General features: G+C 54.0%; 1 protein-coding gene and 3 long non-coding RNA genes across 7 annotated transcripts in view; 2 read left to right on the top strand and 2 right to left on the bottom strand.

Moving 5' to 3' along the window:
* Window positions 1-7,615, bottom strand: part of LOC123380362 — an 8,515-nt gene extending 900 nt beyond the window's left edge. Inside the window, exons 1-4 of the long non-coding RNA XR_006586005.1 lie at window positions 5,648-7,615; window positions 4,373-4,465; window positions 3,700-3,800; window positions 1-3,134 (exon numbers count right to left, since the gene is read on the bottom strand). The exon at window positions 1-3,134 is cut by the window's left edge and continues 900 nt beyond it. This is a non-coding gene — a long non-coding RNA (uncharacterized LOC123380362). The remainder of the gene's footprint in view (window positions 3,135-3,699; window positions 3,801-4,372; window positions 4,466-5,647) is intronic.
* A 9,484-nt stretch (window positions 7,616-17,099) lies between these two features.
* LOC109491810 lies at window positions 17,100-24,850 on the top strand. The gene is made up of 3 exons (XR_006586001.1): window positions 17,100-21,590; window positions 23,475-23,697; window positions 23,806-24,850. It is a non-coding gene; the product is annotated as an uncharacterized LOC109491810 (long non-coding RNA).
* A 1,804-nt stretch (window positions 24,851-26,654) lies between these two features.
* TMPRSS4 (transmembrane serine protease 4) lies at window positions 26,655-60,201 on the top strand. 4 transcript variants are annotated; one of them, XM_019811355.3, is made up of 13 exons: window positions 26,672-26,997; window positions 42,143-42,176; window positions 45,732-45,845; window positions 48,358-48,510; window positions 49,609-49,738; window positions 51,727-51,828; window positions 52,744-52,784; window positions 54,939-55,098; window positions 55,848-56,014; window positions 56,794-56,892; window positions 57,079-57,221; window positions 58,402-58,551; window positions 58,979-60,201. In XM_019811355.3, the coding sequence occupies exons 1-13, from the start codon at window positions 26,974-26,976 to the stop codon at window positions 58,988-58,990; spliced, it is 1,329 nt and encodes a 442-aa protein (XP_019666914.2). In that variant the 5' UTR covers window positions 26,672-26,973; the 3' UTR covers window positions 58,991-60,201. The 4 variants fall into 4 exon arrangements, with proteins under 4 accessions (XP_019666915.2, XP_019666914.2, XP_044894302.1 ...); XM_019811356.3 differs by lacking the exons at window positions 58,402-58,551; window positions 58,979-60,201 and adding an exon at window positions 57,955-58,319 and having other exon boundaries at window positions 26,655-26,997; XM_045038367.1 differs by lacking the exons at window positions 26,672-26,997; window positions 42,143-42,176; window positions 45,732-45,845 and adding an exon at window positions 47,412-47,531.
* LOC109491811 lies at window positions 50,250-50,840 on the bottom strand. Its single transcript, XR_002145337.3, has 2 exons — window positions 50,731-50,840; window positions 50,250-50,432 (listed from the first exon to the last, which is right to left on the bottom strand). It is a non-coding gene; the product is annotated as an uncharacterized LOC109491811 (long non-coding RNA).
* Window positions 60,202-63,244: the final 3,043 nt, after the last annotated feature.

The raw sequence follows: 63,244 nt of genomic DNA on the forward strand, positions 1-63,244 counted from the left end.
GGAGCCCACGGCTTTTGAGGGGCCCTTCTGCACCCCCTGGCGTGGGGGCTTCTGCCAGAGCCTCTACCCGCAGCCCCTAGGCAGCTTTCTAGCCCTGCCCAAGCCATAAACCAAATGGAAACAGTATAGCTTTTGGCAGGAGAAAAACAAATCTGCATATAAGAGGACACAGGCAGGTCAAACCTGTGTTGGTCAAGGGTCAGCTGTATTTCTTTTTTACTTCAATTACTCCAAATTAAAGCCAAATTAAAAAGTCAACGCCATTTTTAAAAGACCAATCCAAGTCGCAAAAGGATACAGTATGATCCTATTTATACACACACTGGTGCGCATGCACACACAGAAAGGACCCTCTAATTGTGTGGGAGTGGGGTAGGGGTAGGAGTGAAGAGAGATTTTCAACGTTGCCTTTGTATTAAGTGAACCACATAAAATTGCCATTTTTGTAAGTCAAGAACAGATATCAGCAATTTCATGCCATTTTTATTTTTTACAAAAGAAATGCTTATGGAGTATAAACTATGGACTTTGTGGGATGATGATGCATCAGTGCAGCTTCATCAGTGGTAACAAATGTAGCATTCTGGGATGTTAATATTACAGAAAGCTCTGCAAGTGTTCCCACCGGTGTTTATGAGAAATCTCTGTATCTTCCTCTCAATTTTGCTGGGAACCTAAAACTGTTCTTAAAATTTAATTAAAAAAAAAAACAAAACAACACAATGATACGTTTACTGCCCCTCAAACTTTAACCTTTCTCCCATTCTTTTGATCCAGTGGCCCGAATGAGCAGACAGCAGATTTCAGACAGCTCTTCCTAATTCTTGGCCACCAGAGTACTCGCTTTAGTGATGTGACATTATGGCGTGAGAGCACCAGGCCATCTGCAGAGTGAAACACTGTTACTGTGAACAAGATCAAGTTTCAATCCTTGCCTGTATCAAAGTGGACATAAAAATATTAACTTCCCATGGCTATTGTGGAGATTGAAAGGAGGTATGTGGGAGAATGCGGGGTAGTAGGATACATACACGTACTGATACGTAATAGATATTCAGTAGGTCACTTTCCTTCGGAAGGTCAAATCTAGAACAGCATTAGAGTGAGCAGCTTTGCACTCATCTATCTTTGCATTTGACCCCCAGGACAGAAATCAGCTAGGCACCAAGCCACATGAGCCCACACAGCAATCACCATCTGACGACATTGTTCAAAAGCCTGCCTTTGATTTCAATATAAGAATGAGGGTAGGCAGAAATGGTCTCCAGACGGATCACCATCTCGCAGGACCTACAACAAGGCTGAGCGGTGGGGCCCTTGCTCTTTAAGTGACGCCACATGATTTGATGGCACTCTTAGATTAGATGGATACAGTCTCTTTCCAAAGCGCACAGGAAGATAACCATCACCCTTTATGGTAATGGTAGGGTTTATGGAGGAGGAAACCTCAACAGCTTCTTAGTCCTGGTAACCAACTGCCCAGGCAGAAATGCAATCTTGATATCCACTGGTTCCCTGCCTACTCAGCCCTGGGCCTCAAGACACCCCTGTGTAACACAGACCCCAGCTTAAGGCTTGAGTCAAGCTCTCTCCAAAATTTAGGCAAGTCAGGGCAAGTGGAGAGCAGGTGCCCCCAAATGCTTCAGAGTCCCCTAAGGATCCTTCCGAGAATGGAGCTACCTGGAACCCATTCCAGACCTGTCTACTCGAACTCTGCGGAGTGGGAGCCCAGGAATCAGTAATTTTCAATAAGCCCCCAAGGGATCTCTCTTATAGGCAGACTGCCACCATTTGGGTGTGAAGGACAGCGCGATGGGTCCACCAAAGTCTATTATATGAGGGCATAGGGGGTTCCCAAAGAAAATCTTTCTGGTTACTTCACACCGAAGAGGAAGAAGGTGAGAAAGTCATAGTGAATATACTTAAGGTTGGACACAAAGATGTTTAGGTTTGTCAGTGTATTGTTTTCAGTGAGCCTTTAAGAGAAACAGCTATTTAGGTGTCTTGATAGATTCTAGTCCCAAGAATACTTGGTTTTAATACTTCTCTGAGCAAGATAAAGTCAATGAGAAAGTTAGAAGCCAGCCCCACTTCTAATAAGCGAACGTTAGGAGCACGCGGACTACTGAGAGCTAGCCCCCACTTCCTCACGTGGCGATCTTGAGAGAAGGGATCCAATGGGTATCTGATGACAGAGAAAACATAGACGGAGCCCTGGCCCTGAGCTAGGGTGGTAAGGTTGACATTCTAGGGCCTTCGTGACAAATGACACCCAAAAGCTCTTGTGGTCCGAACAGAGCCTTGACGGAGTCTCAGTAGAGCCAAAACATCATCTAGGGGGAGGCATACATCATACATCTGCAGCCAGTCTCAGCCAGTTTGAGGTATAAACTGTGGTCACTCACCTTAGGCGACTCAAGGCCAAGGTGCCATTACATCAGCTTAAGTAAATGACTGCCGTGAGCTGGGGATCACTGTAGCCCTCCACCCCCACCCCGGGGCACCAGTTTTAGTGCCTAAGGTTTGCTGGGCAGGGTCTGTGTCTTGGGACGTGTGGAATGGCGACAGCATCCCTGAGTGTTTCAAGACTTGTCAACGGTGTTTTAGGAGGTGGCTTTCGGGTTCAGACGGAACCTGGCCAAGGATTCCCCCACCGCCCCTCCACATCGGTCTTCCCCAGAGCGTGGGTGCACCCACGGGCGATCAGGAGGAGATTATGCCGGTGCCTGGTGCCATGTTTTTAATAGTCGTGCATGTATCTTAATGTGTTTAAGAAGAGAAATTAAGCACAGCAGGTCTGGATTTTGTGCATTTCGTGACTTAGGACAAGTTTCAAGAAACAAGAGATTCAATTCTTGCAAGTGAGCCAGGTTTAAGAAAAAAAATAAACAACAGTACAAGTGGCTTGGAGGTAAGGCACCGGTGACAAAGTGGGTGGAAAACCACAGCTCTGGATTAAGCTTATGAGTAATGGCCGAACACCAGGCCAGCCCAGAAGACAGAGAGATGCCCTCTGGGAAGGAAAATGTCCTCAAGGAACAACATGCCACAGGCCCTGGGTAAGGTTAGGGAGGGGAAACCACCCCTCACATTTCCTTCCGCCCACAACTCAGGCCTGCCTCCAAGCTGAAGAGCTGCAAAAAAGAACAAGTAAAAACCACAGCAGTTTTGTCAATAATCATAACGTGCTACTTTTGTAACAAGTATTATTTTAGCTTCAAAAAAAAAAAAACAGTGCCGTTTCACTCAACTCTCCATGGGACATTGCAAGCAGCAGCCTTTGGGGCAACAGGAGACAAGTGTCTCCCTGATGCTGTTAGCAGGCTCTGGACATGAGAGCCCTACCTCAAGGGCAGGAGTGTGGCCACTGCCCCGGCATGAGCTGCAACGGGGACGATGCCACGGTGAGCCAGAGAAGGGGACAGCTCTGGCCTGGGGGGGGGGGGGGGGGGGGGTGCGGGGCGAGAGGGCAGTCCACAAAGAGTGAAGGTAAACCGCCCTCGCCCTCTGGGAGCGTTTCAAAGGAAGCTGTAATCCTGTATTCTTGCAGGTTTGTCCCATCTTTCTCCCGTGTGTGCACGTGCGCGTGTGTGTGTGTGTGTGTGTGTGTGTGTGATTAATGGCCATTTACACTAGAGCATAATACAAATATAATTTATAAATACATAAATACCCAAGTGTATACTCAAAATGGCTTACGGGTGGGAGGTGGGATCAAAAAACCGGGCAGGATCTGACTCCACCTGCCCGGAGTGCCGTCAACACTTCCTCTGCGTAAACTGTATCTCCCCGACCAGATGCTGAGGGAGGGAGGGAGGGACGGTTTGAGGAGTTGTTGGGGGCACCCGTCCCACTGAGTTCACACTACCTTCTGCTGCATCAGGGTCTCTAGGGACTGGAGGACCCAGGCTTCTCAGGAGCAAAGGGTTTAGGGAGGCTCTGTAAAGTCCATTCAGAGTCCCAGACGGAGCACAGAGCTTACCTTCCGAGGGACGCGCCCTGGAGCCCCAGCACACACTAGTGTGCAATCCTGGGTGAGCCACTGGGAACTTCAAGCTCATCTTCCGTCAAATGAAGAGCTAATAACTGATATATGTATGCCTCGTGGCACTGTTGAGAGACTCATACGAGGGAAGACAAAAGGGCTTTGGGAAATCACACAGCATTTTCTTTCTCCCAGGTATTATCCTAGGCATGGGGTGGCCCCAGAGGTCCCAAAGCTCCAAAGCCTGCAAAGAGCAGGTGCTGCAGGGCCAGCCAGGGGTACCTGCGCTGAGGCCCCTGCCCAAAGCCAGGCCCCTGCTCGAGGGGACCAGAAGTCATGCACAGCCCAGGCGAGCTAGAGCGCTGGCTCTCAGCCACTCATACCGACCATCAGCCACCTCTGCTGTCTCCAGGCTCCCGCAGCTTCTGGGAAAGTTCAAGGGCAAGGAGGCTTTCGCTCTTTGACTCTTCTTGTTGATGTCTGCCAGATGTTTAGGGGGAGAAGGGAGGAGGGGAGACAGCTGACACACACACAGAGGCAGGTACTCATTCTGAGCACCCCAGGGGTCCTCTAGCCTCAGAGGTGATCCTTATCACCCAAGCCTCTTGCTTCCTGGCCACAGCACAGGCTGAGTCGTGCATGTTGCAGACAATACACTAAACTCGGGCTGTTTTGTACGGTTGCAGGTTCGGAGGCTTTGGGGTTTTCTGCATCTGGCCTTGAAGCATCTAGAAACACTTGAATCCTTGGGTGATCCCCCCCCCTTTTCTCTCTCTTGTAGCCCTACTCACCCTGATGTGTACTAAACCCCACACCAGAGGCTCCCAAACCTTTGTGCAGCCTTTGGAGAAAATGTCTCCACTGACCTCCCCTGACCCATTCCCACCCTATTTCCTTAAGTCCCTGCCAAAGACCTTGTCCAGGAGCAGAAATACGCTTGGACTCCACATACTCCACCATTTCTGATCCTTGCCATCAGGGGACGCAGGAGAGAGACGGAGAGAGAAGGCTCTACTCTACATTTTTGTGAAGACGGTCAGAGGCTCATCTCTGCCTGTGTCTGGGGCCAAGAATCAGGGCAGGTCAAAGCCACTGCTTTTCACTGAAGCTGATGGCACCAGAAGCAAAGAAACTGTCCTTCCCAGTTTTGTAAAGATGATGTCAGGCCTTTTCCTCTTCTCTGCTGACACCCTGAAATATTCCGTGAGCTTCTCGTGCACAGACACATGGCTGGCTGCTCGTCCATGTTGCCCTCTCCCCGCCCAGTTCCGTACCCGGAACAGGCAGATGCCGAAGCGAGCCGCGAGGACAAGGTGCGGCTGATTCAGCTCTATCCTCACGGGGCTCGCACAGTGTCTAACACAGCAGATGCTTAGTACTGCTTGCTTGATGGAAGCCGCTGGAATTAGCAGCCACCCCTCTCCTCGCCCTGCCCTGGCTGAGACGCCCAAATTAAATACAGGCTTCAAGCCACCTAGGAAATCTTGCAAATAAATCAGTGCTGAGTCTCAGAGATCTGTTGCACGGGTGACAGCCTGAGATGGAGAGGTCACCCAGGTGTGAGCGCTCCCATCAGCCCAGGAAGGGGGTAAAGGTGAGAACGTGCTCTCACCACCGTGTCGACACAGACAGGGTCAGAAAGGCGGTCAAGCTCCACCCTACCTGTGCGTATGCCTTTACCATCAAAACACAGCAAGACAGGAGAGTATCAAAGCCAGCCACATCATTTGTGGTTTCACTTCCATGTTGAATCATTGCCCTGTGCAGGTGCCCAAGAAAAGCGATCTCGGGGTTAAGTATCTGTCGAGCTGACAGCGAGCCAGAGGCAACAGGGTGAAGCAGCGAGGGCGCCGAGCATGAGGTCCACCCGCCAGGGTACAGCACGCCAGGTATCCTTGGGCCAATCATGAGCCTTCTGCGGCGGGAACGGTTTACCTGCCCTTCACCCGGGTGCGGCGAGGTGTGAATAGTGCTTGGGCCACAGAAAATGCTCCACACCTGTGAATTATTTAAGGTGTTAACCTGGACAGAGTTACAGACGCCCCGCGCAAAAATTGTGGGCCACTATTTGCATAGACTGGGTGTGAAAAGCCATCCCCAGCCCCCTCCCCCAGCAGAACAGCGCGGCCTCCCTGCCTCCAGGAGAGCCCCAGACTCTGGTTTCGTGAATCTGGTCCCGAACCACTGCCGGAGGCTCCGGGGCACCCGTGAAGGGAGGGAGAAAGCAGAAACTCTTTGCTGCCCGAGGGAAGCCAGCTGCTGAGGGCAGGCAGGAAATCTAAAAGGAAGCAGGGAAGATGTCACAGATGTGTCTCCCACGCACAGGGGGATTTTCCATGCAGCTAATAAGCTTAAGCCTCAGATCTCTCGCTTAGGTGCACCCTTCCAAGCCCCTCTGCCCAGTTTGGTGTTCGTGTTCCAAGAAGCCTCCAAAACCTTAGAAGCTTCCGGCCCCACACAACCTGGATCTGCCCAGACTCCTCCCTCCCCATCTCGCCCCCAACCCAGTTAGCCAACACCCTCTGCCAGCCAGCCTCCTCCCAGCGGACATTCACGTGCCTAGCCAGCTTGGGTTCCTGCCTCCAGGCCCCGGCTCACGACATTCCCCTGCCGGGACTGCCTTTTCCCTAACTTTTTGGCCTGATGAACTCCTACTCACTCTTCAAGACCCACAGCAAATACTACCCACAGCGGGAAGCCTTTTCCCAAGTCGCAAGCAGAATCAACACTCGCCCCCACTGCACTCGGCATGTCCCTCTGTCACAGCACAGACACGCCACACGGAGACTGCAGTTTTGACGGTCAGACTCCCTGCCCAGACTGTCTGCTCCCCCACAACATCCACGTGGGCTTGTCTGACTCTACCTCCCCAGAGCCTGCTGGCTCAGAGCCGGCCCCACCTCCACCCCAGGTTCTCGGCAAATGCTTCTTACATCAATGAACCCACGGATGGCCCTCGTGCTAGGGACAATGACAGAGTGATTCTGAAAAGTGAGAGTTGAGTCCCGGTGTCCCATCTGCAGCCAATGCTCTCACATCTAGCCACCCCTCCTGGACCCCTTATTGGCCAGCCCTGAGAAACCGTTCCTGGAGCCTGTGCGCCCTCTTGTGGCCGAAACGGCCACCAGCACCTCCTCTACCAGCATCTACACAGATGCCTGATCCCCACCCAGCGTGCTGGGTTTACCTGCGTCTTATTCACATGGAGGCGGAAGTCTGTAATTCCTTGGCCTGGAAGGGACTACAACAGGACTCATCTCACCTGTGGTCTCAAACACCCCGTCCGCCTTGGACCCGGTTCCCCCGACAGGGACGGTGGGCTCCATCCATTCAGGAGGGCTCAGAGAAGAAAAGGGAAGGGCGTCCCTGCTTCCTGTGTCTCTGGTCCAACATGCCCGCCTGTGGCTTCCGGGGCCGGCCCGGCAGCCTGCGAGTGAGCACCTCCAGGCCTAGCGCCTCCAAGACACCTGGGAGTCGTGCCAGGGAGGGTGGGCAAAGTCACACCCCACCTGCTGGTTTCTAAAGGAGCCGGCCAGTGGCTCTATCCCAACCGCCTCCCTCCATCTGTACCACACGGTGCCACCCCCCACCCCAGCCCTGCCACCTGAAACCAGCAACAGCAAACCCCTGTGCTTTCTCCAGACTGTGATGCCATTGAGGCGTGCCTTCTGCCGGTGTCCCCCACCCTCCGTCCCTTCTTGACCCCCTCAAGAAGTCAGAGTCTGAGACCACCCACCCACCCGCACACTCTACCCAGTTCACTTATATCCTCCTTTTCGCACCATTTTACGGCTGCCACTTAACAATCACCTCTCCCAGGAAGTCCTCCTTGATTACTCAATAATCATATGGCACTGTTTTGATGCACAGGAATAAGAGAGCCCTAGACCTTGGTGGGGGAGACAGAGGGGCAGGGGTGATATTACAGTGGTTATTACAGGGCAGCTGGTGTTTTAAGAGGTGAGCAGGGGGGCTCTAAGGGCACTGAGGGCTGCACAGACCCGATTCGAGGGTGGTGTCACAGAAGTGTTCCCGGATGAGGTGACATGTGCAGAGTTGGAAAGGACGACTAAGTCATCAGCTGCCATGCAGAGGAGGTGATGAAAGAAGGCGCTCTAAGCTCAAGGAAACGAGAGGCAGGAGAGACGGACACTGAAGGTTCAGTGTGGTCAGAGGCTTTGAGGGTCAAGTCGTGGCCAAGGGCAGGTCACCAGGGGCCTTGCTGCTGAGAGAGATGCTGGGAGCCCGGTCCAGGGCAGGCATGGTAGGGAGGCAGCCCAGTCTGGCAATCAGCTCCATGCAAGTAAGGAAGGGGGGACAACCCTGGGATGCTGATGTGGGCAACAGGGGACGGCAGTCCGCTCACAGCAGAAGGCAATTTCGTTCTGCCCTGTTGGATTCCAGGTACCTTTGGACCTTCAAGAGAGGTCTCCCGGGCAACGGAAATACGGATTTACCGCTTAGGACAATTCTCTGGCCTAGACAACTTAATTCGGGAGAGAGCAGCACCCAGGTGACAGATGCAACCTTGGAAGTGGACGAAGTCCCCAGGGAGAGGATACAAGCAAGAAAGGCAGGGCCGCAGTGGGAGCCCGAAGGAATGCCAACCACCAGGTGGAGGAGACAGAAAAGATCATCCAACCAGGAGGCGACGGGGATCACGGTAGCAGAAAGTCTCCAGGGCGGCAGGCAAACTCTGCAGAGAAGTGCGGCGAGGCCATCATGCACTTGGCAGTGGTCACAACACCAAGGACGTCAGGCCTCAGCGGGAGCAGTCCGGCGGAAGGAAGGAAGGGAGTGGGGCCAGACCACGTGGGTGGCAGCGAACGTGGGCAGAAGGGGTGCCCGAGAGCGGGGCACCACAGAAAGGCCACATGTTTCCACGAGAAGAGGGGGCTGACCTCTCTCCCCCTGGCTGAGCAGTGAGGGGAAGGGAAGCCACCTGGCAGCGGTTAGAGCTGGACAGAGAGTCCAGGGAGTTGACAGGAGGAGGCCTGGATGATGCCACACGCCGTAGAAAGGGGTGCTGGAGACCTGGATGGCTAATTAATGCTTGGAGAGGGGGGTTCAGAAGGCTTTGAAAGGATGAAGAACTTTCTGCTGCAACCGAAGGAAAGTTACAGAGGGTTTTGGACACAGATCCGTCTGTGGTTGTGCGAGGAGTGAAGAGAGGCAAGGAACCGAAGGTCTCTCTACTGCCCCTGTGCGGCCCCAACATGGGTTGAGAGGACTGAGGGAGCGGGCAGCATGCTGGGGAACCTGAGAGCCCTGAAAGTTCGACAGAGCCACCATGGGGAGAGTGCCGGTCATGGATATGGAGAGGGATCGTCGGGGGCGGGGACAGGCCAGCCGGGAGGTCGGAGACAATGCTGTTGCTGTGGTCACGTCCCCAAGGCTGAAGTTTTCAAGCATCCCAGGTGCAGGCGTGAGTAGGTGGAGGGCTGGCATTTGGCTGGCCAGGTGTTGGCAGGAGAGAGGTGTGCTGAGGGCACTGGCCTTGGGGGCTGGGTGGGGGAGGACAGAGGGCAAAGCCAAGAAGGGGCTGCCGGGTTGAGAGAGACTGGACGGTCCGGGAGCTGGATCTTTAGGACACTGAGGAGCAGGCGTGACGAGGATGAGGGAGTGGGAGGGCGGGAGGACAAGAGAGCAAGGCGGGAGGACGGACAGCTGGCGCCTGAGTTTCACCAGGCCAAGAAGACACCGGGCCGCGGGCAACATGGCGGGCAGCGGGGCTGAGGCCTAGGTGAAGGTTTCTCAAGAACTGGGGGGGGGGGGGGGGGGGGTGCTAAGGTGCCAATCAAGGAAGCATCCGTTCACGTCACCCAGGGAAGGGGGCTGGACTTAGAGACGTCAGCCTCTTCCTTGAAAGAGTGACGGGGGGTCAGCACTGGGAGACACGACAGCAGGGGTCACAGACGGTTCTGCCCGAAGGCTCGAAGTCCCAGACGCGAAAGGGTTTTATTTCACGTGGCCTTGGGAGGTAGAAATGTTTAGGCAGTGACAACAGTGAGCTGGAAGAATACTGCCCCCTCGTCTTCCCTCCTACCCCCTCGAACACGACTAGCGGAAGACTAACCACTGGCTGTGGACAAAAAGCAGCCAAGGGTCCCCTCAGGTTTGAGTTTGGGAAAGGCAAGGGGTCTTTCAGAGAAACGTTGAGAACACAGAGTCTTTCTCCCAGAATGGAGAGGAGGAGGAAGGGGAGGAGGAACTCAGAGCAGTATGGAGAGAAGAGAGCTGCGGTCAGCCTGCATCTAGCACTTAAATTTGGATGACGGGGACAGAAGGCCAGGGGACAACTGGCCAGAACTCTAACTTCAGAACAGACTGAGGCCCCTGAGGACAGAGGCCTGGGAATACCTGCCGGACGGCACACCCTTCCCATGGGTTTCTAAACTGAACGCGCCGGGGAGAGGTTACGGCCCCCACCTCCCCCAAGAAATCCCAGTCACAGGTCTCAGGGCCAGCCAGGCTCCAGCCTCCCGTGCCTAGAACTCCAAAAGAGCAGCAGACCACGTTCCTGGGGCCACCCAAGCCTCTCCAGAAAGAGCTGCTGCTGTCCAACTGGATTGTCCATCCAAGGGAACGGCCTCCCCATCACTCCCCAACCACCTCCGGGTTGCATGGAACCTTGATTTGCTCCGCCCCGCTCCTCCCCATCCAACCTCACACACACACACACGCGCACACACGCTCCAGTCAATCAACTTGGCACCAACTTCCCCCCCCCCCTTGCCCTCCCAGCAGTCTGAGGGCATGCCGTCACTAGGATGATTAAGAGCAGAAAAGGAGATGAGCACTCACCCTGGCGAAGCACAGGGCTCAGGCCTCCCGCCCGACTTCCCACTGCTCAAGGCACAGAGACCTGAAGCACCTATGTCTTAAAGGCAAGGCCTACACACGCAGCCATCCATCAAAACCAACGGTCCCTTGCAAGGGGCCAACCTGTCGGAAGGGAGGTAGATGTGAATCAGGCCCCAAGTCACTCCGATCTCCCTTTTTCCAGTAATCCCCCATAACCTCTGCTCTGTGGCGCAATTTTTGTGGAATTGAACACGAACGGCTTCAAAATAAATAACGACATTTCCATCTTCAGCTGATCCAAGCTGATCGTTTGACAACTGGCCACAAGAGTGGAGAGATCACAGGCAGGAGATTAAACGCTATTGACCCTATGGCCTAGCTGGAGGCTGGCTCTCCCCAGTTAGAACTGTTGTAATGGTTTTTAAAAATATCTCAGGCACCCGTGCCCTGGGGGGCCAGCCACTCTGTTATGGGGGCTGTGACACTGGAGGCCAAGAGAGGAGGGCCCCAGAAGCAGAGGGGCCACCGTCCTGGGCTCCCTTCTGCCAGGTCCCTCTCAGGGCTTCCCCGTAGCCCCCAGGGTGGTGGTCCACCGCCCCCTTTCCTAGGTCTTCCCCTCCTTCCATTCAGGTCTCTCTCTTCCCAGCCCAATCTCGGGTTTAGCGTTCACCCCAGGGCCAGCGCTGGAAAGGAACCCATGGAGGAGGTGACGCAGGCCTGGGCACCTGTGGGCAGGGTCTGGCAGCCATGACATGGGCACAAGGAGAAACGACAGACCTCAGGAAGGGGTGCCCAATGTGTGGGTGAGAGGCAAGGGTCAGGGACCAAAGTGGCGTGAGTGCAGAATCCTGGAAGAAGAGCTTGAAATAGGGACCAAACCAGAAACCCACTTGCAAGAACGCGAGAAAACACACATTGAGGAAACTCGGGTATAGGCAGGTCTATTAAAGAGAGTCAGGGAGGGATGCCTAGGTGGCTCAGTCAGTTAAGCATCTGACTCTTGATCTCAGCTCAGGGCGTGATCTCTTGGTTCGTGGGTTCGAGCCCCGTGTCGGACTCTGTGCTGACAGTGCGGAGCCTGCTTGGGATTCTGCCTCCCCCTCCATCTGCCCCTCCCCTGCTCTCTAAAGAAATAGATAAATAAAACTTGGGGAGGGAAAAGGGACAGAGTTGAGGAGCCAAGAGTGGGGATTCTCTCTCTCTCTCTCTCTCTCTCCCTCTTCCTGCCCCTCCCCTGCTCTCTCTCAAAATAAATAAATAAAACTTTTAAAAACAGAGAGAGAAAGAGAGAGTTGGGGAGCCAAGAGCTGGGGTAGGGGTAGGGCTGGGTCCACCTCAGACTCCAGGACAGGAGTACAGTGCGTGTTCTGCCTCCGGGCGAGAAGGCTCTGGAATCTGACCACGAGCCCAGACTTAGGGACTTGGGGAAGAAACGGGGTGTGGACGCCCTTCTGCAGAAGAGGTACTAATGACTTCAGAGTATCCCCCCCAACTTCCCTGTCCGTAGAGCAGAGAACTGTGCTTCTGAGGTTTCGCTGGTAACTCTAGGGAAGCGGGAGAGGTCAAAATAGGGCACCTTACAATTTGAACAGTCATGTCGCCAGAGGCCCAGGCATCGTTGGGGTGAGGCTGCTCTCACGGGGCCAGGTCCTTATCTCAGAGGTAGGGCCCTCCCAGCGCCAAGCCCTCAGACTGGTTTGGGTCCTGGCTCTGGTACTTACTGGGGCGTCACCTCCCTCATCTGGGTCAATGAGTGGCCTTAGAAGGCCCACCTCACGGAGAACTTTAAGGCTTAAATCAGAAAACCTGTGGAAGAATTTTGCCAGCTGCCGAGCACTGCACAAACGTTTGCCCCCAGGGATGAAAATATAAAAGGGGCATCTGGGTGGCTCCGTCGGTGAAGCGTCCGACTTCAGCTCAGGTCATGATCTCTTGGTTCGTGAGTTCGAGCCCTGCATCGGGCTCTGTGCTGACAGCTGGGAGCCTGCTTCAGATTCTGTGTCACCCTCTCTCTCTCTGCTGCTCCCCAGCTCATGGTCTGTCTCTCTCAAAAATAAACAAACATAGAAAGGGAGGGAGGAAGGGAAGGAGGGAGGGAGGGAGGGAGGGAGGGAGGGAGGGAGGGAGGGAGGAAGGAAGGAAGGAAGGAAGGAAGGAAATATAAAAATAGGAGTTCCATTCCCAGGACAAGCAAAATGATGGGCCTTTGGGTGCACCAGGGCACCATCGGGATGCCCCAGTCCCCGGGCCTTCTAGATGTAGTTCTAGCTCTATTGCTTTGCTGCTCTGCCTGGAAAAGCAGTCTGGATGGCCCCACTCACTTCGGGCCCAGATGAAACCTTGGAGTGTCGTTGGGAGCCTCTGGATTTGGGGGCCCAGGGGGAGATGCTCAGCCCCTGCTGGGTAAGATGATCAGTGCCCGCCCCCCTCCCGCCCCACTCCCTGTCTGGCAGGGAAAGCGGAAGGGGAACACCGGCCCCATGAAGCAAGCGAAAACCCTGCAGGCCCAGAAGGTGGAGAAAAATGCGATTAGCATTTTATCTCTGCACCCCGAGCCTGGGAGCCGCGTCTGCATGCCCGCCTCTGTGGGACGAGGGGCAAACGCAGCCAGGACCTTGTGTGTCCACTCCGGTGCCTCTCCCGGGGGAGGCTGCCTAGAGTCTGCGCCCAGAGCCCAGACATCTCCTCTCCTGACCGCCCTGCAGAGCAGGGAGGCGGAGGGAGGCTGAGGCTCTCCTCCAGCAACAGGAGTCCCAGCCCCTTTCCGTGCTCCGAGTGCGAACACCCTCTCCCACTTCCCCCACAGCCCTCTTGCAATTGACTCCTGGTGCTGATGACAGCCCTGGGAAATGTTAAAATAAGATGTGGTGGCTCTGGAAGGCATGAGTCAGGGTTGGGCAGCAGCCAAAGCTGCCACCAGTCTCCCTTCCCCAGCTGCCGGCGGACTCTGGACAGGGAGCCGGCAGCCCCAGGAAGCCTTGTGGTGGAGACCCAGAGGTGGCTGCCTCACTTCCCTCCCAAGCTTAGGGTCCTCTGTGCCCCTGGGTCCCAGGTGGGGCAAAAGCAGCTGCCATTGGCTGGCTGGAGCCCCGCCCCCGGGCCTACAGAGGGTCCCCCTCTTTTCTTCACCTCTAGCAAATCCCCTTCTCCCCTCTCTTCCTCTGGTTCCCTGCCAGCTCCCGGTCCCCTGGAACGCTGGTTCCAATCTGGCTTCCAAATCTCCTTTCAGCCAGACACCGGCCCTCACATCACCTCCCCTCCTGCTCGGCTGCCCTCATTCTTTGGATCCCTAGGCTGACACTCCCGCCGGCCCTTCATCTTCCCTTACTGATCCCAGAACGAGGGACGGAGCGAGCACCTCCACGCTACAAATCCAGCCCCGTGTCCTGCAGATGCAGCGGTCCTGGCTGCAGGTTTGGGGGAGTCCAGCGGGGAGGCCCCCGGGGCCAGCAGAGCCTCCCAGAGACGCTGCCCCCCCCCCACTGGCCGGTGCCAGCACGTAGCCCGAGCCCCGCTTGTCCAGACCCGGGGCTCCTCACACCGCCTTCTCAGGGGCAGACGCACACCGCCCACGTCCCGTGGGGGTGACTCGGGCTGTACTTGGGCCCGGGCTCCGAGCCCAGCATCGCCCCACACCCCCCCCGAGAAGAGAAGGGAGGCTCTTGGCCTCCAGAGCCCTGCCGCAAACCCCGGACCCGAGCCCGGCTTCCCATCTACGAAGCGGAGGAAGGAACGCCCGCCTGGCGAGACCGTTGGCAACACTGGGTGCCATATTCACGCGACGCGTTCAGCAGAGTCTGGTAAGTTCTCGCTCGACAAGTAGCATTTCTTGCTGTGGTTATGCCAACGTATTGATTTTTTTAAAATAGTTACTCCAGGGACCAGCGGGATGAGTCCCCACCTCAGGTGACCTCCTTCCTGGCATCAGGGTCCCATGGAAGCCAAATCAGTAACTGGGCACCAAATGAACACACAATCAGATCAAGGGAAGGGGGTGGGGGGGGGGGCGTGTGAGGGAAATTTTCTCTCTGAAAAGGCCCCGCAGCCTCCACTAGGGCTCCGCCACAGTTCCTCTCCATCAGGAACCTAGCATCCCCCACTCCCAGGCCCTGTCCTCTGACCTGGGTCTGTTCAGAGCTTACTTCCTGTGCACCCGGGATCCCCCTTGTGACGACGCCTTCTCTGTCTAGACGTGTGTCACCGACTAAAGCCAGAGTAGGCCCCTGCTCCCCAGGCCTCTGAGATGGCGTCTCTCTTCCCATTATGAGTCGGCTTCAGAAAACCAGCCCTCAGTATTCAGAGGCTTCACCGCTTTTGCAGCCCACGGCCCGGCTGTCGGGGTGCAGGCGTGCGCCGCTTGCCACGCACAGGGTGTGACGGTTACAAAGGGCTTCACCCCACGCACTGCCTCGGCCCCGGTTTATTATGACCCAGTCTTCCCGCTCTGCACTGTAAGTGCAGACCACCCGGCACGCGGGCTCGCGGTTCTGTTCCATCGCAGGGAAAAGCAAGTCGAGAGAAGCAGCCAGGAAGGACTGCTGCATGAAGGCAGACACCCCTTTGGTTCACAGGGGCCGGGACCACGGGTCAGCCTGGCTCCTCTCCAGACCCTGCCTGAGGGCCCCCTGCCCAGCAGAAGCAAAGGTGACACCGCCTCTGACCCCTTCCCGCGGCCCGGCTGGGGGGTCGGGAATGGAGACCCGGCAGCTGGCTGGGGCTCTGGCCCCTTTGATTCTGCAACTGAGAACTGGGGAAGATGGTGGGGGGAGAAGGAAGGCGGGGCCGAGCGCTTTATCCAAGCAGGCCTCTCTCCATCCCTCCCTCCGCACCGCCCCCCCCACCCCTCGCCCTCTGTCTCGTCCACGTCTCTGCGATTCTGCCTTCTCACCGCCTTCTGTTTTCCTGTCCATGGCCCTCACTTCCCGTCTCAATCCTGATCTTTCCGTTTCTTTCAGCGGGGAAGGAATTTCCTAGATACCTTTCTTCTCTCCTTCCTGTTTTCTGTTTCTCTTCCTCTCTCCTCTTCATTTTTCTTCCTTCATTCCTAACTCTGCTTCATTCTCTTGCTTCCCACCCCCCCCCCATCTGTTCTTCTCTTCTTTTCCCTGCCAAAGGAAAATACTAAAACGGAAAAAGACAACCACGAGCCTCCCGTCCATGTCACACACCCTGCCCCCCGAACACACAGAGCCCGGGATCCCACCAGAGGGGCAAGCTGGTAGTTCCACATGCCGTCCTCAGAGGCGTCACCGACAAAACCACTAGCCTTCTCCGTGTCAAGCCCCGGGTGGACCCTCGGACAAGCACATCCTGACGGGGGACAGCCCAGAAATGGCAACTCAGAAATGACCGGACTCAGAAATGACGGCCCCCCGCGGAGCCTCAGGGACCCAACACCTATCCCAGCCTTGGCACCTGCTCGGCACCCACGCCCCCTCCTGCCCCACCAGGCTCCTCCCTGCCCTTCACTTTGCTTATCTTCGCACCAGAAGATGAGAGCAAAGGCACACCCAATCTCATCAGGCTTTCCCAATTACTTTTGCCTGAAGCCCCATGAGTAGGAGGAGCCTGCCCACAGCCTAAGACGGCTCAGAAGAGGAAGAAAACAAGGGGAACCTACACTTTGGGTGGTTCCCAGAAATACGACATGGAAGAGGTCTGACCCCCGGGAAGGCTAGAGACTGGACAGGAGACACCAGTACTGCCTTATGAACTCATCACGTTGGAACTCCCTGCATTTCCTTCAAGCACTCACTCACCTGGGCCCTGCCTGGGCGAGGGGTGCCCGCAGCCCAAGACCCCCAGAAGCCCCACCAAGCAGGACAGCTCCACCCACCGCTCTCACGGGCATCTCTGACTCAACCTGCTCGAATCCAGACTCTTTATCTCCCTCCCCACACTCACCCCTCACCGCCATCCGCCACCTCGGTCAACGGTACCACTATCCGCCCACAGTCACTCAGAGAGCCGGGGCTCACCCTGGATCCTCCCCCTGCCGTGTTTTCCAAACTTATTAGTCACCGAGTCCAGTTCACGCGTAAAATTTCCCTCTCCTCTCCTGTCCCCTTCACCTGGGTTCAGGACCTCATCCTCGCTCACCTGGACTTCTGCAAAAGCCCTTCTTATTCTCTCTTCCCCAGTCTCTCATTCCACCACTGCAGGGAAGGGCTTCCGAAATGAACCAAACAAGTCCTTGTCCTGCTTCAACAGCTTCCACTGGCTCCTTACTGCCTAGAGCCATGATGTCCAAACTACTTTGACTGCTGTGTCTAATCAAACAGATGCTGGTATCCATCCCTAAGGTGTGTATTTTTATCTATGTGTCTGTGCACTTACATGTGCCATCATCCCCCGCCACTATCTACAAGACCACAAACCTTTAGGGAAAGAATATTACTGACATCAGGAGATTTGAATCTACGTTGCCAATCACCTTGGTAATTTTGACTATTTCTGGTCTGGCTTCCACTGGTTACAATTGGATTGTTACCACTTTTAACTCAGGATGGAAAGAGGACAAGGGGCCCTTTGAGAGCAGGCTGGGGTGGGGGAGGGAGCAACAGCCTTGCCAAGTTCTTGCTGTCCTGCTTGCGCTTGGGTGACCCACCCTCTCTCCAGCCCCCAGTGCCTTTCCAGGAAACTTGTTGAGCCCTTGTCCATTGTGTGAGGGTCAGCTAGTTAAAGTCAGATAAGAGCACCCATAAATCCACTGCAGGAACAGATGTAAATATGTTACAACGTGCTAACAGTGAGGGAGGAGGCAAGGAGCCCCTGTCGATTTCATGGAACCCCCTCACCCCATTTCCCTAGGACCCTCCCTGACACAGGCAACATGCACGGCATAGGGGCTAAGGGCAGGCACCAGGGTCAACCCATACAGTAAATATTCGAGAAGCTCAAATTCTTTTTTTTAAAAAAAAACGCTTATAAATAGAGGCTTCGATTTTTTTCCTCCTCTCCCAGTGGATCATCTTGCATAATCCCAGGGCTCAAAAACCCTAGTTTGAGAACTTCTAGTGTATACAAAAGGTCTGCGTCCAAATTCCTCATTTTGTGTAAAGGTCCCGCCAAAGAAGATGTCTTGTAAATTTCTCATAATCGGGGCTATGGAGGATTTATGTTCCCAGCACGAGGCTGGCGTGGAGCAGATGCTCAGTAAATATTTGTGGAATTAATAGCTGGTTCCCCAAACACATACAGCCTCCTCTCTGGGCTGTGAATGTTCTTTTCCCCCTTAGAGCCCGGACTCTTTCACTTAGCAAGTCCTTGTTCAGCCTCATAAGCTCAACTCAAATGTTACCTCCTCTGGGGAGGCTGCCCCGACCTCGGGCTCTGTTTGTTCTTTCAGTACAGCATCTTCCTGCGGATCAGAGGGTGAGGTCTGGGCCAGGTCACCCCCACCCACCCAGTCACTCGCCACCCACCTCTCCACCCTGGTCAAGAGATGTGGAGGCAGGGAAGGAACTTCATCTGAGTGTCCCCAGTGCCCAGCACACTGTAGGTTCTCAGTCAATGTCTGATGAATCAGAGATTCACAGAGCCAGGAATGAGGTCAAGGGATGGTCCAGGCCAGAGACTTCCAGGCTCAAGAACTTTGGTTCAGGGCACCAGGCAGGGAGAGGATGAGGGCCAAGGGAGATGGCGTGGGGGAACATCCAGGACCATGTCTGCATGGTGAACCTCATGAAGTCTGCTCACTGATGGCATTCCATGCGAGACACGAAGCCTACTTGGAGAAGTAGGGACCCCGGGCGAGGGAGTGAGCACTGGAGGCACCGTGGCGGCACCTGCAACCCCATGGAGGCCAGGGAGTCTCAAGGAGCCAAGCAACCTCTCCCCCAAGCATCGCTCTGCGGCCAAAAGCACTCAGTCAAGGGAGAGGCACCAGCACCATCATTAGATGATGGAGTGGGGGACCTGCCAAAGCCCGGACAAAGGCAATCTAAAAGCATTCCTGCTTCCAACTGGGTCAACCCAACGAACTCACTTGTTAATGGACCCCCATCAACACCGGCAGCCACAAAGAAGCCTCAGCCACCCCCAACCCCTCCCCCAGGGGGCCCTTCTGGTCCTGCGCCAGCATCCTGCACCAGCTTGGGTCCCAGGCCGGCCCGCCCGGTATGGGCTGTGGCCTGTTAGGCCAGTCACCTCCGTTCTGCAGCCATCATGGGAACCGGAAGACGGAGCCTGCAAGGCTCTTAGGACGACAGCAGCCACGGTACCCACTGCAGGTAGCACAAGGCAAAACACGAAGTGCAAAGCCAGAGAGAACAGGTCTCCTCCTTTTCTCCATCCTCCCTGGCCCTGTGGACCAAGCAGTGATTGAGGCTTTCTCCATCTTTCACCTCAACTACTACGACCAATTCTTCCCCACCTCCCTCCTCTGCCCTGTGCCGCTGCCAGAATCATCTTCCCCTGTGGCAGGAGTTGGGTTTTCAGCCACTTTTACCCAAGCAGCATTTAAGCGCCTTTCGCGTGCACGTGCCAAACTGGGGCTGCAGGTATAAAGATACGCGCGGCCCCTCCTAGGAAGTGCTGCGCAGGATCCCTAAGTACTTAAGGCTGTTGTACAAGGTCACTAAGCTGGGACTCGAACTGGTCACCACCCCATCTCCATCGCCCCTCGCTTGCCCCCCCTTCCCTCCCAGTGCACCTTCAGCACAAGGACTAGCAGCAGAAGTCCCAGCATAAAAAAGGCTGTCCAGGGGCGATGACAGAAACAGGCAGAGGATAGGACTCAAACATCTCCAACCATCCGGCTCAATGGCTTTGGTGGAGGAAGTGCCTTTTGAGGGGGCAGGGGGGTCACTTCCCTGCTCAGTATTTCCCTTTAGGTGGCAATGTGAGCAAGCTCAGAGCCTCCCCCCGCCCAGGAGGGCCTCCCCCCTGCCCAGGAGGGCCTCCTCCCCCAGCATGCCTACCTCAGGAGAAACCAGCCCAGGACCCCAGACAAACAGCCAGCTGGTACTGGTCCAGCCTGGACTTGAAGGCCAAGAGCAAGAGCCAGCACAGCCCCAAGCCTCAGCCCGAGACCACCAGTCCCAGGCTGCGAGAAAAAAAGCCCACCCCCAATGTGCAATGGCCACATTGCCTACCCCCTCCCCCAGACATCATCTCACCCGGATGCAGGATGCTTGGTGTAGCTGACGTGGTACAAGTTACACTGGGGCAAAAAAAAAAAGCCAGAGCCAAATAGGAGTAGACAAGTGAATTTGCTACAATAAATGTAATCTAGGTCAAGGATCAAAACTCCTGTCCACAGAGGACACGAGCTGCCAGGACTTAGCTGTTCTGTGTGTATAATCCTCAAGGACACAGGGCAACTCTAGAGGAAAGAGGAAGAACACAGAGAAGAAAAAGACCTGGGAGCTGCCGCTGTGTTCCTTTCCTGGTGCGACAGTGACAAAGGCCCACAAATGAGGTGGGTTAATCGATAGAGACCTAGGGTTACATAGTTCTCGAGGCTGGAGGTCTGAAATTAAGATGCTGGCAGGGCCAGGCTCCCTCTGAAGCCTCTAGGGGAGGATCCTTCCTTGACTCCTCCAGCTTCCGGTGGCCCCAGGTGTTCCTCCACTTGTGGCTGCACCTCCCCATCTCTGCCCACCCCCCCATATCAGTCTTCCCCCAATCCCTCCGTCTTCACATCTTCTTTCCTCTGTGCATATCCATCCCTGTCTCTTCTAACGAATCGTGTTGGATTCAAGGCCCATCCTTCTCCAACAGGACCTAATCTTAACTAACAACATCTACCTACGCGGACCCTGCTTCCCAATAAGGTCGCATTCTGAGCATGCGGGTGAACATGAATTCCTAGAGGACACTATCCAACCCAGCAAAAAGCTATCCTGCCCGGTTGTCAACAAAAGGCAGAAGAAGAAAGTACCATGTGAAGGGGTTTGGGACGGGTCAGTTCCAGGTGGACGTCTTAGTGGCCCCGGCCAAGTCACTCCGCTTCTCTGAGCCTCAGTTCTCTGATCAACTGCACAAGGTCATTTTGAAGGTCACGTAAGAAAAAGCTTGGTTACCGCAAAGCTCTGTACCGGGAAACACGGGTGATGTTTCCCTCAACGATGCCAGGTAAGACACCACCGATACTCTGCCTGCCTCCTTTCTAGGTCCACGGTTCCTACATTCCAGAATACCCTCTGCAACTGTGGGACCAATCTCGCATGAGCCACGAGCCAGCTCCCTGGGTGAACTGGGAGCACCTGTCCTGATCACACGAACAAGCATTTGCCAACGTACCTCTGCAGAAAGTCAAAGCTGGATCATGTTGTGATTCAGGGCTTCTAGACGGCACCCTTAAGCAGCTGGGCCACAGGGAATCGGGGGTGTTGTCCTGTGAAGCCTCCGCCTGGTTCACAGAGGCAGTGAGGTGCAGAACGAGCCCAGAGAAGGAGCCCAGCACAGCATGAACAAAGCCCAGCGAAGCTCTCAGAACCGAGAGGGGGCGCAGCTGCGGGACAGTCCAGCCCTTCCCCGAGCGGGGCGGAGGGATCTACATCCGGGTCCTGGAAATTCACAAGGCCTTTACTCAAGCTAGTCACTTACCTCGCCTGCCTGCGCTCAGGGGGGGGCGGAGCCTCCCGACCCACGTTGCTCCCCCAAGTTCCCCACCCGCGTTGCTCCCCGGTGTTCCCAGCCACCTTGCAGCGCAGACCGTGAAGAGACTCAAAAGGGGTAAGGGTCCCTCCCTCACCCACATAACTGGCAGAAGATGCGGCTGGAACGTGAGTTACCAACACGCACTGTTCATGAAGCTTTAAAGAATGAACGACGTGCACAGAATACAGGGCCCACGGTAATCAAAAAACACATTCTAAGGGTGACGATTCATCAACCCACAACTGAAATCATCCTCATTTTCCTTCACCGGCAGTATTTCCATGGCACCTACTGTGTGCCGCGTCCTGCCGTAAGCACTTTCTCGACCTTAAGTCACTTAACCCTCACAGCCGCCCCAGAAGGTAGGGCTTATTTATTGCCACCCACTTCAGAGATTTGGAAAGTGAGACAGAGAGGGGTTAAATAACGTGCTGAAGGTGACATAGCTGGAAAGTGACAGAGCCATTAAAGTTAAGGTTTAACGCCCACAAGGGGCTCCTGGGTGGCTCAGTCGGTTAAGCTTCCAGCTTCGGCTCAGGTCATGATCTCCCGGTTTGGGGGGTTCAAGCCCCAGGTCGGGCTCTATGCTGACAGCTAGGATCTTGGAGTCCTCCTTGGATTCTGTGTCTCCCTTTCTCTCTGCTCCTCCCCTGCTCACTCGCTGTCTCTCTCTCTCTCTCCTTCAAAAATAAACATTCAACAAAGAGAAAAGATTTTAAAAAGATGTAAGACCATGCATGGTGATTATTCCGTGTACAAGCTGGGAATACAAATGTCGTAAAGTTTTCATCTATACAATTTAATTTCTAACCATGCTCTTAAAAAAAAAATCATGCAAGTCCTATATGTTCATGGTCTCAGATGCATAGCAGTTAGGATGAAAGGCAATGTCGCCCACCCCATCAGCCTCCCTATTTCTTTCAACCACAAGCAGTTCCAGGGTAAAGTTCAGAGCATCTTCTAGAGACACCTGAAAAGAAAGGCTGGACTCGGCAATAATGGGAAATTCAGCCTTTGCCTAATTTGTGGGGAGAAGGCCGAATGGCAAGGTATTTTTCTGAGACCAATTTCAAATACATGGGCAATGTGGAAACTGTCCCCAGGGACGGCCCAGAGTTCTGGGGCAACGGGGGCATGAGTGGCTTTTCAAGGGCCCTGGAGAACTGCCGAGGCCCTTGCAGACCCTCTCCACGGCCCACGCCGGACCCAACCATGCATGAAAAAGTGGAAAAGGCCCAGGTGTCCTAGGTGACACAAGCCTGGGGCACAGCCCTCTCTGGGCCTCAGTTTCCCCCTTTGTAAAGATTTTTTTAATGGTTGAGAGCGAAACAGAGCACAAGCGCAGGAAGGGCAGAGAGCGAGGAAGACACAGAACCTGAAGCAGGTCCAGGCTCTGAGCTGTCAGCACAGGGCCTGATGCGGGGCTTGAACCTGTGAACTGTGAGATCATGACCTGGGCCGAAGTTGGACACTTCCGACTGAGCCACCCAGGCACCCCTCCCTCTTTATAAAACGGAGGTAACGGAAGCACCCACATCCTAGGGTGGCTCCGAGGTCTGAATAAGGTAATGCAATTTCTTTACACGGACATAAAAGCCTGGCACGCAGGAACATGTTACATGTTAGCGATGTTTTACTTCCACGGCTTTATTGAACCAAACGTGACCTGTTGTTCTGTCAGATACTCCTGTCTGCCCCCACTCCCTACCCTCACCCTGAGGGGGATTGATCCCAGCAAGGACCACAAGACAAGGTCAGCTCCCACCCAAACAGATCAGCCACAGTTAGGGATTCTCGATGTCCCCGGTTCCTCTTTGGTGCAGACATGTGAGGCTCCATTCCACAGCGTTGGGGCCTAAACCATGTCTGGGAGAAGGGTTGGTTAGCCGTGAAAATCCTCTCCCAAAAGTTAGCGAATCCACAGAGAGCCACACTTGCACACCTCACGGTGAGCCAAGGCGTCCCTTCTGTCCCCACAGACACACACTGCCTCCCCCATCCGCCTCATTTCAGAGCCACTTGGCTTGGATGCTATGGGCCGTTGCTGGCACATACCCACCGTCTGTGTCCTTGTCCACAGAACTTCCCGGGAGAGGTCCCAACAGAAGGGTCTGTCACTGAAACCGAGCTCAAATTACTCGGGCTCAGAGGAAAGAACCATAGGCTCTGCTGGCTGGAAGGAACCCCAGAGGTTCATCGATGGCAAGCTCCAGTCTCTAAATTCAGCTCACTCCAGAAATAACAGCCTCTACCCACTCCCAAGCGTGGGAAGAGATCGGGAACAGCATTTCTGAAACTTCAAGGTACATACGAATCTCCCAGGGATCTTGTCAAACAGATCCTGAGTCCGTAGGTCTGTCGGGGCAAGGGGGAGGTGGGGTGGGGGTTCTGCCTCTCTAACAATCTCCCAGGTGATGCACGGATGCTGGTGGCTCCACAGACACACCTGGAGCAGGAAGGATCTGGAAGGCCTGCTGCCCTCAGAAGCTCCTGCTTGCATAGCAGGCGTGCAGGGCGTGGGCAGACTGAGCTTCCCAAGGTACAAGCTATGTATTTTTTCCAACTACGGATCGAACCACAGTGCTGTGTACCACCACAGAAAATAATTGTTGGATGGATGAGTGGATGGTTGCCGATACGAAGGTCGAATGTGCCATCAGAACAACTGGCAAATTAATACACTGTCCTAAAAATTGCATATCCAAGTAAAAATGTCCTGGGGGAAAATGAAGGAAGAGGGAAGGAAGGCAGGAGAGAAAGAGGGAAAGAGGGAGGGAGGGAGGGAGGGAGGAAGAAGAGGTCGAGTGGGGAGCTAAGGCTGCCCCTGGACGAATGGGGGGGGGGCCCAGTGGTAGCCCCCTGCCGGGGCCCTGGGAGGTGTGGGCTCCCTGCTCACTCCAGCCTCTGTGCCTCCCCCTGTAGATTCTGCAAGCCTCTTCCCCAGGTATCACAACATCCCTGTCTCTCCTCGGGCTCCCAGACGCACCTGGAAGCTGGGCCCAGAGCTGAGCCAGCAGGGTTGAATAATCCTCCCTCCAACACGTCACACCCAGCAGCACTCTTGTTCAGCGCTCTTTCCTGTTCATCACCTGAGTGCCCGGCAAGGCGATTCAAAACCTGGGGCCAGATGTTTAGACTGGCATATAGAGGATTCCAGCCCAGGGAAAGCCTGTGCAGGATGGCCCATCGGCCCCTCATTATCTGACTGTGGAAGTTCTTTTGAAAAGGGAGGCACCTGCCTAGGTCTTTGCAGCCTGTCCCTTGAAGCCACCTGTTCTAAGGTCATAGCCACTTCACTCCAGACTTCCAATTCTAAAGCCTGCTGCCCTAACATGCACCCCAATGTTTAAAGCAGCACTAATGACAACAGCCAAAGTATGGAAAGAACCCAAATGTCCATCGACTGATGAATGAATAAAAAGATGTGGTACACGTATACAATGGAATATTACTTGGCGATCAAGAAGAATGAAATCTTGCCATTTGCAACAACATGGATGGAACTAGAGGGTATTATGCTCAGTGAAAGCCATCAGTCAAAGACAATATCATGTGATTTCACTCACATGTGGAATTTAAGATACAAAACAGATGAACATAAGGGAAGCCAAAATAATATAAAAACAGCGAGGGGGACAAAACATAAGAAACTTAAATAAAGAGAACAAACTGAGGGTTGCTGGCGGGGTGTGGGATGGGGTGGAAGGACTAAAGGGGTGATGGGGCATTAAGGGGAACACTTGTTGGGACAAGTACTGGGTGGTACGTGTAAGTGATCAATCGCTAAATTCTATTCCTGAAATTATTATACACTATATGTTAACTGACTTGTTAAATTTTTAAAAAATAAATAAATAAAGCGGGGCACCTGGGTGGCTCAGTCGGTTAAGCGTCCAACTTTAGCTCAGGTCACAATCTCGCGGTTCGTGGGTTTGAGCCCCACGTCGGGCTCTGTGCTGACAGCTCAGAGTCTGGAGCCTGCTTGGGATTCTGTGTCTCCCAATCTTTCTGCACCTCCCCTACTCACTGTCTCTGTCTGTCTCTCTCTCTCTCTCTCTCTCTCTCTCTGTCTCATTCTCTCAAAAATAAATATTAAAAAACGCCTTTAAAATAAATAAAGCACAAAACACTCATAATGAATGAATGAATGAATGAATGAATGAATGAATGAATGGCCTTGCCCTAGATGGGAAAAGGGCTGGTGCCATACTGGCCCCAGAGACCCTCCAGACCAGCCTTGGGGCTCTGCCGCTCAGAGACAAGTCCAAGGCCACACCACACTGAGCAGCGGTAGTGGAGCCAACAATCAGTTCAAACTATCCTCCCGCTCAGACGTCACTACAGTCATCCAGGCGCCATGTTTCCCCAGACCGTGGACTTAGGGCCTCAGACACTTGTACTACCATCAGCCCGTCCACACGGGGAACCAGATTCAAGTCCCAACTCTTCCAAAACCTCGGTGTGATTTGGGGGCCGGTCACTTCCTGCGCACGAGCTCGGATTTCCTCGACCGGCGACACAGAACGTCCCTCACACGGTTGCACGTGGATGGCAAGCGTGCCATCGCTGGAAGGGACGAGGCACATGTCCACCCTGGACTGGTCTCCAGGAGGCATTGAGCGTCTGGATTTGTTCAGAACCTGGCGCTAATTTACCGTGGGATCTGAGCCATGTGGCTTCGCCTCTCTGGAATTTCGTTTCCTCGCCCACAAAATGGAGAGATGGGAGAAGACAGTCACCCAGGTTCCTTCCAGCTCCCTGGCTCTTTGGGTCAAGGTTTCACCTTGTATATCCCCTGGCCAGGGGCCAACTCAGGCCAAGATATTCAAATAAGTAATAACTGGTGAGGCGGGGCAAGAAACCCTTGGGAGGGATGCTGGCAGGGACATTGGGCATGAGTCCCGCGTGGGCCAGGTCCGCGCCGGGGTCGGGGGGGGGGGGGGGGGGGGGACAAGGGACGGGGTAGAAACCACCCCATGGGCTCTCTGATCCTGTTGCTCCACACGTGGCAACGAGCCAGTTCCGCTGAGCGCCCCACTCTCCTCCACCTCCCCACAACCCCAGTCAAAAGCACCCACACATGGAGAAGTCACGCAACCTGGAGAGAGAGAGCGCGAGCGAGTGAGCGCGCACGCCTCCGGACACCTCCGCCAGCCAGCACCCGGCTGGGTGGGGGGGGCGGGATGTCATTCAGGCGGGAAGGCTTTTTGCAACATCTTAGGTGTGTCACCTGCTCAGGGGCCAAAGGCCAGGAATGACTTCAGGTGTGTCCCAGCCCCTACAATGGGTGTGAGGTTACAAGACACTTAATCATTCCAGTTTGGCAACTTCACCTGTAGGGTTGTTTTAATCAACTGGCCAGCAGTCCCCAAATCACTCCTGGAATGCAGCGGTGGAGGCAGCGGGGTGCTGAGGGCAGAGGGATGCCTGACACGCGGGACCAACGCCTGCCCTGCACTTAGGCCTCTTCCGGCCAGTGCTGCCCAGGGCGGCTCTGACCCGCGGACCAGCCAGGGCCCGATCCCAGGAGGTCCTCCTCCCGACGGGCTGCCGACCTCAGCTCCGGCCTGTAGAGAAATATGGAAGATCGCAGAACCGGCATGGTGAGTGTGGGGGTCCCCTGCTCCGAGTCCTGCGGGAGGGCAGGTCTCCCCAGAAAGGGCCCTTCAAGCAGCCTGAGAGTTTTGTAACACCTTCCCGGTTAAAAAAAAAACAAGAGGGGACAGTGAATCACCCCCACATGCCAGCCCTTGCAAGTCTCCGTGCCCGTCTGCCCTCCTCTCCCTTCCCTGTCAGCAGCCCCTGCACCAGCACCGAGGATGCCGGGACACAGAGGCCAGGCTTCCCCTCCCTGATCCTCCTCCTAAATCCCTCGTGCTCTTTTGTCCAAGGTCTCCTGGTCTGTTGGCTGGAGGTTGGCACTGTTTTTCCAAGGGCAAGGGGCTGTTTTGATGGCCCTCTGCCGCCTCCGTGGGGAAACGGACTCCCTTTCTTCCTACAGAAAACAAGGGACAGTTGCCTCAAAACAATCTAAGGTGTGTGTGGAGATCCACTTGGCCTCTTTTTAGACCCTGCCCTCTCTCCTCCTCCTCCGAACGCCCAGAGCACCTGCACTGTCTTGGGACAAAGAGAATCAATCCCATCTCTCAAGGACATCTGAGGACAGGGAGGGGAAGAGATCATATCCGATCTGGCTGGGGTAGCTGAGGATCAGAGAGGGGAAGGGCTTGCCTGCTTTCCTCTGCGATCCAGCCAGGATGGAAGCACCAGCTTCCCACAGCCCCCTCCAAGGAAGCACCTGGAAGCCGAGCCTGTGTGCCTAGAAGCCGCATCCTGCTGGGCTCTCAGGAGAGAAAGGAGGCACTGCCTGCCCACGCGGCTGTGAGCTGCTTGTTGGTGACACCGAGGCGGTCTGAGTGCCTCTCGAGGGAGTGACGTGGGAGGGGGCAGTTTCTAAGGCACTTAACCAGAGCACAAACTGTAGAATCAAAAGGTCGAACGGCCAGCTCCCTTCTTAGCGTATTATTCTTGAGACTTTGCTCTTCCTGAGACTCGTTTTCTTCCTCTGTGAAATGGGAATCTTATCCATGCCGCGTCTATGCATGCCGACGGCTAGTGGAACGATCGGGCTAGTAAGCCTAAGGATGTGGGGCCAAAGAGGAATCCCCTCCAGGAAGTGACAGGTGGGCGGCATGGCCCCACTGAACTTCACCAGCCAGGCAAGGAGCCGGGCGTTGCTGGCAGTGGCATTGCCGGGGTCCCGGGTAGGACCAGAGAGCTTCTGGCCCCAGAGCCAGCCGTGAAACCACCTGTGCCTAATAACCCAGTCATTCCCCTCTAATGAGGCTGGGAGGGCCATAGCGCCCAGCCCTGGGGAAAGATGAAACAATTCATGCTGGGGCCCAGCCCTTCCTTCCCCCTCCCCGCCTCTTCTCACCCCTGCCAGCCCCGCCCTGGACAGACAAGTCCTGCACAGTTACTACCTCATAGCAGTGGGCAGAGGTCTGAGCCCCATCTCTGTCCCCGAGGGGAACGTTTCCCTTGATATTTCAGCTGCGGCTGAGGCCTGGAGGGAAGCCTGGGACCCTGGGACTGGCCATCGTGGTCTTGACTCCTTACTGCGCACGAGGCCCCAGACAGACCATGAGCCACCAGAGCAGAGTGTTAAACACCCGAGGTCAGTCCCAGCCCTCTGGCTGCTCTAGAGGAAGCAGGTTCTTCCTTCCCTCTCCCCTTTTCCAGCTGGTTCAGACCAAGGTGTTTGTTAGGCTTGGCCGGGACTCAGGAATGTGCCAGGTCAGTGGGCCAGCCTGCGGCAGTGAGGGGTCTAGGAGCACGGGTGGGCCCACCACTCAGCCCTGGTGATGCCGTCCTGGGCTCCGGAAAGACCCGAGAGGGCAAGCTCGGCAAAGAAGGGCTAAGGCCCCTGCCTGCTCCCCCAGTGCCTTCCCTACCTGGGTGGGGGGCTTGCTGCTGCTGTGACCCCCGAAGTAGCTCCCTCCATGTAGCCATTTAATCAGTCCCTACAACTGGCCAGCCTCCCGAAGGCAGCAAGCGGGGCACAAGGGTACAATGCCCTGGTTCTGCCCTGGAGCTTCCCCAAATCCAGAGGAAGGAGAGCTCCTTAAGCCAAGGATCCAAAGAGACTGTGGCAAGTCCAATACCAGAGGTGATGACAAGGGACCCCTAGAGCAGAGAAGGCAGTGAATCATCTCCAGGGTGGTCGTGAAGTTGTCCCAGAAGAAACAGTATTTGCACTGGAACTTGAAGGATGAACAGGCTCTCTCCAGGCAGATAGGGTGGGAAGCGGTGGGCGGGGGAGAGTCAGGGGGAAAATGGGGGGGGACATAAAAACAGGTCTCAGGAACTCTGGACGAACTTGGCAGGAGATGGCAGGAGATGGCATGAGACAGAGGCTCTCAGGCCTGAGGATCTGCATTTCACATTTCCCAGCAGCTCCCCCCGGGGCTTCCTTCTTGCTCACCTAAAAACATCTACCCAATAACACCCCTCAACTGCCCAAGCAACCATCCCCAAGACGGTGAATTCCTCACAACCTAAAATGCATTCGGCTGCCACGTTTTCATGTAAACGTGTGGCCGGCAGACTGGGAGCTTCTTGAGGACTGGGTTTTTCCCACTTTTAGCCCCAAACCTGACACAGGGCCTGACACACAATAGCCATGTGATGAATGCTTGCGAGTGAATAACAAGTAAGTGACAAAAGACTGAATTCCCAGAACCTGCTGATGTATCTGACACTGATAACAAAGTCAGTCAAGTCTGACTGGAAAAGACGCCAGAACCTACCAGGGGTGTCACCAAAGTGCTTTCATCCCAATCAGGGTGGGGGGGTGGGAGACGTGGGGGGCGGGGGGGGCGGAAGTGGAGAGAGACAAGCCCAAGCCTGTCTGGAAACCCCAGGGACTGGAAAGAGAGTCTGAGCAGAACCAATGTGGCAATCCCTCTGCGACGTGCTCGACTCCACCTCACAGCCCGCGGCTCTGTCTTGATTACAGCAGAGAAATCTGTAAACAAGCCTCAAAACCGCAACACCCCTCCCCTACCACTCCTTCCCAAAGCAGCTTCCAGCTCCCCGGCATAATCCATGCACAAGCAGGGACGCGCACAGGGTAGCGGATGAATGGGACGCTTGAGGGAGGGGGGCGAGAGGCTGAGACGGCACCTGTCCAGGGCGGCAGCGGTCTCCCGTTGTGCCATGTCCCGCACATCGGTCAGGCCGGCCTCTGCCTGCTGGTGTGGCTGAGCTCGCCACAGGGTTAGGCACTTCCTGGGATCTCAATTTCTCCTTTACAATACGCATTCGCTCGTTCGTTCGTCGCGTGTTCCTCAAGCATCAACTGCGTGCCAGGCACTGGCAAGACTCCGGAAGGTTCAGAGAAGAACACACACAAGCGAAGCCCTCGGTTCCGTACAGATGGAACAGAGGCAGAGCCGAGTGCTGACCCCACCCCAGGCAGAACAGGCCACTTAGTCACCCACAGACCTCAACACAAAGAGGATGATGCAGCTGAGGTCACCCCACCCCAGCCTACTCTCACCCTGACACCGGGGCCTTCACTCATGATCACGTCTCTGATCCCCAAGGAGAAGGGTACCCCACCAGGCCATCGGGAGCACCTCTCCCGGTGAGTAGGACTCGCTGAATGTGTCACCCCTACCTGAACGCAGCAAGTGCAGCCTGAGAAGCACATTCATCTCCCGAATCTCCCCGCATCTTACACCAGCCGAGACATCATGATCCTCGTTCTAGAGATGAGAAATGCCAAGACTCAAGAGGCTCATGACTTGAAAGGGTCACTCCGCCAAGATCTCTAAGTTCTGGGACTTCAGTATCAAGTGCTCAGATTTTTTTCATAATGCCCTCCTTCTCCTCCCAGATGTGAACCCATAGACCTCAACTTGAGACTAGATCTCGAACTTGAACTTGCAGTGGAAACTGCAGAGCCAGGGAGCCCCGTATCTCCCTACCTAGAAGCTGATCAACTTTGTAATATAAAGTGTGCATTGAGTGAAGATCGTATCAGCTGGCGTGACCAAGTGGAGGAAAGATAATGTCCTTTCTGTCCAGAGACCTTCACCCCTCACTACCCTGCCAAAGGTCACTAGGAGGAAAAGGACACATGGCAAAGGAAACCAATGGACAGAATTAACTTAGACTTTCAAGAATACCAGGGAAAAGCTTCATACCCAAAGCCGCTTGGGGAAAAAACACGCAAGTTACCATGAGATTACTGAGGATAGAAAACTAATTGAGAGAGAGGAAATTATAAGTAAATCAGGCTTTGAACTAGTCTTCTCTGTGGGAGGAGGCAACGGAAGCTGCAGGCTAACATCAAGCGAGCTCTTTGGAGGCACAGGCCCTCAGGAAAGGACCTTAGAGGTCTTCTTGGTCAATGTTTTCCCCAAATTTGTTTCAGCCTCAGAGCCTGTTGCCCAGCAAAATCTAACCTAGAACCCCCACATGGAAAACAGACCCCCACCCACTCCTGCCCTGTCTCCCTCCTCTTGCAACAACCTCACGGGTCTCCATCAAGTCCCCAGGGGTGCCATAGAGCTCTCATCTGGCCTTGCCCTGTCTACTGTGGACATCTACATGAGCTTCTACTCACACACCTTCTGTTGCTTAGATGATCTGCCCTTCACTGAGAGAGAGAGTGAGGAGAGGGAGAGAGGGAGGGAGGGGGGAGACAGAGAGGGAGGGGGAGACAGAGAGGGAGGGGGGAGACAGAGAGAGAGAGAGAGAGAGAGAGAGAGAGAGAGAGAGAGAGAGAGAGAGAGAGAGATCTTTCCTTTCTGTAATGTCCCTCATTCATCCTGGGCATCCCTTTGGCCACTTCCTTGACACAGCCCTCCACATGCTCAAGGACCACGTTTGTGCTACCAAAGGTCTTTGCTTCTCTGGCCTGAAGCCTCCTCCCTTTGTTCATAGAGAGGTCAGGTGACATCTCAGGACACCTAACTGCCCTGGCGCCTCTCCACCCAGTGCGCTCCACTGCATTCATTGATTCCCTCCTGAAGGCAGCCCTCTGGGCCCAGTGAAATCACAGAAATGGCCACCATCTGCCCAGCACCTGTTACGTGTGAGGCCCCCTGCCAGGCTCTTCCCACTAATAACTAATGATTTTTTAGCATGGGCTATGCCAAGCCCTTACTAGCTTCTATAGTAATAGTTCTATGGTGATAGTTATTAATTACTTATAAGAAGTAACGGAACATATGCTTCATGGGCACAAGGACTTTGCCTTTTTTATTCACTGCTGTATAACCAGCCCCCAGAACAGTGCTTCACTGGATGGATAAAATAGTCTTATTGTTGTTTTTTTTTTTTAACGTTTATTTATTTTTGAGACAGAGAGAGACAGGGCATGAGCAGGGGAGGGGCAGAGAGAGAGGGAGACACAGAATCTGAAACAGGCTCCAGGCTCTGAGCTGTCAGCACAGAGCCCGACGCGGGGCTTGAACCCACGGACCACGAGATCATGACCTGGGCCGAAGTCAGACGCCCAACTGACCGAGCCACCCAGGCGCCCCTGTTGTTATTTTTATTGTTACTGACATTTATCGCATTCTTACTGTGTACCAGGCAATGCGCTATAGGCTACGCATATTTGGGTCTCATTAAGACGACTTAGAATCAATCTCTCTGTCGCACGCACGCACGCACACATGTGGCTCCCAGTGCCTAAATAACTTGCCTAGCCAATGGCAGACGGGAGAGGAAAATCTTACGAGGCCTCACTGAGTTACCGAGTGGGCAGGAAAGGTGGTCGAAGTGGTAAAAGGGAGCTTCGGTTATGTAATCACCAAGCACTAGCTGCAGAGAAGTCACTGGAACACCACGGCAGCACTCTTTACGGGATCACGAGTTCGGAGTTCACAGGAGAGACCCAGGAGTCACTGCAGACGTTGGCCAGGAGACGGCGGCTCTTTGCTGCAGCAGCCAAGCCAGTGCCCCCTGGGGCTGCTTCCCCGGGAGCATCCAGAACACTCAGTCCTGCCCTTGAACAGCACCGCCATGCACACCCTCCTTGAACGCCATGTGGAGGTCTGCTCCCCAAGCCTCCAAGGTAATTGGAGCCGAGGGCAATGCCCAAGCACTAAATTTAAATTTGTCTCTATGCTGAGCATCTCACCAGGGTCACTACCTTGTTCATCGTCACCCACAACATCAGGAGGCAGATCACACCCTACCCACTTTACAGATGAGCAAACGAACGTGTCAGAAGCACATGAGCGGTCAGGGCCACAGCTGGACTCAGGCCAGAGCCCCCGACACAGAGCTCGGAAGAGCAGACACAGGGTCAACCCTCCATCTGCCCAGAGCAGCTGAGACCCCTCGAACCGCAAAGACCAACCGAGGGCGACCGTGAGGAAGTCTGTGAAATCACGAGAGGACCAGACAGGGTTCCCGTGACCTTGAAAACACGCGTCATCCCTGGCAGGTAGAACCCCTCCCACAACCTCTCTCTCCCTCTCTCTCTGGTCTTAGCATCACAGGTTTATCACACCCACTTCCAAAGGCAGAAACGGGGTCCGGGAGATGTTAAGTGATTTGCCCAAGGTTGCTGAGCGGGTAAATTGTAGAGTTCGACTTTATGACCCCAGAGCCCCTCTTCTCACCCCACTACTTAAAGGGCAATTTGGAATCAGCAGAAGAGAGCATGATTTTTCAAATGCAGTATAAAATTCACGGGATTCTTTTATAAACGCCAGACTCCACCTGGGATGGCAGCTCTTTAGTTCAGGTAAATTGCAGTGTTTGGAAACAACCCTCCCCCAAACTTTAGGCTCCATCAGCACCGCCTAAAGGCAGACCTCCAAGAGTCCCCATCAGGCAAACCCCTGGGGTCGTCTTCGATCTGAGCGGCCTGACTCCTGACGGCTCTCTCATGGCCCCTTCAGCCACTGCCCAGGCAGTGCCCTCGGGTGTGCAAAGGTCCTCCTTTCCAACAGACCTTCCTGGGAGGGAAGGCGGGGCTGGATTGGCCCGCCACCCTAGGGCAGAAAGTAAGTAAAATGAAATAGAATGGTGGAGAACTCAGGCTGCAGAGAAGGGGGCTACTTCCCCACCCCTGCACCACGAGAAGGACCTTGGAGGGATTGGTACCCGTTAGAGTTAACAATAGCATCACCTGGAGGCAAGGTCAACTCAACCCAACGGGCATGTGCTAATACCTCACTCTGGCTCCTCACGGTCGGTCGTCTTACCACGTGACCCGGGGAGAGACAACAGGACGAGTCCGTGCCTCGGTTTCCCCATTTGTGAAACAAGAAGAGCTGCTCTACCTTCAACCTCGCCCGTAACCCCAGCTGGAATCAAGAGCTACCCCTAAACACAAGGTCTGATCCGCAGAGGAGGGCAGCTGAGCAGCAGGCTGGCAGGAGAATAATGGCAGGTCACCCGACACCTCCCGGCTGCCCCAGGCCCCGCCCTGGAGCCATTGTGTGCCGCCGTGGGGGTCGAGGTGCTCGGCTCCGATTGCCAACAGGTCAGCACCTATGTGGCTTAGAACAAGGCCCAGCGGTTTCTCAGGTAGCAGCCGAGGCGGAGGTTAGCCCTGAAGGAAAACGCGCCGCCGTGGGCACCTGGCACAAGGCAGAGCGAGTGAGAACGTTCGCAGAGACCCCTGCAAGGGAGAGCTTGGTTACCCACCCGTGTGTGGCCCCGGATGGATGGCGGGGTGGGGACCTGTCTGGATAGTTCCGAAGGTCCTGGAGAGCGGCCTGATTTTCCATCTCAGAACTTTCCGTACACTCAGGGCTGCCGTGTCACAGCCAGCCCCATCTCCAGAAACTCATACCCCCCTCTTGTGACTCACAACCGCCCAGCCCTCATGGCCCCACTCCTCGCCTTACCTGTCATGGCTGAAGCACCCAAGACAGAGGGTACTTGCTCAGCCCCGGGCAAGGCATCAAACAGCCCTATCTCTGCTGTAGGTGGAGAGCTCACAGCCCCCTGCTGCCAGGTCGGGAGCGGGATGTGTTTCCGGGGTCAGGGAACCGTGCAAGGCACCCTCGGAGCAGCCCCTGAGCCAGCCAGTGGCCGAGCCCTTCTCTGCGAGCAAAGAGCAACCTCTGGGTCTCCTGGCACACCCGAGAACTCTCCCCACCTGGTCCCCTGGGTCGCCCCTGCTGCCGTGTCCCTGACCTCAGCAACACAGCCGCCACCTGCTAGAGCCACAGAAGGCCTGTTTATCTCATCACCTAGCAACGGCAGCATCCCTGCCTCTAGCCTCTAGGTGTTCCCCAGGAGACGGTGGGAAGCTGGGGCTGGAGCCCCCATGGGAGCCTGAGATTGTCACACACCAGGGCAGGGCCAGAAAGCCCCTCACCGCGGGCCTCTGCTTCTCTCCCTTCCTCTACACCCCCGGTCATCCGAGCTCTGCCCCTGTGGACGTCTTTCCAGAACAAAGAAGCTCAGAGTCAGCGCTGCAGAGAGGAACAGAGAAGTAAGGCCCGGGGGCAGGCTCCCTGGCAAGGAGAACAGACAAAAGAGCTGGCCAGGCCTTCTGTTCCCTCGGCCTCTCCGAGCGGTCACCTCCGCTTCCCCTCATTATTAGGCTGGTGGAGCGCCTGCCTGTTTCGGCGTGTGGTTATTAACCCTCTTGCCCGCTTTACCATCCCTCAAAGAGAGTTTCCAATCACCCTGCGGTCCAGAGAGGTTGAGGGGTGTTCCCAAGGCCACACAGGGAGTCAAAAGACAAGGCAGTAAGAGAACTTCTACTCCCCGGGCCGCTCTTCTGAGTTGTCTCTGCAGCACACTTAAAAACAAGAGCTGCCTGGTGTCCGGGTTCATCACCTCGGAGCTGGAAGGTTAAAGCCGAGCGAAACCCGATCAGGATTCTCCAAGATCTGCAACACCAGGGGCTGAGGGGAAGCGAGGGGAGGAGGAGGAGCGGAGAAATGTGCAAACCTAACGGAAGAGAGGGAGGAAGGGACGCTGAGGACAGTGAAGTCCCTGCTATCGGCACCAAGCAAGGCAGCACCTTCCCCAGATAAGGGGACTTCTGACCCTCGTTCTTGGAAGACTCGGCAGAGCCAGGAACCAAGCAGACGGGGGTTTGCCTTCAAACCGATGAAGGGCGGAGGAGATGCCGGGGTGACCTCTGCACGGCAACTGCACGCTAACTATATGCAACCAGACTTCGTGCCAGGGAGTAGAGAACCGAAAGGACCCAGTGCCAGCTAATATCACTTCCCGAAATAGGTTTCTGCAACTGGATAGGGGAGGTGGGGGTGAAAACAATAGTCCACCGAGTCCGAAACCCTGGCCCCAAGAGCTGGATCGGTTACTTACTTGCTCTGAGGCTATAGCAGCCACTTAATCTACATGGGGCTTGGTTTTCTCTTCTGGAAAATGGGGACAGTTTCTCAGAGTTGTTTTGAAGATTAAAAGGGACAGCACTGGGGTACCTGGGTGACTCAGTTGGTTACGTATCCGACTTTTCATTTCAGCTCAGGTCACGATCTCCCGGTATGTGGGACGGAGCCCTGCATCGGGCTCTGCACTGACAGCACAGAGCCTGCTTGGGGTGCTCTCTCTCAAAATAAGTATTTTTTAGGGGCGCCTGGGTGGCTCAGTCGGTTAAGCCTCCGGCTTCGGCTCGTGTCATGATCTCGTGGTTCGTGAGTTCGAGCCCCGCGTCGGGCTCTGTGCTGACAGCTCAGAGCCTGGAGCCTGCTTCAGATTCCGTGTCTCCTCCTCTCTCTCTCTGCCCCTCCCCTGCTCATGCTCTGTCTCTCTCTCTCTCAACAGTAAATAAACTTAAAAAAAATTTTTTTTTACTATTTTTTAAAAAAGGGACAGCATTTACGAAAGATACCGTAAGCTCTGTAATAATCCCCAAATGCAGTAGTTAATTGTTCTGCCTCAACCTTTGGGTTTTGGATTAACATCTTTTTGTGACCAGTGACCAACTGAAAAACAGGGAAAGGTGATTCTCTGAGCAATGAGGCAATCAGTAGGTGATTTTCTGCCTTCTGACACCCACCTGCTAACTTCTCCTTCCCCACTCCCCACCCTCACCTTGTCCAGTCCAGCACTCCTGGGCTCTGGGGGCCCAGGCATTCCTGCCCTTCCATTGTAATCTAGACAGCAGGAGCTTCCTTCCCAGATGAACCCCTAAGTCGGACACCGGTTGGGCTGGACCCATGAGTCAGGGCTCTGTAGCAGACTGAATCAACACAGCAGACAGGCCTGCCCCGCCAGCAGCCCCAACAACACGGGAAAGGCCGGTGCCTTTCCTAGGGTTGGGCTGGGCTTGGACTGTGGCAGTTGTGGTCTGAGGCTGAGTTCAAGTTGGAGATAAACTGAGACACCTCGCACAAGGCAGCACAGTTGGTCTTGGGCGGCCTCTCAATCTCCTTCCCTCTGTCAACTCCAGGGCTAGGCATCTCCCCCATCTGGCCTGTTATTGGAAATGAGGGAGTTGCCTGGGAGGGTCCTCAGAACCCCTTTCGGCTCTGTGCCCTCTGATCACGGCATGGACTCACCCAGTGATGGGGGATGGCCAGGCTCCTGAATCTTACCTGGTGCCCTTGTCTCTCGGCCCCAGCTCGGGATGGATTCTGGACTGAAAGGCAACACAGCTACCGTGCATCCCCTCCCATCTCCACCCTCCTCAGGAAGGTCATTGACATGGACATTCCCCAGTTGCCACTCTTAGACCTAAGTGTGCCCACCTCCCTGCCCGTGACCCCGGATGCTTGTGACCTTCAGCAGCTCCCCTTCCCAGAAGTTTAGCAACCCAGCATCTCTGATCTCACTGTGTCCGAGATGTGTGCCAGAGAAGCTTCCAGAAAGCCAGACAAAGAGCAGGCCACTTGACAGAAGAACTTGGGCAGCATGAGAGTCAGAGTAGAGCTCAGGAGGATGGGAAGATAGGAGTTTGTCTCCTTAACCCCTCAGCCCAGCCAGGCAACTGCTTTTTTATTTTCTCTTTGAACCTCAGGTGCACACCACAGGACAAATCCTAATCCTGGATTCATGCCATTTTCTTTTTCCACTGTCGGTCCCCGCAGGGCCCCCTTGTAACTCTCCAGCTCATTAGATGGCTCTAACAACGTAAGCCTCCATAAATCCACCTCCCCGGACAAAAGCTGCATCTAACCATGAGATTCCCCTGCGCCCCCCCCCTACCCCAACACACACATTCCCTCCCCTGCTCAGGTGGGTGGGCAAGTCTGATGTTTAATAATTCAGCAAATACTGATTATGCGTCTTTGCAAGGCCAGGAAATGTGCTAGGAGCCCCCTTGAAAGTAAGCACCATCCCCAACCCCCATGTTGATCATTTCCTTGCCCCCTTATGAAAAACATTCTGTGTTACGTGTCATCTTTTGGGATTTGCTTTTTCCTCTAACGTTAAATTACTAATACCGTCCGTACTATTCTGTAGCCCCATGGTTCATTTTGACGGCAGTATAATATTCCATTGTATGCATGTGCCACCGTCAGCTTCTTCAAGGCTGGCCTGGGACTGAGCCCTGAAACCAGGATACTTTCCTTAAGTCTTCGGCTCAACAAACATTGATTAAACGCCCACTCTATGCCGGGCATCGTAGGAGACACCTGGGATGCCATAATTACCGATTAGTCACAGTCTGTAATTCAAGCTTGTGGTTTTGATTTAGTTTATTTTCTGTTTTCAAAAAGGTGTGGGATGTTTTCTGTGCAACCACACTGTTCCGTGGGCCACAGTCGAACACGTATCAGCTAAAGGGGCACTGAGGTCACTTCCACTCACAGACGAGGAACCAAGAGAGCGCAGACTCTAAGCCTCTTTTGTTCCCTCTGTGGCTCAGCCTCCAGCACAGTTCAGGGCCCGTCAAAGGCATACAGTCAATATTTGCTGAATTAATAATAAACAAGAGAGACTCGCCCTACCTACCTCAACTAACGCAGGCATGTAAGCACAGGAAGACTGAGTGAAAAAGAATGAGCGGACAGGGAAGGGCCACTAAATGGGTGTTCTTGACCCCTCTAACCTGCCCCCCCCCCCGCAGCCCTTATATCTCAGCAAATACCCTCCTACCTGCTCACTCAAGACCGAAGAGCATCCAACCCACTGGCCACGGCTGCCACTTTTCTCTTCCAAACACACGGTGACTTTCCCCACCACCACCCTCGTTCTCCTTCCTCTTGTCCTCGCTGATCTTCTGTCCCTCCCGTGTCAACCTTGCTCCTCCCTGTCATTCAGATCTCAGCCCGGAGGCTGTCCCTAACCACCCTGGCCCCTTCCCTAGGCGTCCGGCCCTAAGCACCCACCAGGCGTGCTCTCCCATGGCCCACTTCACTCTGCATGGCACCTGCCACTCGGGCTTCATCTGTTCACACCTGCCCTCCCCCTGCCTCCCAACACCCTCTACTCCCCATTCCCCAGAGGTGAGGGCAGGACAGGCCCGGCCCGGCCTGTCTGGGCACCTCTCCCGTCCTATTGTACTTATTTATTTGTCTTTGAATCCACAGCCCCTAGAGCAGGGCCTGGTCAAATATTTAACTGAACACTTAACTACCCATACTGGTTATCAGACAGCTGGTATCCTTTGCACCCCTGAACTTGAACTGAGTCAGACAAAAGAATCTGGTGAAGTGTTACACGCCAAGATGTAGATTAAGTACCGTTGATGTTATTATTACCCAACTCTGCAGCCACAGCAATGCAGTGGTGCAGGATTTGTGCTCATCTGTATCCTGGAAATAGTCCCCACCCAGGCCCTGGAGACAGTGGAGGGGAGGTGGCTGGGAGTCATCCACAGGACAGAGCCCAGAGTCCAGTTCCCTCGAACAACCATTTATCCGGTCTTTTGCTGGGGACGAGCCCGGTGCAAAATTCTGAGGGCACAAAGGCAATAAGCGGGTGCCCAGTGGGAAAGTGCTGCAGCACATGCCAGGGGGCCCAGGAGGGAAGGGAGCTCCCACGCGTGAGCCAGCCCCTTTCCGCTCCACGTCTCACTTTCAGCCTCATGGTAGCATTTCCGAGTAGGTGTCATTTCCCCCACTTTGAGGAGGGTGAACGTGAAGCTCGGAGAGGTTAACCATGCTACACCCAAGGCTCACACGTCATAAGATGCAGGACCTGGGGCGCCCGGGTGGCGCAGTCGGTTAAGCGTCCGACTTCAGCCAGGTCACGATCTCACGGTCCGTGAGTTCGAACCCCGCGTCGGGCTCTGGGCTGATGGCTCGGAGCCTGGAGCCTGTTTCCGATTCTGTGTCCCCCTCTCTCTCTGCCCCTCCCCCGTTCATGCTCTGTCTCTCTCTGTCCCAAAAATAAATAAACGTTGAAAAAAAAAAATTAAAAAAAAAAAAAAGATGCAGGACCTATATTCCAACTCAGCCCCTGCGAACTCCACAGCCTGCTGTCTCTGCTACGTCCCCCAGCAGCCCAAGGCCCCACGTCACCGAAGGGCCAAGCCAGGCACGTCCCTCCAGCAGGTTAGAGAGTCCGGGAGATAAGGAAGGGGCTCCCTCTCCCAAAGACCATGTCTGCCACGCTCAGCCACGGCAAACACCAGGGACACGCACACACCCCCACCTAATCTGGGACCCCCACACAGGGGTTAGGAGCAACCCGGTCACTCCCAAACGGGACGAGAAAAACTCCCAGGCGGAAGTGTTCGGGGTCCTGCAACTCTTCCACCGGCCAGTGGAACCGTCATGACCTCAGCACAATGGGCAGACCGGTCCCAGGATGGAGACCCAGACCTCAGTCAGGCCCGCCGCTCCCCCAGCCCAAGGACTCCAGATCCTGTACCAGCTGGAGACGGAGCAGAGAGGAGAGATTTCTGGGAGGAACAAGAGTGAGGCATGAGCCTTGGCAGTCCCCCCGCACCCACTGCTTCCCCTAAACCTTCGCTTTGCAGGAAAGGGGGTGTATGGACTTCGTATGTGAGCCCTGCGTGCGCGGCTTCTGTGTGTGACCCTGTGTGGCTGCGTGTGTGCCGAGTGCACACGTGAAGTGGTATAAGTGGAAGAACAGAGGCTTGTGTGTATTTGGGGATGTGCGTCAACGGTGACCTAAGGCGACACTTGCAGAAATGCCATAGTGCTCTGGTATGGCTTTTTGTGTGCTTGTAAATAACTGATGTCATGATACGCATTCAGTCAAGTACTCAGATCTAAAGTATCCCCCCTCCATGAATGTTCAACATATGTACCCCCGTGTAACCAACACTTCAATCAAGATCTATGTGTTTTCTAATATTCCAGAAGGTTCCATCATGCCGCTTCCAATAACTGCCCCACCCCCCCAGTGGTAATCCCTATTCTGACTTGTATCACCATAGATTAACTTTACCTTGTGAAATTCATATATATGAAATAGTGCAGAATATATTCTCTTGTGTCGCATTTCTTTCCTTCATCATTATGTCTATGAGATTCATTACACTTAGCACTAGGTTATGCTTGTCTATTGTTGAAACACATTCCATGATATGAAGATACCACAATTTATGTATCTATTCCACCAATGACTGACGCTGGGTTTTGCCAGTTTTTAGCCATTACGAGTGCAGTCACTACACCCATTCACATACAGATATTTTGCTAGACACACACCCACTCACTTCTCTTGGCTAATTCCTGGGTCACAGAACCGTAGAACAGTCATACAGCATTAGCAGATTCAGCCAAACCATTTCCCAAAGTATCCGTGCTAACTGATACTCCCAACGACAAAGTATAAGAGCTCCAACTGTTCCACATCTTCGTCAACACTTAGCCCTGTCAGTCTTTTTAACGTTAGCCATCCTGGTGTCCGTGGAGAGCTATCTCATTGCGGGGTGAATTTGCATTTGCCTGGGTGAGTAAGGTTACTGAGCGCCTTTTGGCACCGACTGGCCATTGAAGTATCCCCTTTTGTGACGTGTCCAAGTATTTACAGAACTACAACATCGACTGAAGTAGACAAATGGTTGACCAAAACAGCAGAGCAGAGAATCGTCCTCAGAGACTCAGCAATACCACAACCCAACGGCCAGTCATTTCTACAGTTGCCGACTAGTTGCTACAATTAGTAAGCGAGTTGTACCAGGTAATATAGATGCCTAACTGAGTTTTATTTTTTGAACCAATTAGGTATCACAGAGCCCACAGAGCCCTCCCCACTTAGATTCAGCAGGAAAAAGGGGATGGAGATGAGAACCAAGAGCCTCCCCTGGGCTCTTAGCCCCGGCTTGACAGGTTCCCTCACTCAACTCACTGACTGTTTTTCCTTCAATTACAGGATCCTGACAGCGATCAACCCCTGAACAGCTTCGGTAAGCTCAGGTCCAGCTTTCCCTTGACCACCTCAGCCTCCAAGTTTCAATCAGTTACCAGATAGGTACTAAACCCCTCTTGCATGGCCCTCACTGCCACCACCAGTGGCTAAATGGCATGGAAGATATCCATCCACCCACCCATTCATCATTCAACAAAAAAGTATGAAGCAACTCTAAGGTCCAGGATCATTCTAGAAGTAGGAAGCAAATAGGAGAAATAGGACCGACAAACCTAAACCCCCAAAAGCAGTTCTTCTCCACCTCATTCGTTCAGTTTCTGCTTTTCTTATTCATTCAACGACACTGTGGGTGCCTGCCATGTGCCAGGCTCTGGGCTAGGTGCTAGACTAAAGCAGGAGATAAGACAGCCAAGTCCCCGCCCTCGTGAAGTTTACAGTCTGACCATGCTGCCACGGAACAAGCTGGACAAAGCTATTTTCCCTGCTAGACTAGAAAAGTATAGTGTTTGCCTGAATAATTTAAGAGATGAAGTGTTCCCAAATTTAGGGGGCTTTTTCCCCTCCCATTCCATTTTCTTAAACCATTGAGAGCTACTCCTGATAGCCCACTGTATCACCGAAACAGGGGAGCAAAGAACAAATTAATACGGCAGATCAACAAGGAATTAACCGATCCCACTTCCTTCAACAATTTCGGGGTCCCAAGTTAATAATGATCGGAAACCACACAATCTCCCACAAGTAAGATGGTACCTACTTTGGAACCGGATATAGCAAAAGACCACAGGGTCCCCAGAGAACACCAGACATCCAAGCGCTCCGCCAGCTGAGAAAGCCCGAGAACTGCCAAACCAGAAAACAAGTTAAATTTGCCACCGACGTCCGTGTGAAGGGAGCTCGAGAGCGAGAGATTAGTGCCAAGGGATCAGAGACCACAGCGTCGTGGGTCGGGCGAGCTGTGACGAAGTCCCCACGGGAGTAAAGGATCAGAAGGAAATGATGGGGGTTTCAGGGGCGGAGGAAAGCACAGGTGCAAAAGTTCAGAGGGAAGAATGACCAGGGCATGAGTCGCCTGTGTGGCGCCGGGGGCTGGCGAGGATGGGCAGTGCGGAGTCCACATGATGAAGAGAGGGAGGCCAAATCACACTGGCTTTCAAAGTCCGGCAAAGAGTGTGGTCTAGAGACAGAAGCCATGGAGGGTTCTCAAGCAGGGAGATGACAGGGCAACGATATTTGGGGGGGGGGGGGCTCTATCTGGCAGCAGTGTGCAGGCTGGAGGAAGGAACAGTGGCAGGCGGAGAGGCTCTTCATAGCTCACGGGGGCTTTGTTAACCTTAAGTATGAAACGCAAACCAGGAAAACTCTACCCGTCCTGGTGATGCTCTCCGAGAACCTCAGGGAGGCAGAGACAGCAGGACCTGGACACGGGAACTCATCCAAGGGCTCCCCATAGTTGATTCACCTCTGAGAAAACAAGCCCCCCTCGTGTCCCCAGTGGTAGGTGCTCAGTAAAGAAATCATGCATGAATGGATGAGCAAAATGTCACCATATCCACGGCCACAGGAAAGAGGACAGTTCTGCACACTGACCACTGGGACTCTAAAACAATATCTGCTAAGATTGATAGCCTCCTCCCCTTGGGGCGCCCGGGTGGCTCGCTCAGTTGAGCAACTGACTTTGGCTCAGGTCATGATCTCACAGTCAGTGAGTTCGAGCCCCGCGTCGGGCTCTATGCTGACAGCTCGGAACCTGGAGCCGGCTTTGGATCTCCTGTGTCTCCCTCTCTCTCTGCCCCTTCCCCACTCATCTCTCTCTCTCAAATAAATAAACGTTAAAAAAAAAAAAAAAAAAAAAAGATTGATAGCCTCCTTCACGCCGGCTCCTGGGGATAACAGGCAATACCAGCCCACACCCCCCCAGGGCCTGAGCTCTGGGTCTAAGGTTTAAACTCTCCCTTTGGAGGAAACACAAAGTTTTCTGTGCTTTCCCTTTCAACAGATTCAATGAGATCAGCACTTACTGGGCACCCAGTCTCTGGCTGGGCGCCATTCTCTGCTTTTGAAAAGCTGAGGAAAGAGAGCAAGACAGACCTAGAACTAGCCATCGTTCAAGCCAGAAAACAAGACCCGTAAGAAAGACGGAAAGGATATACTTACAAGATCAAGCCAAGAACAATTCATGTATTCTCTCAGCAAATACCTGTTGAGGCACCAGGGACTCAGCAGCGAACAAAAAAGACATAGACCCCTCTCTTCGTGGAGACTTCACTTCAGAGTGTGTTAGAGTTGTAGAGTTATAGAGTGTGTTAGAGCCGATAGGTGTTTAAAAAAAACAGGGGAGGAGGACAGGCAGTGGGAGAATTACCTTTGAAAACGGGAGGTCAAGAAGGTCTCACGTGGAAGGTGACACCTGGAGGATAACTGGAAGAAGATGAGAGAACAAGCCACGGGGAGGTGAGGGGCAGAGAGTTGACCTATTGTTTTCCAGGGATTCTCAGGGTTGCCACACTGCCTGCCCTAGCTCGCCCCGGAGGAGAAGTCCCGAGGCACCTCCTCCAGCTTATCGCCTGCAAGATGAGGGGGTGTCAGAGAACCAATCGCTCTGGGAAACTTCCTGAGAATTCAGCTTTTTCAAATCTTTGCCCCCGCACCACCTCCTTGGATAACGATGTGAAATGGACAGTCATCAGGACTTCCGTTTTAGGCATCTCCAGGCTCCTACCTGTAACTCCTAACTCCAAACTCTTGTTCATCTTTCTAAGCGTTAATGGGATCGTGTTTCTCTGCTGCTCAAAAGCTTCCCCTAGCTCCACCCTCCCTTCAGGATAAAATCCGAACTCCTGGCGTGGTATTCAAGATGCTCTACAAAGTGACGAGGCCAGTCCTGCCTCCACAACATGCGTTCGCCCCCGTCACACCCCAGACACATGGGGAGCTCACGGAGGCCCACCCCCAGGCCTTTGCCCAGCTGGTCTAGCCCCCCACCCACCCATCTCCACCTACAGAGACCCATTTAAGAGCTCTGATGATATCTGGGGTTAGCGGCAACTACGTCCTTGTTTGCTTCTTCCCCCAAACCTCCATCCCCTTAAAGACAAGGACCGTTCTAGGGACTCACTGGTTTGTTGACTTGGAGATGGAGGCCACGAGGACACATTCATTCACAAGTATTCATTAAGAGCTTCAGGTCCCTGCCCTCCTCAAGCTTCTAGTTTCATCAAAAGAGAAGTCAGAAAAGAGGACCAAGGATAGGAAAGTGAGTACTTGCCTCTCCTGGGGCAGGCACGGGGCAGACGGGACAGGGTGAAACACCCCAGAAGAGACTAAGTCAAGACAAGGGAAGGGCGTCATGGTCTGGAGGCTCATTTGAAGGGCACAGGTGAAAGATGGCTAAGCCTGGGTAAGTGAAGGAGGTGGAGTGACCCTGTGCCACTGAAGCTAAGCTCAGTCTGCAGGAAGAAACCCCCAGTGCGAAGCAAAACCGTCCCCAAAGCATCCTGGGGCTCAGCACCAGGGCCACAGGGCAGGGAGGCTGTGGGCCTTGGCAGGGGCAGTCTTCAAGTGCTGACTGTAGGCTCTTTCCGCCTCACAGATGTCACCCCTCTGCGCAAACCCCGCACTCCCCTGGAGACCTTCAAAAAGGTGGGAGTCCCCATCATCGCAGCACTGCTGAGCCTGGCGACCATCATCATCACGGCTGTCCTCGGTAAGTGGCCGCCCCCACCCGCCTCTCTGAGCACAGTCCTACCCTCCACCCTTCCAGCCAGCAGTCACAGACAGGTGATCTGCATAAAGCTTGTGTGCTTTGCATCCACCCCTGCGCTGAAGGGAGTGAGAGGGGGAGGTGAGCTCAGCCCCCACCTACCCCCAGATGATCTCTGCCACGGGGAAAACACAGCAGCACATGTTACAAACCCACGCAGGCCACTGGCCGGGCCGGCGGGGGAGGGGGCGGTCTGCAGACCCCTGAGCAGCCCTACTGGCTAGAGCAGCAGAGAGCCCCCTGGCTTGTGAGATAGAGACACTGAGAAAAGACCCTGGGGAAGCCACCCCCCCCCGCCCCCCCCCCCCCGGGGCAGACAGCACACCATCCCTGCCTTTAGCGCTGTCTTCCTCTCGGCCAGTGCCTAGACCCCGTGTGATCTCCCCCAGGCACTCTGTGACAGGGTGACCCGAATGACCTGTGATGCCCGCAGTCCCTCCTCGCAGCTCCCACTCCTGTGACTGCCTTTGCCTTCACCTCCCCATACTCACACTCAGGGTGGGGAGCAGGGCACGGGGGGCCTTGGCAATGGGTTTTCAGCAGCAGCAGCAACAGCAGCAGGCTCGCTGTGGTCCTAGGTCTGTTCTACGGAGACTAGTAAGAAGGAAAGCTTGCTTTCTCTGCACACACGTCCTGCCACACTGGAGAGGGACAAAGGAGCCAAATCCCTCCAGGGGACGTCAGGCAGGCAGTGGTGCCACAGTAAGAACGGGGGTCTCCCCGTCCCACAAGGCCCTGTGGGGCGTCCATGCCCTGGGCCCCCAGGTTCTGCAACCAGAGGAGGTAACCTGAGCCTCCGTCCCAGGCTAGGCTCCCTCAACGTCTTGGTTTCCGGGGTCTCGACTGGCGACGTGGCGTCCTGGCTTTGTCCCAGGAGGCTGGAGTGATCCTGCCTTACCCTGGCTCCGGACCATGAACCCAAGTCTGAAGGTCTGAAGGTCTAGGAAATACTCAGCCTGCTGCTCCCTTGCTCACTCGCACCAGAGCCACCAAGGCCAGGGGATCTCATCGCGAAACCCCTCAGGAAAGGTGTGGAGAGGCAGAGAGAGAGAGCGAGCTTTGGAGTTAGACCTTGGCTGGGATCCCGGCTCTCACCTAAGTGCTGTGCGGCCTTGGGAAATCAACCCTAACACTCCACACCTCAGCGTCCTCACTTCTTTTGTGAAGTTTATCGTCAGGTTAGCTAACATAGCGTATACAGTGAGCTCTTGGTTTGGGGGGAGGGGGGTAGATTCCCGTGATTCATCGCTTACATTCAACACCCAGGGCTCATCCCAACAAGTGCCCTCCTCAATGCCCATCACCCATTACCCCGCCTCTGCCCTCAGTTTGTTCTCTGCATTCAGGAGTCTCTTATGGGTTGCCTCCCTCCCTCTATTTTTCCCCCTTCCCTTCCCCCATGGTCTTCTGTTAAGTTTCTCAAGTTCCACATATGAGTGAAATCATACGATACCTGTCTTTCTCTGACTGACTCTTTCCACTTAGCATAATACCCTCCAGTTCCATCCACGTGGTTGCAAATGGCAGGATTTCATTCTTTCTCATCGCCGAGTAGTATTCCATTGTATATATGAACCTCGTCTCCTTTATCTATTCATCAGCTGATGGATCAGTGTCCTCCCTTACAACGTGAGTTCCTCACGGCACCTGCCTCCGAACTTGTCAGGATTACACGAGGCAGTGCAGGGAAAGCTCTCAGCAGGGACAAGCAAGGCCATGGTCAGACCGATGACCGCCACTTGCGGGGCCCGCCAGGAGTGATGGTGGACTGCAGGGGGGAGCTTCGGGCCAGGGGAGGGTTCAGCTAGGCGAGAGGCTCTCTTCCTACCAGGAGACCTTAGAAATGTGTTGAGGTATCTGTTCCCTGAAGAGTCACAAACACGAGACTCATTCCCATCAGCCCGAGACAGCAAAGGAGCCACCGAATTCGAAAGCAGCGGGCAGAAGACCCAACAAAACACCAGCCTCTTCCTGGGTCCTTCAGTCCCAGATAAAAACACCCAGTTCTAGAACTGCACTTAACAGTTACAAGACACTCACAACCACCAGCTTGCCAAATGCCGTCGACAACCTCAGCTCAGATGAGGCGACGAGGCCCCAGGAGGGGAATTGATGGGTCTAAGGTCACACAGGAGGGGGCAGGCCCAGTGCCGTCTTTTCGTTACCAGCACCGGAGGGCAGGAGGCCAGTGGGGGCTGTTTCTAAATTTCTCCCACACATTCTCTCGCTGAACTCCTCACCCATCTCGCAGGTACAGGACAGATGTTACTTGACATCTAAGGAAACTGAGGCTCAGGACCAAGTACACGGACTAGCAAGTGGAATAACTGGGCCTGGAACCCTCATCTGCCTTAGAGCCCAGCATATTTTTAGGGGACACACAGCCTCTCCCGCCCCCCCGGCTGCCTGCTTGACTGTCAGCCCTCACAGCCCCCTCCCTGCCCCTGCCTTCCAGTCAAGGTGATTCTGGACAAATACTACTTCCTGTGCGGGCAGCCTCTCCACTTCATCCCGAGGAAGCAGGTGTGTGACGGCCAGCAGGACTGTGCCTCAGGGGAGGATGAGCAGCTCTGTGTCAAGAACTTCCCCGATGGGTCCCCGGTGACAGGTGAGTCCAGGGGCGCGGGCACAGCAGGAAAGCAGCTCAGGTCCCCTTGGTCCACAGCATAGCATCTGCCAACTGGTCAGTTCCCATCCTTATTGTAAGGTTCTCAAGAACAGGACCAGGTCTCGCCAACTAGATCCTAGTACTTACCATGCAGCAAATACTCAGTGAATACCTGATAACAAGTGGGGGACCAGAGGGGACAGGAAATGGCAATACAGTCTGTCCCATTCTGCTGCACCGGGGTGGAACTAAGGCAGGGGGCTGGATTGGATGACCCTGGGGAGTTTCCTCCTCTCTACAGGAGACCAGAAAGGGGACTAGGAAAGTAAGGTCAATAGCCATAGCCGTTGACTAGCTATTGATTCCTCTATCCGTTAGGTAAGTGCTCACTGTAACATGCGACGCAACAAGACTGAGCGACAAGGATGCTATGCAACAAGGACTGAGGTCCTTCAAAGGAATAGGGGAGGTTTCAAACAAAAACTCCTATTCTTTCTTGGATGGGGCCAGCCCGGCATCATCCATCTAGTACTTGGGCTCTGGAGAGAAAGGATAGCCCAGGAGATGGGTGTTGGGGCTTTTGAGGGGCAGGACGAAGGGACTTCTTGCATATATCCTTTTTTATTTTTATTTTTTAACCAGAAGTCAAATGCATATGGGCGCCTGCCATTCTACTGCCAATAGTACTTCCCTCTCAACCCCTCCCTCTGACCTCACGTGGAAAAAGGAGCTAGGTTCCTCACAGAGAAGTTCCCTAGGCTGGGCAAGCTGTGTGTAACCATGAGTAGAGCCACAACCTATCACCAAAACTGATAGCTATAAGAGCAAAAGGAAAAGTTATTAGCAACTGTCCCAGGACAATAGGTCAACATGGAGGTTGTTCCCAGGACATCGGGTCACCCTAGCTACCATCAAAACGAGGCTCAATTGGGCAAAGCCAAATGGAAGAAGTTCCCTTGGGGCTGAAAGGGTCGGTGTTCTATGATGCTCCAGGGTCTGGGTGTAGGGAGGGTGTGCTGATCTCATGATGACTTCTGAGGGAGATGGGCCAGACGGGCCCCCGCCACATGCAGCTGACCCAATTTCTTGCCTTCTCAGTCCGCCTCTCCAGGGACCGATCCACTCTGCAGGTGCTAGACCCGGCCACAGGAAGCTGGGTCTCTGCCTGTTTCGACAATTTCACAGAAGCTCTGGCCGAGATAGCCTGTGGGCAGATGGGCTATGACAGGTACCCAGCCCAAGCCTCCAGAGGCTGTCCCCTCACCCTTAGGACCTCCTCCCTGCCTCCTCCTTTCCCAAAAATATAGATACTGGAGTCAAACAGAACCAGTCTTGAATCCGAGCACTTTCACATACAACAACATGAAGTTCAATCTCATAAGCCTCAGTTTTCCCAAGAGTCAAGTGGAGAAAGTACCAGCAACTTCACAGGATGCCTGTGAGGTGCAGCGAGAGAAAGTAAGCCTCACCATGACCCCCAACGCACAGTTCTGGCTCCTTGCCAGCTTCGCTCCTTCTTGGCTCTGCAGGAGGCCACCCTGTCCCAGAATATAATTTACTTGTTCAATGTCCCATCAATTAAAATCTCGTTTAAATGATCCTGATTTCATTGAGCCCCATCAGCAACCCCAGCTCTCTCAGCAAATTTCAAAAGCAATTTCAAACCTTCGGTGGATGAAGAGTTACGTAATCATAACAAGGGTATCTGCATGATGAGTTTATATTCGTTTGCTCCTGGCAAAAGCAAAAAGGTCGTTTTTATTGTATCTATTTTAGAAATAGGTTTGGCGAAAATCAGTAACTTGCTTGGGTAGAAGAGGCCTGGAATTTGTGCCCAAGACCCCTGAACTCCTGGGCATCCCGAGTTCTAGCAGCATCTCTGTCTCTAGCTTGGGTCATTCTCTCCTCTCCCAAGGTTTTACCTGTAAAGGGAGGAGAGGGGAGGCCACTGATCAGAGAGCCTAACCAGAGAGGAGGGAAAAGAACCCGTTTACTCGGCTGCAGAGTGGGGCACCTGCTCCCTGGCAAGCCCCAAGGATTCTAAGAAACTGGACCCAGAGTAGAGGCAAAAAGGAGAAATGCCAGGCAGACATCATCAATCAATCACAGAACCCTCTCCTGTCGACCCTTAAAGCAGCCTCAAGGTCCTTCTTACAATAAATGCTCCAGGCAGCGTCACTGATCCATCAGATCGTTTCGCCCCCTCTGCTTCCTAGTTACCAGGTCTTTGCTGCTCCCCGCTGGCCACAGTGCACAACCCCGGACAGGACACCTCTGCCTCCTTCAGTTCTGAGGCGAGCTGGAAAGGCACGCCCTGCCCCTGCTCTTCCCTGGGCTCCTCCAGCAGCCACCCAGCCCAGCCTCCCCGGCAGCCAGCCCCTCCTCCCCCCTGCAGCCCAGCCCACTGCGGCGTCAGCAGCAGGAGCGCCCAGCCCTGCAGGCTGCTGCGGCTGGGTTATGCAACCAAGGTGTCTCCGGGGCTCCTTAAGGTAATAGGTTCCTGGAGTTTCTGTCCTTCCAGAGTTCACGAATGCACCAAACCAGCCGGCTCTTGAGTTCTACAAAATCAAAGCTGGTCGGTTACTCGTTAGGATGTAAGTGGTGAACAGAGGTCAACTGTCCTGGGACTGTCCATTTCCACCCCCGTCCCTCCTTCTGGGTCTAGATCTCTCTACTTTCCTTCCTCCGCCTAGACAGGAAGCCCTTCTCATCTCAGGACCATAAGACCCTAGATGGTTCAAAGTGGGAGGGGCTCTGGAGATCATCAGGTCCACCTATCATTTTACAGAGGGAGAAACTGAGGCTTAAGGAAACCCGGAGAAGGGTGGGTGTGACCTGTCCAGGTTACCCATCAATAAACCCAGCACCAGGGCGCCTGGGTGGCTCAGTCAGTTAAGCACGTCCAACTCTTGATTTCGGCTTAGGTCATGATCTCACAGGTTCGTGAGTTTTAAGCCCCGCATCAGGCTCTGCCCTAACAGTGCAGAACCTGCTTGGGATATTCATATTGTCTCTCTCTCTCTCTCCCTCTCCCTCTGCCCCTCCCCCACTTGCCTTGCTACTGGAGAAGCAAGACCACATCCACGCTGTGCCCAGAGCAGTGTCCTGGGACGTGTTCTTTCCCACCCCCGTCTCCTGGGAGTGGGGGCCGCTCCCAGCACCTTCTAACCTCCCACCCCACCTCACATCTCTCTCCCTCCCTCCCGACACGAACAGCAAACCCTCCTTCAAAGCCGTGGGGATTGGCCCAGACCAAGATCTGGATGTTGCTGGAATCACAGAGAACAGCCAGGAGCTTCAGGTGCGAAACCTAAGTGGGTAAGTGAGAAAACGCCTTCTGGCCCACAAGAGGCTCTGGTAACAGAGGCTGCCATCAGGGAGGCAGCCAGACTCCCCTGAGCAGGTGCAGCAAAGGGGGATGTAAGCCAGACAACGGGACGAACTCCAGGCCATGCAGATGGTTAGGCAGAAAGGGCTAGGGAATCAGATTACCAGATTTCTGAGAGGTTTTCTGGGTTGACTCCCTTTTTTATATATATACTAGAGAGCAGGACAAACAGTGCAGTCCCCATGTCGGTGGCTAAAACCAAAATTTTTCCTACTGCTTTATATTCCCGATTAAACCCAATAGGCAAGACTCCAAAGGCCACTTTGTCCTTCCCAGCCACTCACCCAGGCCAGGGGAAGACCTCTCCATACTCCCAGCTCTCCAGAGAAAAGACCGCATGGCCTTCGGCAGTGGCCTGTTCCTATGCCTCACCGCCCTGCATTAGAGCCCAGCAACTAGATAAAAATTGTCACAATGCAGCAGAGAGCCTCAGAGAGGACGCGAGCTTCTTAGCGTTCAAGGATGCTGCTGAGGGCTGCTTATTCATCAAAGAGTGACTCTTAAAAAGGACCAAGATGGTGGCAGAATGATCCTTTGCCTCTAATTCCATTGAAATCCCCTCCCCTCCCCCTTTTTTTGGGTCCATTTGGAAAGCCCACAGTACAACAGACACTGTCCCAGGCTCTCCTCTTCCACTCCAGGCTGCCGAGAGCTCAGGATGGGCTCGGACACAGGCAGAACTGTACTAAGTGGTCAAGCCATCCCCATGCAGTCCCCCAGTATGTGGGTTCCAGATTTCCCAAGTGTCGGGAGGGGGCTGGGGTCAACAGTGTCAGGGGACCCGAGTCCTCGCCTCCCATCCAAGGGAGCGACAGAAACCACAAGGCCCTGTCTGTCCCTTCCAGGCCCTGTCTCTCAGGCTCCCTGGTCTCCTTGCACTGTCTTGGTGAGTACGCCCCATCTTTGAGGGTTTGGGCCCTGGGCCAGCAATGAGCAGGGAGACATTCAGCCTCACTCTTAGATCTCCCAGACTACGTTTCTCTCCGTTCCGTCCCAAACTTCCTTCTTTGGGCCTTGGCCTTGTAGGTCAACGCTCCTTCAAGTGGGTGACATTAAGAACTCTTCCACACCATCCACACACATCCCTCCAACCTAAGCAGAGAGCCAGCAGGGAACAGAAAACTGGAAAGGACGGAACGGGGCCGCCCCGGGCTCCCTCCCCCGTCACTGGGTCACAGTCTGCCCCGTTATCCAAGATCAAATTAGCCGCATCCAGTCTAGCAAAAATACACCGAACAGTTAGACTATGTCTAGCACGGTCAGATGCTGCTGAGCAATAGAAAATACCCCACAAGTAAAAGAAATGGCCACTCTCCTCAGGAGCTTATGTCTGAGCAGAGAGCGAGAGGCAAGGCTACACGTGTGGCCCCCAGCTGAGTAGTGGCCACAGCCGACATGCCACTGAGAGCGCTTCGCGGAGGCCAGGAGACCCACTGGCTTCCAGCGTGACCTTGAGTAAGGCACTCGACCTCTGTGAGGTCCCACTTCCCAAGAAGGCCTTTCGTCCAACGGCCCAAGGGGATCCTGGGAGACTCCCTGCTCTTACAGAGGAGATCAGAAGAGAAAACAAGCGCTGTGGTCCCGCTCACCCAATCAGCCTCATGGTAGACCCGAGCAGAGCCTGGAAGGATGGCCAGAAACTGGACGGGCTGAGCAGAACAAGGTCATCATCACTGCTTTTGCAGTCGGGCAGTATACATGCTTCCCCATTGGGTGTGAAGACTTTTGGTCGTTATGTGACACCCACGATGCCTGGCGTGGGTGGGCTGACGCGTGGTGGCTAGCCAATGACCGAACCGTCACGTCATCTGATGTCTGCGCTGAATGGCACTGAAGTCACAGAGAGGTTTAAGTCACAGACCCTCCCTTGAGTCTCACTGGGAAGATTGAAGCACAGCCAAAATGAACAGCTGGCCGACACCCAAGACAGGCTGTGGAAATTCCAAGCCAAGAAAAATCCCCAGGGGGTTGGGTGGCCTGGAGGTGGTGCCCAGGCCGAACCTTGAGCTGTAGGCTCCCAGAAGGGAGAGACCACCTCTGTTGGTCTGCCTGGTCCTCCGCTCTCTTCCCTGCATCCTTGAACACAGTAGGCACTCAATACAAATTTGCCGAATGAATCAACGGTTTAGATAAACAGCAAAGAGGACAGCGTCTCAGGGACAGGGGCTTCCTTGAGCAAAAACAGAATGACTCTCTAGGGAGCTATAAGCAGATCAATTCGGCTAGACAGAAACCTGATAGAAGGACAGCAGGCAGCTGCCGGAGGAGGGACTTTAAACTCTACCCTCAAAAGAGAGATACCTCGGGGCTCTGAGGAGGTGAGGTGACTCAGAGAGAAAGCAGAGTTTGGAATAAGAGGTGTCCGTAAAGCCCCTGGCTAGCCCAGGCCCCGAAAGTATAGCAGGCTTTTTCTTTTCCTCTGAGAAGCACGGCTGTGGCAGTGACCTCCAGGACTGGAGAGGCGGAGAGCAGGTCAGGGAGGCGGGAACGGAGGCTTTTACAAGAGCTCGAGGGGCACGATGGAAAAGCCAAGGAGGATAGCATGGGAAAGAAAGGCGTCAAACTGGGAGACTCACACAGCGTGGGGGGGGGAAGGGACTTCGGGAGCAGGGAGTTTACGATAGGAAGATCCAGTGTGTGGAACTTCCTTCCCACTCTCCCAGGACGGTTCGTGGGCATCTGTTTGCCTACACTCAGCAGCAACGGCTGGGGACACTCCACCTGGGCAGGACTTTCCTAATTCTGCGTCCCTGTTTGGTTGGAAGGTCGTGAATTCCCAGCACAATGGACACACCCACGATAGAAACTCTTCAACACACCCAAAGCTGAACAAAGGAGGGGGGAGTTGGGGGGGGGGGAAGCCTATGGTCTGGAGATTCTCACAGCCTTCCTAAGAATAGCTCAAAACTGGCCTGGTCCTCCCCACCCCTCCAGGCCCCCGTCGGCCCTGTTCTAAGGGGACAGACTCTGGGCTCCAAGGGGGAGGCCATCCCCTCCAGAGCCTGACTTCTGATCTCTCCCTCCTTCCTCCTGCCTCCAGCCTGCGGGGAGAGCCTGAAGTCCCCTCGGGTGGTGGGCGGGGAGGCGGCCTCTGTGGATTCTTGGCCTTGGCAGGTCAGCATCCAGTACAACAAACAACACATCTGTGGAGGGAGCATCCTGGACCCCCACTGGATCCTCACCGCAGCCCACTGCTTCAGGTGAGGCCCACACTGCAAGGAGGCCTTGGGGGAATCAACGCCTTGGAGGGGCCGGAGTGCCTGGGTCCCCTGTCTCCCAGCCTGTGTTTCGATGCCCTCACCTTCCCTTACAGGTTAGCAGAGCCCTGCCCATACCTCTGGGGAAGGACTACTCCCAGGCCCTCTTCGCTTATTTCCTTTCCTTCCTTCCTTCCACTCAACGTCAATTGATGAGTACTATATTACGTGCCCGTGTGTGTTACATCCCATCAGTGCCTTAGAGGAACTCACAGGGTAGGCTGGTGATTCTTAACCTCTTCTGGGATCTGATGAACTCCAAGTTCTTTCTTGCAAACCCCCCCCCCCCCACACACACTCAGCGAGCAGGAATGTCCGGAGTCAGGAGGAAGAAAGCCAAGTACGTAACGCAACTGACAAGTACCACGTGAGTGACACAGACCGTAGAAAGCATCGTGGGAGAGAGCGCCAGGACCCCAGAGCTCAGGCACAGGGAGCAGTTCTTCCCCAGGCCTCCAGTTGGAAGCTTCCTTGGAGAGATTTCACGAGGGGAAAGGATCCAATCCCCTTTTAGAATTGGGCCTGTGGTAGGCGATTCCTCAGACCCCGCTCCTTCTCTGCGACCCCTGCCGACACCATCATTGTCTCCTAAAGCAGGGACACGCAGCACCCCAGTCTCCAGGGCCCTGAGGACCCAGCTTTTGCCAGAGGCTGTGCAGCACAGGCCTGAACCCTGTCGTCTCTGCCCCTAGGAAGCATCTCGATGTACCCAACTGGAAGGTGAGGGCTGGCTCGGACAAACTGGGCAACTTCCCATCCCTGCCTGTGGCCGACATCTTCGTCATCGAGTTCAACACCACGTACCCCAAAGAGAAGGACATTGCCCTTGTGAAGCTGCAATTCCCGCTCACGTTCTCTGGTGAGAGACGGCATCTGGGAACAGACCCCCGTAGGGCAGGTTATTCTCCCATCCTGCCACTCGTTCACCAAGTGGCCTCGGCACCTCGCTTGTCCTCTCAAGCCCTCAGCTGCGCATTTGTTTCCCGCGAATATACCAGCCTAATGTCAGTGATGCCCCGAGGCCCCCTCAAGCCGTCAGCTCCTGCTGGGTTCTTTTGGGGTCTGTTTGCTCCGCGTGCAGCACCTCAAGTGGGAACCGTAGATTCATCCGATCCTGGAGTCGTGAGGGACGTAACAGATCATCTAGTCCATCCGCCACCCCCACCGATGCCAAGAGCCCGCGCGATGTCTCTGCCAAGGGGTTGTGCCCATCTGGTCTCCCCCAGGGATGGGGAGCTCATTACCTTTAGGGCAGCCCGTGGAATCTTTGAACAGCTTGGTAGATGACTCATGCTTGCATAGTATTTATATCAGCACTTCTAAATGTCATCCCCACAGGACACCCGTCCCTTGGGAGAAGAGAGGGCTCTATGCCCCAAGTGAGTTTGGGAAACATTTTTATAGTAGAGCTCTCTTCTTGGGCCATACTCGTGTATTAAAGATACGGGTTTTTTTATATTTAATTTGCTTTATTATGTCTCACCCCTATCTCCTCAACTTATTTGACCACAGAACTTTTTTTTCTCGTGCCATTTTTGTTAACGTCCTCTGGAACCTATGTCCTAGAAACCCTGCTGTCAACCTTCTCAGAGGGCTTAGCCACCAGGCTCTCCCCCTCTTTCTCTCTGCTCCTGGCAGGCACAGTCAGGCCCATCTGCCTTCCCTTCTTTGATGAGGAGCTCCCTCCAGCCACCCCACTCTGGGTCATTGGATGGGGCTTTACGGAGCAGGATGGAGGTGAGTCCTGGGCTCGGGACCACAGGGCTGAGGGAGCAGCTCTTGGAAGTGATGGGAAGGAGCGCCGTGCTTCAGAAAAATCATCCTGGAAGCCCAGGCACCCAGGTGCCAGGCAACCCAGAGAATTGTCCTGGGCTGGGGGTAGAAGGCAAAAATGGGAACGTGAGTGTGTTTTCAACTTCCTAGGAAAGATGTCTGACACGTTGCTGCAGGCGTCAGTGCAGGTAATTGACCACGCTCGGTGCAACGCAGAGGACGCCTACCAGGGGGAGGTGACCGAGAAGATGCTGTGCGCGGGCATCCTGGAGGGCGGCGTGGACACCTGCCAGGTGGGATCCCGAGGGAGTTCCTTGGATGGGATGTTAGTCTTGGAGAGACAAAGTCCAGAGGCGGACTGCCCCGCCTGAGGCCTTGCGTGCGGTGGGCACTCAATGTGCGAGGAAGGGGGACAGAGAGAAGGCAAGGATGGAAGGATGGAAGGATGGAAGGATGGAAACAGGCAGAAAGATTTCCAATGTGTATTTCGCATACAAAGATGGCGTTACCCGCCTCACCTGCTCTTACTTCCCTTCATCTTACTTCCTGTCACTCGAGGGCAGGAACACCGGGTCTATGTTCTCTAGAACCGTCAAGATGCCGAACTACCCTAGAGAAAACCATCTGATGCTGGATAAGCCCTGGCGCAACTCCCCCCACCGACCCCACCGATGGGTCCCTGAATACATGTTCCCAGAGGATCTCCCGATCCGTTTGCATTAAAGCCCCTCGCCCTATTCCCGCCCCCATTCTCGGTCATTCAATTTCCTCCACTCAAGAGGGATCTCTTGGTCATCTCTTGAATGCCAGGTAAATAGGTTTGGGGGACAGTGTCTTCTTCCCTCAGGGAGCTCACAGTGGTGGGGGAAGGAGCAGTCAGGCTATGGTGTTATTGGGGGGAGGAAGTCTCGGGGGCTCTAGGAGCTGGGACAGACACCCAAATAAGCACACTTTTCACTGCCATGTTCATAATCTGTTTTGTTGTGTTTTCTCTTTCTCTCTCTCTCTTCTCCGCTTGACTCTAAGCTCCCCAAGGACAGGGATCTTTGTTCTTTTCATTGATTGAATCCCAGTTGTCTAGAACAGTAGGTGCCACACAGCAGGCACCCCAAGAGTAGCTAAATAAATCTGGGAAACGCTAGGTTAAGCAAAGATAATCAGGCTTCTCACCGCAGAACCCCTGAGAGCCTTCAGTTTGCTGGTGTGTGTTGTGAATGCCTGCGAGAAGGCTAACAGCAGCCGACAACTTACCGGACCACAAACAGACCCTTTTGCCCCAACTGGAAGGCCACTCCAGGCTGCAGGAACAGCATGAGCAAAGTCAGTGAGGGCAGAACAGCACAGAGCACTGGAAAGCAGAGAATAGATGGGTCAAGGCCGGGGGGTGGAGGTGGGGAGCCGGAAAGAGAAGCCCACCCTTCCACCCCACCCCCGCCTGCCCTCTCCAGCAGCCCCTGTCCTGGTGTCTCACAGGGTGACAGCGGTGGGCCCCTGATGTATCACTCTGACCTGTGGCAAGTGGTGGGCATCGTGAGCTGGGGCCATGGCTGTGGGGGTCCAAGTACCCCGGGAGTATACACCAAGGTCACAAGCTATCTCGACTGGATCTACAGTGTCCGGAAGGTGAGCCTCCCTGTCGTGTCCTCCTTCCCTTCCTCTACCCTCAAGGTATCAAACCATCCTCAGGTTTGATTCAAATGGCTCCGAGATAACGCCTTGCATCCTAAGTAATTTTCCCTACCAGTGACAGCCTGAGATTCCACCATGAGGAACTGAAAGTCCCTAGGATCAGAGATTCCCCTTCAATGCAAATGGCTTAGGGTACGGAACACACCCAGCTTTTTCACTCTCTATTCCCTGGCAGAATGCGACTATCAGTGAGTTTCCAGAGAACAGATTCTGTTGAGAAGGAGGGTGCAAAGGCTTAAGAAACTTTCCTCGAAAATAGAGAGAGGAGCAAAGCGCTTCGGAAAAGGCAGGCTATTTTTGCACACGTCACCGCCTTGTCCAGTTTCAAATCACCTGCCTCTCTGTTGGTCTTTTGTTGTAGTCTACACTATGATGCTTCCGCCCTTCCGTACTGCTGGGAGCTCCTTCCCCGTGTCCTGCCTCCCTGGGGATCCCCCAGAAGTCAGACGGAGCAAGAGCCCCCTCGGGCGCACCTCTCTGCCCACAGCCTCAGCATTTCTTGGTGCAGCAAAGGGCCTCCATTCCTGTCAAAGACTTCACAGGCCACAGGCCCCCAGAAGAAAGTCAGCAGCCCCAGCCCGGCCACCCCTGGGGCTCCAGGCATCCCAAGGAGAAAGACTGAACAGGCCAGCCTTCCCGCCAAGGTCTCAGCAGGCATCGCTAAACCAAGAAATTTTCCTCCTCTACTGAACGGAAGTAGGCTCTCTGGTGAGAGCCCAGATCACCAAGGGCTGGAGCGGAAGGAGGAGAGGTCTGAGCCAGCCCTCCCCTCCTCCACCCACCCCCAAGCACACTCAGAGCAAGAAACCAAACGTAACATAGGATGCACTGTCCTGCTGTTGACACAACTAATGTTACTGTTGTCATTGTTAGCCCCGTGGCTGCTGCTATTCAAAAGGCCTGCGAAGCCTTTGACACAGGCTGACTGGGCTGCGTGGTAAGAACTGAGCGAGGACTACTGCACCCCTACTGCATCATCCTTGGGCCTGGGCAGGGAAAGGTCCTGGGGAGCCCAATGATTCTCGAAGAAAGAGAAAGGAGACCCAAGACTGGAGCTGCCGAGTGAGGGCAACAGTGAACTTGCGGACTGGGGGAGCCAGGGTGAGCACGGCTCCTTCCCATACAAGGCCGCCTCCCACTGCCCTCCTCCCGTTTCTCCTGCCTGCCCTACCCAGCCATGGGCCAGAGATAACACCTAGGATTTGGGAGGGAGGTAATTGAGGCATTCAAGGCTGAAGTCAATCATGGCTCCCCCAGTGGCTGCAAAGAGGTACTGCACCTCTGAGTCCTGCCTGGAGAGCCCAGGGCGTGGTTGCTTGCTTCCTTTAAAGGAAAGACATTTATCACCTGCAAAGTCTGCGATGGTGCCCAAGTGGGTTTCTGGGGACATAAGCATGACCATAAACACTCAAATGGTCACAGAACTAAGCCCCATGGACTTCTCGGGCCACTGTGTGGAGGCCCAGGCGTTCTGAGGACCCTCTCGGTCGGATCGTAGATAAATACACTTGTTGATGCTTTACTAGGCTCTCAGGAACAATAAAAATCTTCAAAGGCAAATAAATACATAAATAAATAAACAAAAGTATCAGAATCACGAGCTGAAACGAAGGTAGAGATCGGGAGCAAAAGCTAACTAAAATCTTGGGTTGTCCTGGAGACCAAGACCTATATGAAAGTTGAGACAAGAACTCAAAACCCAAAGCCAGTGCTCACAATCAAAGATCAGCCAAGATTTATCAAAAAGAAAACCCCATGAGGGACGCCCGGGTGGCTCAATCGGTCTGCAGCCGAGGTCAAGATCTCACCGTTCCTCAAGGTCGAGCCCTGCATCGGGCTCGGTGCTGACAGCTCAGAGCACCTCCCAGACTCGTGCTCTGTCTCTCTCTCTCAAAAATACATGTTAAAAAAAAATTTTTTTTAACCCCACGGTGGGAATCATCAAAAACAGCAAATCATCAGAAAACCAAGCACTTTACATGTTCGCATTATCAGATTATAATAAAAAACCCATAGGGTACCTGGGTGGCTCAGGCAGTGGAGCATCCAACTTCAGCTCAGGTCAGATCTCACGGATAAGTTGAATAAGAGCATTCAGACTCCTGGGTGCTATGAACCGTCACACCGTAGGGCTTCTAATACAAGAGCTTATAAATCTTTCATTAAAAATGGGCACTTTTCGGGGCGCCTGGGTGGCGCAGTCGGCTAAGCGTCCGACTTCAGCCAGGGCACGATCTCGCGGTCCGTGAGTTCGAGCCCCGCGTCGGGCTCTGGGCTGATGGCTCGGAGCCTGGAGCCTGTTTCCGATTCTGTGTCTCCCTCTCTCTCTGCCCCTCCCCCGTTCATGCTCTGTCTCTCTCTGTCCCAAAAATAAATAAACGTTGAAAAAAATTAAAAATAAATAAACGTTGAAAAAAATTTTTAAAAAAAGGGCACTTTTCCACATTTTAAAATATTTTTTAAACACTTTTAAAACATACATAAAATTTACCATCTTAACCACGTTTGAAGGATATGGTTCAATGATTTTAAGTCCATTCGCACTGTTGTGTGGCCATCAATCCCGTCCATCTCCAGAACTGTTTTTCCCTTCCAGAACTCCATACCCCTTAAACAATAACTCATGATCTTTTCCTCCCCCCAGACACCGGAAGCCACCCTCCTACCTTCTGTCTCTATAAATTTGGCAACTCTAGGTCCCTCATGTAAGTGGAATCATATAGTATTTGTGTTTTTGAGCCTGCCTCATTTCAGCTAGCACACGGTCTTTGAGGTTTACCCGTGGTTATAGCCACGTATCAGATTTTCATTCTTTTTAAAAAAATTTTTTTTTATTTAAAAAAAATTTTTTAACGTTTGTTTATTGAGAGACAGAGAGAGAGAGAGAGAGCATGAGCAGGGGAGGGGCAGAGAGAGGAGGAGACAAGTCATCTGAAGCAGGCTCCAGGCTCTTGAGCTGTCAGCCCAGAGCCAGATGCAGGGCTCGAACCCGTGAGCCGCAAGATCATGACTTGAGCCGAAGTCAGACGCTCAACCGACTGAGCCACCCAGACGCCCCAGATTTTCCTTCCTTTTTAAGGGTCAATAATATGCCATTATTTATACCGCATTTTGTTTCTCCATCCATTTGTTGACGAACATCTGGGTTGCATCTACCTCTTGGCTATCGTGAATAAGCTGGGCTAAACATGGGTGTCTCAAGACCCTGCTTTCGATTCTTTGGGTGTACACCCAGAAGCAGAATTGCTGGATCATATGGTATCGGTTTTTAATTATTCATTGCTTTCCCTAAGGATCACACCATTTTATGTTCCCACCCACCGTGCACAAGGTTCCAATTTCTCCACATCCTCACCAACACTTACTTCCTGTTAAAAAAAGAAAAAAAAGAAAGTAGGTATTTTAATAATCAAGCAAATGTGACAAGCAGATTTGAAGAAGAACTAAATGGAGCCCTTAGAAAGAAGAACTATAATTATTAAAATGAAAAACAGAATGTTGGGGGTAAATAGCGTTTAAGATGGAGACAAAGGCTCTGGAAGGTAGATTGAAGTCACTAAGGTTGTTGCAGAAAGAGATAAGGAGATAAAATATACATGTATACAAAAACAAGGCTAGGGACAGTGGAGGCTAGAATAATAAGGTCTAACGTATCCAGCTAAACCCTCAGAGGCAGAGAATGTAAGTATTAAAGAGAAATAATATCTCGGGGCGCCTGGGTGGCGCAGTCGGTTAAGCGTCCGACTTCAGCCAGGTCACGATCTCGCGGTCCGTGAGTTCGAGCCCCGCGTCGGGCTCTGGGCTGATGGCTCGGAGCCTGGAGCCGGTTTCCGATTCTGTGTCTCCCTCTCTCTCCGCCCCTCCCCCGTTCATGCTCTGTCTCTCTCTGTCCCAAAAATAAATAAAAACGTTGAAAAAAAAAAAGAAAAGAAAAAAAAGAAATAATATCTAAAGAGATAATAGCGGAGACTGTCCAGAACCCAATAAAAGGTATGAATCTACATGTACCCCATTTGCTGCCATAGCGTATACACATACAAGGTAGAAACATGCCACTAAACCCTCACCTAGTGAGGGTAGTGAAGCTTCCAAACACCAAAGATGAACAGAAACTCTTTAGAGCAGCCAGGGAAACAAGCCAGACTGTCTATAGCACCATAAAGACGCCAGTTAGACTGCCAGCCGATTTCCCCCACGGCCGTAAGAGAAGATTCTGTCTCCAGCGTGCCAAGACAGTAGAGGTCCATCGAGAATGGTGAACCCTGCAAAACTATCCTTCAAGAATAAAGACAGGTTCAGGGAGATGACAACCGCGAGTTTGCCCCCGACAGGCCTTCTCTGAACTTTAAGTTTTGATTGAAATTCGAGTTAGTTAACATCCCGTGTATATTAGTTTCAGGTGTACAATGTAGCGATTCAACACTTCCACACAACTCCTGGTGCTCCTCGCAAGTGCCCTCCTTAACCCCCACCACCTGCTGCACCCAGCACCCCCCCCCACCCCCACCGCTCTGGTAACCATCGGTTTTGTTCTATATGGTTAAGAGACTGTTTCTTGGTTTGTCTCTCCCTCTCCCCCCGCCCCGCTCATTTGTTTTGTTTCTTAGTACATACGAGGGGCGCCTGG

Source organism: Felis catus, chromosome D1, assembly GCF_018350175.1.
Source record: "Felis catus isolate Fca126 chromosome D1, F.catus_Fca126_mat1.0, whole genome shotgun sequence".
NCBI classification, from domain to species: domain Eukaryota; kingdom Metazoa; phylum Chordata; class Mammalia; order Carnivora; family Felidae; genus Felis; species Felis catus.

Excerpts from the sequence above, each read along its gene's own strand:
- TMPRSS4 (XM_019811355.3), top strand. The coding sequence starts at position 26,974 with ATGGAAGATCGCAGAACCGGCATG. Across the intron at positions 48,511-49,608 it reads CGATGGGTCCCCGGTGACAG|TCCGCCTCTCCAGGGACCGA; the intron begins GTGAGTCCAGGG and ends TTGCCTTCTCAG. Across the intron at positions 49,739-51,726 it reads GGGCAGATGGGCTATGACAG|CAAACCCTCCTTCAAAGCCG; the intron begins GTACCCAGCCCA and ends CGACACGAACAG.